Raw genomic sequence first — 60,948 nt, forward strand, 5'->3', positions numbered from 1 at the left:
GACCATCACGACAAGACTCTAACCCACCACATCCGTGGTTTCAGTTGATCATATCGAAGAATATCATGTTCATCCGTGTTACCACCCACAGATTTCGCCATCCTCACACGCTAGTGCTAAGACACAGACAAGACGCGGTGGTGGAAATATTGAAAATGAGAAAGCAGACCTTGGTGTCATTTGATTTGGATTTTACACCCGATGAACCCACCATTCGTACTGCGCATTGGGATGAGGATTCTATCATTGATGTCGAGGGAAAGGAGATGTACAGATTTGTTGGTGTCGTGAATATTCAACGAAAGTCTGGGTATATGGTTGTGCATGGTTCGCGTATTTGACTGTGGAGATATCGCTATACATAACGTGCTGTTCACCGTATCGATAGCACCAACGAATATCCGCGAAAGGGTTGTAATCTCGGTGAAATAGTGTGCGACACATTTTTCCACAAGTCGAATGCATGTCGGTTCATACTAAGACCATGTTACGGTCAAATATGTGTGTTTTTCTGTCTCCAAGTCAGCTACCCCTACATTGAATGCACAGAGTCGGTGCATGTATGAGACTTCAGAACATGATAAGTTAGTTAACAATATTTCGAGTCATGGGTATGAATAATTTTAGAAAACCTAAATATGCCGCATCCAAACTTCGTAAATTTTTTCGATTAGTTTTTTTCGTTTCTATATATTTTAAAAGACTCAGTGTGGAAGTTTCGAAACTTGCATGAATTGCAAGCTACATAATACAACTAGTTAACACGCGCTGATGTAACTTTCCTCATTTGTATGCATAGCCTACGCGAATTCAGTGGATTGAACTTTACTGAATACTCCGCAATGTAAAATTAGTATACACCATACAAAATCCGGATTGTTTAAGTCTTTAGTGTAGCGGAATAGTGTAGTTTTCTAACTACTTTACAAATTCATACGGTTTTTCTTGGTGCGTTCCAGGATAAATGCAATTTTTCACGCTTTTTTATTTTTATTTTTTCATTAAAATTGGAGCTACTGTATATTATTTATCGCCTATATTTAAATTCGGTGTGCTAATGCGTTGAGGTTGAAGCTAAAACATCCTATTTCATGCGGCCAAGAAGTCTAGCACCGCGTAGCCGAATTTAGCATACCGAAAAATATCTACTTTACAAAATTTTCATTTCTTTATGTCCATTAGAGTCGCACCGTCTATTTATTTCACGGATAACAAATTACTCCTGCTTTTATCAGAGGATATACTTTCCTAGGGTTTGCCTACTAACAGTACTTAGTTTAGATTAATGAAAAATATAGTGATTGAAAATAATCACTGGATTATAGTTTACAGAAAACTCCACAATTCTATGTGACGTCCTTGCATGCCAACAACCGTCGAACTATTCGCCACCTCATAAACACTTGAGTAGGCCTACATTTGATGCGTGTGGGGAACACCTAGGTAAATTTTCATATGCGTTTAGTTTCCAGCTCTGAAAGCAAGCTTGGTCTATGATCAATAGCAACTATTTCAACAAATATTACATACCTATTGATAGATAGCTAAGGCACCATGTCGACCCAAAATTATACCTTTTGCCGTCCATACTTTTATAACCCTTGAAGGGGTAAAATTTGCATTACACTAACTTGCAATTGTGAAGCGGCGTTTCACTGTCGGTTTAATCACCCTTATGAAAACCTAAATATGCCGCATCCAAACTTCGTAAATTTTTTCGATTAGTTTTTTTCGTTTCTATCTATTTTAAAAGACTCAGTGTGGAAGTTTCGAAACTTGCATGAATTGCAAGCTACATAATACAACTAGTTAACACGCGCTGATGTAACTTTCCTCATTTGTATGCATAGCCTACGCGAATTCACTGGATTGAACTTTACTGAATACTCCGCAATGTAAAATTAGTATACACCATACAAAATCCAGATTGTTTAAGTCTTTAGTGTAGCGGAATAGTGTAGTTTTCTAACTACTTTACAAATTCATACGGTTTTTCTTGGTGCGTTCCAGGATAAATGCAATTTTTCACGCTTTTTTATTTTTATTTTTTCATTAAAATTGGAGCTACTGTATATTATTTATCGCCTATATTTAAATTCGGTGTGCTAATGCGTTGAGGTTGAAGCTAAAACATCCTATTTCATGCGACCAAGAAGTCTAGCACCGCGTAGCCGAATTTAGCATACCGAAAAATATCTACTTTACAAAATTTTCATTTCTTTATGTCCATTAGAGTCGCACCATCTATTTATTTCACGGATAACAAATTACTCCTGCTTTTATCAGAGGATATACTTTCCTAGGGTTTGCCTACTAACAGTACTTAGTTTAGATTAATGAAAAATATAGTGATTGAAAATAATCACTGGATTATAGTTTACAGAAAACTCCACAATTCTATGTGACGTCCTTGCATGCCAACAACCGTCGAACTATTCGCCACCTCATAAACACTTGAGTAGGCCTACATTTGATGCGTGTGGGGAACACCTAGGTAAATTTTCATATGCGTTTAGTTTCCAGCTCTGAAAGCAAGCTTGGTCTATGATCAATAGCAACTATTTCAACAAATATTACATACCTATTGATAGATAGCTAAGGCACCATGTCGACCCAAAATTATACCTTTTGCCGTCCATACTTTTATAACCCTTGAAGGGGTAAAATTTGCATTACACTAACTTGCAATTGTGAAGCGGCGTTTCACTGTCGGTTTAATCACCCTTATTCTAGTGACATGAAAAGGACTGAATCGTATGAATTGCGGTCACTACAAGAATCGAGCGAAAGCGCTGTTTCACGCCGTCTTGCATCGGTCACGATTAGTTTTACTTTTCAACTAACTTGTTGTCTGTCGTTATATTCATTAGACTCGCTTTCATGCGGCTAATTTGTCCCTATCATTATAACGTCGGTGATCGCGTACCTGCGGCGAAGGTGTTCGTTTAATTATAGCAACGAGAACCGGATCCCTGCGGCTATTCCGTTGGCATTTTAGTGCCGAGTTAAATACCCTTATACTCGACATGCAAACATTATACAGGTAGCGGTTATACTGCGAGCTGATGAATTCGTCATCTATTCGCCTAGCGTAGTTGTTCATAATCCCGACCTTCCGCTCGTATCGTATATACTACAAGCCAGTGATCGCTACATCAAACAAAACGGTCAGATCGAACGCAAGAACTCGGATCGCAGTGTCGGACGGCAGCAAAGCGGTGTACCTCGAAACATCAACCGATCTGGAGGATTTCAGCTAGTGAATCGATGCAATAACGATCAACGATATCATTGATATGCTCTTTTTTCGAAATAAAATGAACTCGTACACTATACAATGCTATTTCAAGGAGACTGAGTAAAGTGGCAATGTAAGTTTTGACGCGGCAATCATAAGTCGTAAAATGTGGAAACTGCAGAAACCGTAACTTGTACACATAAAATCAAGTTTAAAAAATATGGATGGATGATATTTGTCCTAAATACACATAATACAATATCTGAGAAAAGTATCAAGATGCGGCAATCAATGCAGCGATGATATAGCAATGGATGGATGATGTGGCACTATAGGCGTGGCGCTTGATGATGATGTGGCACAGATGACGTAGCAGATGAATGTACCCTTAGGGTATGAAAATGGGCGTGGCAATTAGGATGACGTGGCGCTCTCTGATTGGACGGTACCGATCGATACAACCTTCACTACTGGGCTTGCATAAAGCGTAGGATATATCTGACCACAAGCAAAATCAAACATTTGAAATTTTTATTTTTTTGCATTTTCGGGTAAATTCAAAATATTCAAACTGTACGTAACTCGCGATTATTGGTAGGTAGGAATGAATAATTCAAATTTGGTGTGCGTCGTTTTTTAAGACAACCTAACGATTTAATCTCGTAGCCAGCAAGATTCAGGAAAAAAGTTTTATTCCAACAGCCCTAATATATATATAATATCGAATTAGGTCAGCAACCATTGGCATTATGTGGCCCCCGTAACGTATATTTGGGTTAATCCTACGTAATGTTTGTTCTCTTTATCCATCTTATTATCGGTGGCGTGGCGAGTAAGGTAGTGGTACGCTCCACAGTTGTAACACCAATGGATTCTTCGGCGATTAGACATTTCTATTCCAGTGGTTCCTAACCAGGCGTCCGTAGCCCCTTCGTGGTACGAAGCACCACATCAGGGGTACGAGATGCATTGCGGAAACAGGCCTATATGCTGTGGAATATTTTCTGGGCCAATTTATTCAACTGGAAAATATTATTTTCACTACGCGCGATTTTATGTGAATGAGATTTCTGATTTTTATATAGGTACCATCAGAAATTGTGTCGAAAATGGACAGGCACGGGAAATCTTGTTGAAAGCACAAAGGGTACCATCACTGAAAAGGTTAAGAAACAATGCTATCACTCTGGCACAATAATGATTATATTGGGTTGTTATTGATCTGTTCCAATATTAATCGAAGAACATCTAACGCTGGTTAAATTTCACTTTGGCAATGACAGTAACAATAGCCTACTTATCACGACTATATCAGAAACCCAGATTAGGCTATACCACTCACATGCTCTGATATCAGGTCAATCTTTAGTAAATTTTAAAATATTCCACATAAAATTGTGTCACGTCAAAGTTCCACTAGCTGCAATATTAACCAGAGAGCTTTTACGATGTCATTATGCGCCCTCTCGCCCGATGTCTATAACTCATTCTTTTAGCACATTATGCCCGGCACAAAAACTATTTTATTCAAATATTTGCCAATGCGATTTTTTCGTGACAAGCGTGAATGGTATAATAGTAAATTACATTTTCCCGATGTTTCTGGAAAGCCTGTCTGGAAGGGGCCGTCAAACAAGGCTTACTTGGATATTATACATTGAATACCCCTATTATTGATGCTGCGGCCCGCGCCGCCATCACAAATTAGGAAATTGGCCCGCAAGCACATTTGAGTTTGAGACCTCTGAGTCTAGACTCAAGAGCAGTGGTTCGCAAATGGTGGGGAATTCCCCACTGGTGGGGAATTCAATAATTTCTGGTGGGGAATGGACGCATTTGCTCAAAATTATATAGAGGACAGTCTACATATTCACGGAGACACATGTGCAATTACCATAACCAGATAAATGCTCTGGAATGTATGCATTGAAAATTATATTGCGTGTGTTCACAAAACCTCATTTTTAACTCTAGATGGCCGATGATGGCGTCACAAACGCATCCAGCACGACTACTTTGACGTGAGGGTAATGCTTTCGCGAAATTTTGAGCGTGACTGGTATCGGTTCATAATACGTTTTATGATGCAGTTATAGGCGATTGTCTTGCGTACTGGTGTGGTTGTGTTTCTTGTGTAGTCAAACCAGCAAATTGCTGTTCTGTGATGACAAAGTGCTGGGTAGTGGGGAACAGAACTTACTTACTTACTTACTTGTGAACCACCACCGCTACTTCTACTTGAGTAGAAATTCCGGCGTTATTTCTACTTCTACTTGAGTAGCGACGATGACTTCTTTGACCATCTCTGTATATATATTCTTTTTGATAGTGAACTGGGCAAGTTAAATTGTTGGCTATCCTCGCTTCATAAGTTGCGACGCTGAACAAATGAGACCACGTGCATAATAGAAAAGCAGTATTATGCACGGATGGAGCTTTCATTTTCACCCAATTGAAATACGTGCCGGTTTCATTAAATATGAAGATGAAATGTAGGTATATAGCTGTAGTCTGTATTCGATTTCAAGTACCGGTACTGCTCAAGTCGTCTCCAAGCGACTCTTTGGAACGGATTGAGCTCAAGACGGATTGAAGCCGTCTGCCTTTTTCTGTTTTCCGAAAACGAGAGAGTCGGATTGAAAAGTAAGCTTCGAAGCTGACCCCAACGGCCATGTAAATGGGCTTTATGCGGGTTTGTCTCATAGGCGCCGTCGCGTATGCTCTTCTCTGGGATCAATCAACGTATTGTGCAAACCTGAATTCAGCCTTCAAGGCACGCAATATGTCTGGCAAAGCTAATTTGCAGGGGATATTGATTGCGGACATGACAGCAATTTTGAATTTTCAACTGAACAAACTTCACATTGATACCGATTTGGATTATTTATCATATGCTACAGACCAGAATTATTTTGCGCATAATTTCGAAATTTTAAAGAAATCTCTCGCTTCACCGTTGCGAGATGTAAATGGCACACTAGAGTGTCGCGGCGCAAAGGTTGAGAACCACTGCTGTAAATGATATAATATAGCATCTGATTTATGCGTTACAGCCACATGCTATGAAGTATATCAAGCCGCGGGAGGAAAAATAGAGAGCAGAGACAGCGTTGAAGTTGAACATCATTGCAAGTGGGAGCGGCGTCCGTGACATTCTGGCCGGTACGTTGCTATTCATTTGGTGGTATCAGAGGGCCGCCTAATTTGTTGACTTATCGCCATACCATCTCGATTCGGCAGGCATTCTAACTAATATCAATATGAAAGCTACGATGACAAACATTGGTTTATGAGCACCGAACCAAGGAAGTAAAATTCGTGCATTAGCAGTAATCAACAATCCATTTTAATTCAGATCTACACCGCTGGACGTTGCATTCATCAAGTACATATGAAGTATACATTTGATTTGTAAGAGCGGATGAATTTATACATAAATGCGTGTGAGCTTGTTGGCTATTCTTAATGCGATTGCTAGTTCTCACCACAGTGACTTTATAAAGTAATGCCTTTCACGAATTCACTTCATCCGCATCGTTTTGTAAGTGAAATCACGTATCTAGGAGGATCATCACGCTGATATGAAATAATTTATAACGAACTTATTTCAAGCGATTGTGTGCAGACCTTTCATTGTACTTGCCACACCCAATTCCTGATTTTTAATTGCTTTAGTTCTCCTATACCAAATGCATATTGTACATGCAGCGCTGTATATTTTATAGCTGCGCTTTTCAACCTATCCTGCCCCATTCGCAATTTTTTGACGAAAAAAATTTATCCCCACAAAACAATCGAAAATAGTGATACTAAAATAAAATGAAGATTCTTATCAATGATTTGTTCGGATGTGCAATAAGTAGGCTACCGGTTTAGGCCATGTTTTTCAAGCTCCTCTGTTGAATTTTATATTAACGGTGACGTCACTTTTATACATCATTCAATTCATAATTGCTGGTTGTTAGTAACAATCATCTTCTCAATCTCAGTTAGTCAGCATTGGCTACAGCAAGCAATCTCAAATTCCTTATCACTTTGTTCTGTTAACGCACTGATTGTGGAACTAGTGAGTATAATCTCGTCATTATTATTAGGTCTGGGCATAATGATTCGAGTATTCGAATCTGAATCGAGTATTAATTGTAATGATTCGAGTCGAGTAGTAAAAAAAGATTTTTTCGAGTACTGGAATTATACGCTCCTCGCCACTGGAAGGTAATTTATCAATGAGAATTATAGTTTCGACAGTAATTTTCACTGTTGAAGCCTTGAAACCTTGATTGGCCGTATCGTAGCATACGAAACATATAGTACAAAGCTGCGAAGTTGCTGGAACTAGCAGATTTCCAACGTCAGGATCTTCCCGCAACATTGTCACCAGGTGCAATAAAATCGGTATGATCGAAAAATACCAGAATATCTTTTATGTGATGGATAACAGGCATTATATTCTTCGTGGTGGCATAAAAGATACATATTTAAACCTTCACACATCACGTTCTGTTATGACGTCATAACTAGTGATACTCGATTACTCGACTCGACTCGAAGCATATTACGTGATTCAGAATTGAATCACTCAGGTACTCGATTTTGCCCAGCCCTAATTATTATCAACATCACAAATGTAATTTGGCTGCTGGCTGTTTTTGATATATCTGTGGTCTGTATATCAGTTTGGAACAAATTAAGTACAAATTATAGATAGAAGTACAGTTTTTTATACTGATGCACTTTACGTTGGCATGAAGATTGGAGACAAAGATAAAAATTGGGCATTTCACAGAGCTGGTCAAAGTAGTCAAGAAAGCTACTCAAGTAGAAGTAGAAGTAGCGACGAAAAAAATCAACTCATATACGAGTAGAAGTACTTCTTACATAAGCAACCTAATACTACTTGAAGTAGAAGTAGAATTGACTGACTTCAAATCTACTCAAGTAAGCAAGTAGTTGTAAAAACGATCTTAATTTTTTCGCGTCGACTGTTAAAAGCTGCAAATGCAGCAAGGCGAAAGGTGTAGAGAGCTTGGTTCATATTGATGCATCCCAGGATATGCCGCAAATTAGCACAGAAGTGAAGCTCCGGCGGGTATTTCGGAGTTCAGAACGGTAATTTTAGCTCTGAGCGAAAAGATGACCTTTTTTTCAGTCAACCGATCAGAAAGTGGGAAAAAATTCACCGGTTTTTGAGAATTCTACTCCGGTTTTGCATGTTGCAAATTTCTGAAAAAGTGTCCTCTTTTCAGATTTCCAAAATATGGTAAGCGTAATCAAAGGCTAAACCAGTGGTTCTCAAACTTAGGGGCGTGTCCCTCTTGGGCGGCGTGAAAGCATCAGACGGGGGCGCGAATCTCCGGTAAACTGAAATTCTTTCCCGCGCTTTGTGCGATTCACCTCTATTTTATAGCCATTGCTATGTGCATAGTCCGAATTAAATATTGGAGAATTCTCTCATCAACAGTCATAACCTTCCATACCATCAAACTATCTGTAAGAGTTGCTAACATTCTGGTTTCATTGTGTGATATGACGATAAGTGGGCCACGAAATATTACACTGTCATAAAGGGGGCGCGTCTAAAAAAGTTAAACTAAATCTTAATATTGCAAAAATGAATGAACAACAAATAAACTCTTCTGAAACCTGTGCCGAACCATTCCCTACACCACGGTCATAGTTTTATTTTTAAATCTCTGACCAGTACCGAGGCTTGCTGCAACAATTGCAAAAAGAAATTCAAGTTTCCAACAAAGGCTTCATCAAACTTGATCACGCATTTGTTGAGATGTTATCCCAATCCTACCTCCTATCTTGGCCAAATTTACTGGGGCCAGAAATTTTTGCACCCTAATGTTCATCAAATGCAATCTAACAGTTTCCGAGCAAGTGAAAATGTACATGCGAACCAAAATGTTGTAATTCGTAGTTATCAGCAGGTCTTTGGAGCCCGAGCCGAAGCCCGGAGCCGGGCAGCTCCGGCTCCGACGTATTTCATAAGATGCTATTATATATACAAAATCATATCTGCTGAGTTCCATAATTCAATATCAGGCCTTCGCAAAATTAGGAATCTTTTCCTCTTTGGCTCTACCTTTTCCAACTAACCATGTTCCTGGGGATTTAACAGAAGAGCATTCATATGTTCAATGTTCAATTTCCATACATGAGTGCCGAACCTCGGTATGTGAAATATGCCTGTGAATGTTGTGAGTATTTGGCATACCCGCAATTTCATGATCAGTACAACCTTGTTGGCCAATTGTATACGGTTCGAAAATAATGATCACTACGTATTACGCGAAATGGGAGAGAGGATAAAAACGTGATTTCGTTGCACATGTCCATAAGACGAGCACGAGCCGAGAAATTCTATTTCATCGTTGCTATGAATCGGATGAGCAAATACTCGTTTTTTCGTGATAGTTCTTTAATCGGGCCGCGAAATTGGACAGTCTTATTGAGTATGCAATTAGGCATGCTAATTGGAATTCATTACTGCGCATCATCGTCATTCACTCCAGTAAGGATTTTCGAGCGTAAATAGGGGATGGCAGAAGAGTAGCCCAAAACCCCATGGTATTTTATGTTGGAGACAAATTACTGATTTGATACGCGATTTCCAATTTGTAATCATCTGTTCCGTTAATTCATTCTTGATGTCTGCTTGATACTCTAGTACAGTGGTTCCCAACATTTTTCGACTCATCGTTCCCTTTCCAAGATAAACGCCGATCATCGTCCCCCCCCAGATTTTGTAGACCGAAAAATCGGTATACAATCTGTAATCTTCGGCGAGTTGACTAAAAAAAAAGGTCAACGTTTCGGCTCGGTGTCAAATTTTATACTTTTGCAACTAACTTACCGTGGTTTCACTAAAAAAATAGCCGTTTTAACGCTTCATCGCCCCCTATCACCCCCTTCGCTATTTTCGCCCCCTGTCGCCCCTTTGTCCAATTTCGCCCCCCTATCGCCTCCTTCGTCATTTTCGCCCCCTAGGCCGCCAAATCGCCCCCTGGGGGGAGATCTCGCCCACGTTGGGAACCACTGCTCTAGTATTATCGGATTATCGCGCACTTTTACTTGTAAATGTGCAATGTGCATACTGCATAATTTAATTCGTTATGGCCATGACAGTAGTAGCATAGATCGGTCGTGAGCGGCCATTGTGGCTTATGGGCCCTCTGGTGACCTAACACTTCAAAAAGGTGTGAAATAGGTTGCAAATCCCGCGATCGCCGACAAGATAACACCTCAGACATAGCGAACACTTCTGACTTGCTGTTACATACATTGCAATCGCCGCAACGTAATATTTTGATAATCAGTATGTCACAGAACTGGATTTCACTGGTAAAAATTAATAAATAACGAATAACAGAACCGTCGCAGACGGTGAGTCGAATACCGACAAATTCTCACTTATTTCTGATCCAACCCTAGTCCTTTGCGAAGTTGACGCTTATTCAAAAAGGTGTGAAATAATTGTAAAACTCTACGTCGGTGACAGGATAATGCATCAGACATGTCGATCTAGTTATAGCACGGTGTCGGAATCCATTCGCGTTCTATAGGTAAATTGAGGTAATCCGAAACGAAATATTTTGACTTGGCGTAGCGTGAATTGAAATTGGATTGACAAACATGACTACCGTCTTTCCAAGTGCCATTTCGATATTATACGCACATTGATTTGAAGCAAGTAATGAAACATTACAACTTTATTCACGATCCGGCTTTCATTTGTCAAAGAGACATTTTAACATCTTACCATACTCAAAAGAATTATTCACAACATTAACCGGTGTTAAAAATATAGTTTTCACTTACTTGATTATATCACTACAACTCGCAAACTTGAATTAATTCATCCTGGTTGTATTCATATGACCGATAATTTTTATTCAACTGTAAATGTCGTTACTATTCTGTGAGACAAAGTATTTATTACTCGATATATTGTTGTGAGACAAAAGTAATTACTCTTCAGTACAGGCGACTTGAGATTAACATAATATGTTCGAGTATACGAGATTTCAAAGTCTGACCAACGTAGTTGAGAATTCATTTCTTACATTCGAACGCTGGTGTTATATCGAAAGTTATCATTCTGTAAACATAAGGATTGATACATTGATGTGACATATGTAATAGTTGGTCATGACTTGATTATTAAATTATTCGCGTTAATTAGACCAGACGTTGTGGTAAAGGTTATTATGACAGCAACAAACTTTTCACTACCATGGTTATTGACATGTTGAGTTGTAAAACTATACTTGTCTGAAATGTTCTTGATTGGGAAATTATTCACCTTGGTACAAATCACTCTGCGTATCGCGCGGATATCTGAAAATATTTTTTGCAAATGTAATTGTTTCCAGTTACCAAGACTAAAGCTAAAACAACAATTTCGTTTGCTGGTTAACAACCGGTACAATACATTATTGTCATAATCTGTGACAGTGAATTGAAACATACGAACCTTACACAGCACGAATAAATCACTTTGGACTCTGGGTGGCGTCTTTTAATCCGTGTTAAACTCTGTTCACACTCTCTGTCGAATGCATGAAATGTAAAACATGACGAGGTTACACTCTAAGACTTTGATCAGCAGAGAAGCAATTTTGAATATCTTTACTGGATGGATCCTATTCAACCGACCTTGGTTAATCCAAAACTCATACCAATATTAAAATCACAGTATGTGCTACACTGAAATCTACAAAAATGTGTTTGTATTGCTGTTCGTAGTAGTGAAATCGATATGAACCTCCAGAATAATTGTCATCATCTAACCAAACTACTGAAAGTCGTTTTCAATTTGTATGATGTTCACTGATTGCATACTAGAACTATTTGTGCAACACACACGATCAGAGAAATTGGAAATTTTCCCATTGTCATTCGTCGAAGTAAATGTCGTCACATACTCAGTCACTAAAAAACCATATACTTGTATGTGATTGAATCACCGGCAATTAACTAGCTAGATCAAACCCCTAAGAAATTTCACTCACTCATTGGATATTAAACAGCGTCGCTTAATCGGTGTGGGTCGGTTTTTTTAAATACAAATCATATCTGTCCAACAGAAAACAATTTTCACTCACTTGGGTAATGAAACCAGTGTGCAATATCAATATAAGATATTTTCGTCACACAAAAAATAATCAACTTCACTCGATATTCCCATACTACCAAACTGTACAATGGTTTCATGTTTTTTGTATGACATTGAATTAATACCGATCGAAGTAACCGTATTGGAAACGACTTTTAAACAAACACACTCTACGTGGGTAACATTCTCATCGATTCTATTGTGATCAATGTATACTTTATGTGTTCTGGATTCATTTCGATATGGTTAAACATTCAACCTCGACAGATACGAATTGTCACACACTCAACTAATATCATACCAAATAGGTATTTACAACAACCAAGACACATAAAATTTGTTTGGCTGTTTCGATTTTATTACTAGAGAACTAATCACTTCGCTTAATACAATCTAGATTTAAACTCCATCGAACCTTTGGTGTCTATCGTTTTGATGGATAATAAATATGTTAGTCTAACACAGTGGTTCCCAAACGGTGGGGAATTCCCCACTGGTGGGGAATTCAATGGTTTCTGGTGGGGAATAGACGCATTTGCTCGATATTATATACAGGACAGTCTACATATTCACGGAGACACATGCGCAATTACCGTTACCCTTTAACTGCTCTGGAATACCAAAAACTTCAATATATATGCAATTTACATATCTGTGCAATTGTTTAATTGTCCATAGGCGGCTGATTGGCTGGCGCCGAAAGTTCCTGTATTGGCGATCTGAACCCCACAGGACAAATGCCATCCCGCAGGGTAAATTATTTGCCTGTGAAGCAATACCTATTAGAAATTGTGTGTGCATTTTAGTTTTGGCGATTTCCATATCTTTGGACATAGCAGATACAGAAGGTCCCGAAATAGTATAACGAAGTCGATATACCAACGAGTCCGCCGAAGATGTTTAATTCTTATTTAGGGGTCCTACCTTCTCGGCACACCTCACTCAGCTATACCAGTAAATCTGATTACGTAAGCAGAGAGGGGATAAAAATTGATAGCAAAATATATGCGATTCCCGATCATATTGACCGATTCAAACATGATACATATAATTTTTCGCGCTTTGCGCGTTTAGTCAAAATAAGGCGATGCACTAAACCGTAGACCCAATGTAGCTGATAAGTAGCGGGGAAAAGGCATACTGTCTTGGTGGGGAATGAAGGTCCGGAATAAATCTGAAGTGGGGAATGAAGACAGAAAGGTTGAGAACCACTGGTCTAACAGTAAGCAATTTTCACTATCTTTGGTTATGAACTCAGCGTGTTAGCGATCATTCAATATTTTGTAGTATCAACTAGTTACTTTGTAGGATACGAATGATCATCCTCACAACTCTTACAAAAGTACGAAGGATATTTACATCACACAAAGTAATCGACTTTACTCGATATCCTCACACTACGAAACTAAATAGTTATTAAGACTCTACAGACTGTTTTTGATGTCACAAGAACTTTTTTTACACGAATGGTCGCGCATCTAAATATTCAAATAATCCAACACACAACTATAGTACTTACAGAAATATCATAGTTCTTGTACCAAAGTTGTATAAGTATAATGTTTATCGTAAGTCCTACACAGTCATGATATCCGTCCGAGTTAGACTTTTAGAAAACATATACCGACATCGCGACATCTTTCAAAATTAAAACCACGGTGACTGCTTGAGAGACCTACCAATGATATCTCAGTAATACAGTTACTTCCACAAAATAGTATGTATTCGACTTACTTTCCACAAATCTAACGCACAAAACAATTTACTTTGCTAACGAAAAGTGCTGAGTCATCATATGATTGTCCTCACAACAATACAACTAAAACATACTTTCATACAAAATGGTTGTTATAGTTTGCACACTAACGGTACATCGTACAAGTAACAAGTCTCGAGGATCGAGTTATTGAAAAACGTGAAAGTGTTTCTCCTGTGCCAAGTCGTTATGTTGACGAAAGCGTATATTGTAATATCATGATCAATTTGCATTCCTTGGTCACAAACTGTCACTACTCTAAATAATTCTTTTTCACTCAACACACAAAAGTATACTAGTCACCATTCGTTTTCATCGAGCACGAGTCCAAGAAACTTACTTACTACGACATGAATTGTTATTTTTACGATGTGTAAATAGGTAATAATTAATTTTAGTAACACCATATTAATGTCATCGAGTTGTGTGAATAGATTTACATGTGGTCTTGTGGTTTTAATAGAAGCATACAACATGGTCGAATGTAAAGTCTTCTCTATTGTACAGCAACTTGGTAATCGAAATACACGGCTTCAGATTTGAACAAAGATCTTGTTTCGTCACGTGAAAAATATCTTCACTGTCGCGATACATGTGGTCTTGTGGTTTTAATCGAAGCATACAACATGGTCGAATGTAAAGTCTTCTCTATTGTACAGCAACTTGGTAATCGAAATACACGCCTTCAGATTTGAACAAAGATCTTGTTTCGTCACGTGAAAAATATCTTCACTGTCGCGATACTCTGCACAAGATGTGTAAATCCTTTTCACACTCATAATAGTACACTAACGGGTGCCGACGTCAAGTGACGTTTAACAACACCACTGACACTGAACATACGGCACATACCCGAGTAAAAATAATATTTTGGTTTGGATAAATGACGTTTACCTGTGTAAAATTACCATTTTTGTTTGGTGCGCTACCGTTTCCCGAGTAAAAATACCATTTTTCTTTGGAGATCTACCGTTTACCCTGAGTTACAATTCATTTTCACTTGGAGATCTCGTTTACCTAGAGTAACAATACATTTTCACTTGGGGGGCTAGCGTTTCCTAGAGTAACAAAACCATTTTCGTTTTGGAATATATTTTTTCTCTGAGTATAACAAACCATTTCCACTTGGAAATCTATATTTTCCCTGAGCAACAATACATTTTCACTTGACAGTCCGTCGTTTACCTGAGTAAACATATCATTTTCCTTTGGAGATCTGACGTTTACCCAGAGTAACTATACATTTTCACTTGGCGATCTATCTTTTCCTAGAATAGCAATACCGTTTTCACTTGGAAATATATTCTTTCTCTGAGTAACAACACCATTTTCACTTGGAAATATATTTTTACCTATAGTAAGAATACCATTTTCGTTTGGAAATCTGACAACCACACCCGACAGTTTGGAATTTGTTGAATTGACGACAGTTTGAAATAGATTACAACGATAAGTGACGGAAATATACACGGACTACCGGTTTCAGAGTATACCCACATCAGTCGTATCACATCAATAGCATCGGATAGCCACATGGAATAACAGTATGCTCTTGTACATCGAAATGCAAGTTAAATTACCGGCTATGATAATGTCTGTAGATCGAAGGCTTACTATCCGATGTTTGTATACCAACACATTGCATGCAATGTCACACACCTCCATTTACGCGTATACATGTGTGGGCAAACAATCGCGACGTATGTACGGATGGCGCAATGGTATTTTTTCGTGGAAACACAGGGTGCAACATGTTTACTTGAATATTGGTCGTTGGGTCATGCGTGAATATCCGGATCCAGGTACATACTTTTTCAGGATTCCCGATTTCAACCTGAATTCCATGTGGCTATCCGATGCTATTGATGTGATACGACTGATGTCGGTATATTCTGAAACCGGTAGTCCGTGTATATTTCCGTCACTTATCGTTGTAATCTTTTTCAAACTGTCGTCAATACAACAAATTCCAAACTGTCGGGTGTGGTTGTCAGATTTCCAATCGAAAATGGTATTCTCACTATAGGTAAAAATATATTTCCAAGTGAAAATGGTGTTGTTACTCAGAGAAAGAATATATTTCCAAATGAAAACGGTATTGCTATTCTAGGAAAAGATAGATCGCCAAGTGAAAATGTATAGTTACTCTGGATAAACGTCAGATCTCCAAAGGAAAATGATATGTCTACTCAGGTAAACGACGGACTGCCAAGTGAAAATGTATTGTTGCTCAGGGAAAATATAGATTTCCTAGTGAAAATGGTTTGTTATACTCAGAGAAAAAATATATTTCCAAACGAAAATGGGTTTGTTACTCTAGGAAACGCTACACCCCCAAGTGAAAATGTATTGGTACTCTGGGTAAACGATAGATCTCCAAGTGAAAATGAATTGTAACTCCGGGTAAACGGTAGATCTCCAAAGGAAAATGGTATTTTTACTCGGGAAACGGTAGCGCACCAAACAAAAATGGTAATTTTACACAGGTAAATGTCATTTATCAAAACCAAATTGATATTTTTACTCGGGTATGTGCCGTATATTCAGTGTCAGTGGTGTTGTTAAACGTCACTTGACGTCGGCACCCGTTAGTGTACTGTTATGAGTGTGAAAAGGATTTACACATCTTGTGCAGAGTATCGCGACAGTGAAGATATTTTTCACGTGACGAAACAAGTTCTTTGTTCGAATCTGAATGCGTGTATTTTGATGACCGAGTTGCTGTACAATAGAGAAGACTTTACATTCGACCATGTTGTATGCTTCGATTAAAACCACAAGACCACATATAAATCTATTCACACAACTCGATGACATTGATATAGTGTTACTAAAATTAATTATTAGCTATTTACACAACGTAAAAATTACAATTCATGTCGTAGTAAGTAAGTTTCTTGGACTCGTGCTCGATGAAAACGAATGGTGACAAGTATACTTTTGTGTTTGAGTGAAAAAGAATTATTTAGAGTAGTGACAGTTTGTGACCAACGAATGCAAATTGGTCATGATATTACAATATACGCTTTCGTCAACATAACGACTTGGCACAGGAGAAACACTCTCACGTTTTTCAATCGATCCTCGAGACTTGTTACTTGTACGATGTACCGTTAGTGTGCAAACTATAACAACCATTTTGTATGAAAGTATGTTTTAGTTGTATTGTTGTGAGGACAATCATATGATGACTCAGCACTTTTCGTTAGCAAAGTAAATTGTTTTGTGCGTTAGATTTGTGGAAAGTAAGTCGAATACATACTATTTTGTGGAAGTAACTGTATTACTGTGATATCATTGGTAGGTCTCTCAAGCAGTTACCGTGGTTTTAATTTTGAAAGATGTGGCGATGTCGGTATAATGTTTTCTAAAATCTAACTCGGACGGATATCATGACTATGTAGGACTTACGATGAACATTAGACTATTACAGCTTTGTTACAAGAACTATGATATTTCTGTAAGTACTATAGTTGTGTGTTGGATTATTTGAATATTTAGATGCGCGACCATTCGTGCAGAAAAAGTTCTTGTGACATCAAAAACAGTTTGTAGAGTCTAACCAACTATTTAGTTTCGTAGTGTGAAGATATCGAGTAAAGTCGATTACTTTGTGTGATGTAAAAATCCTTCGTACTTTTGTAAGAGTTGTGAGGATGATCATTCGTATCCTACAAAGTAACTAGTTGATACTACAAAATATTGAATGAACGCTAACACGCTGAGTTCATAACCCAAGATAGTGAAAATTGCTTACTGTTAGACTAACATAATTCGTACCCAGCAAAACGACAGACACCAAAGGCTCGATGGAGTTTAAGTCTAGATTGTATTAAGCGAAGTGATGAGTACCTCCAGTAATAAAATCGAAACGGTCAAACAAATTTTCTGTGTCTTGGTTGTTGTAAATACCTATTTGGTATGATATTAGTTGAGTGTGTGACAATTCGTATCCGTCGAGGTTGAATGTTTAACCATATCGAAATGAATCCAGAACACATGAAGTACACATTGATCACAATAGAATCGATGAGAATATTACCCACGTAGAGTGGGTTTGTTTAAAAGTCGTTTCCAATACGGCTACTTCGATCGGTATTAATTCCATGTCATACAAAAAACATGAAACCATTGTACAGTTTCGTAGTATGGGAATATCGAGTGAAGTTGATTATTTTTTGTGTGACGAAAATATCTTATATTGATAATGCACACTGGTTTCATTACCCAAGTGAGTGAAAATTGTTTTCTGTTGGACAGATATGATTTGTATTTAGAAAAAACGACCCACACCGATTAAGTGACGCTGTTTAATATCCAATGAGTGAGTAAAATTTCTTAGGGGTTTGATCTAGCTAGTTAATTGCCGGTGATTGAAACACATACAAGTATTTGGTTTTTTAGTGACTGAGTATGTGAAGACATTTACTTTGACGAATGACAATGGGTAAATTTCCAATTTCTCTGATCGTGTGTGTTGCACAAATAGTTCTAGTATGCAATCAGTGAACATCATACAAATTGACAACGACTTTCAGTAGTTTGGTTAGATGATGACAATTATTCTGGAGGTTCAAATCGATATCACTACTACGAACAGCAATACAAACACATTTTTGTAGATTTCACTGTAGCACATACTGTGATTTTAATATTGTTATGAGTTTTGGATTAACCAAGGTCGGTTGAACAGGATCCATCCAGTAAAGATATTCAAAATTGCTTCTCTGCTTATCAAAGTCTTAGAGTGTAACCTCGTCATGTTTTACATTTCATGCATTCGACAGAGAGTGTGAACAGAGTTTAACACGGATTAAAGGACGCCGCCCGGAGTCCAAAGTGATTTATTCGTACTGTCTAAGGTTCGTATGTTTCAATTCACTGTCACAGATTATGACAATAATGTATTGTACCGGTTGTTAACCAGCAAACGAAATTGTTGTTTTAGCTTTAGTCTTGGTAACTGGAAACAATTACATTTGCAAAAAATATTTTCAGATATCCGCGCGATACGCAGAGTGATTTGTACCAAGGTGAATAATTTCCCAATCAAGAACATTTCAGACAAGTATAGTTTTACAACTCAACATGTCAATAACCATGGTAGTGAAAAGTTTGTTGCTGTCATAATAACCTTTACCACAACGTCGGGTCTAATTAACGCGAATAATTTAATAATCAAGTCATGACCAACTATTACATATGTCACATCAATGTATCAATCCTTATGTTTACAGAATGATAACTTTCGATATAACACCAGCGTTCGATTGTAAGAAATGAATTCTCAACTACGTTGGTCAGACTTTCAAATCTCGTATACTCAAACATATTATGTTAATCCCAAGTCGCCTGTACTTAAGAGTAATTACTTTTGTCTTACAAAATATATCGAGTATTAATTACTTTGTCTTGCAGAATATACCGCATAGTAATTTCTCTATCTTACAGAATAGTAACGACTTTTAAAGTTGAATAAAAAAGATGCGTCGTTGGGATACGAATATAACCGAACTTGTTATGGATTTTAGGTTTTAGTGATTGTATGGACTCGTGTATGCTTGGCTGTTTTTCATACTGATACGGTTTGAGTTGGTTGGATAAGTTACAAACGGATTTACTTGACAATGTTTTTGTGGTTGACTCTTTGAATATGGTAAGATGGTAAGATGTCGAGACGTAATACTATTTCCGTACACTCAATTACAACAAAACATAAGCCGCATTCAAATAATCCGTAAGTTACAAGTGGATTGGAAACTTGATGCTGTTTTGTGTTAACTCAAGTCGGTGGTCGTGTTTGTGTTGATTTCAGGAATGATCATGACGAGTTAGTTTACCGGGTAAATTAGGTAATGTGGTAGTAACTATGACCGTACAGAGTTGCTGACATTCCAATATCTTTTACGCTGTAATATACGGATTCACTTGTGATAATTTAATTCTCAGTTATTGTTCAGACATTCAAATCTCGTATACTCAAAATGTTATAGGTTTATGTCAAGTCGTATATGCACCGATTAGTAAATACTTTGTCTTACAGAATAGTAACGACCTTTACAGTTGAATAAAAATCATAAGTCATATGAATACAACCAGGATGAATTAATTCAAGTTTGCGAGTTGTAGTGATATAATCAAATAAGTGAAAACTATATTTTTAACACCGGTTAATGTTGTGAATAATTCTTTTGAGTATGGTAAGATGTTAAAATGTCTCTTTGACAAACGGAAAGCGGGATCGTGAATAGAGTTGTAATGTTTCATTACTTGCTTCAAATCAATGTGCGTATAATATCGAAATGGCACTTGGAAAGACGGTAGTCCTGTTTGTCAATCCTATTTCAATTCACACTACGCCAAGTCAAAATATTTCATTTCGGATTACCTCAATTTACCTATAGAACGCGAATGGATTCCGACACCGTGCTATAACTAGATCGCTATGTCTGATGCATTATCCTGTCAGCGACGTAGGGTTTTACAATTATTTCACACCTTTTTGAATAAGCGTCAACTTCGCCAAGGATTAGGGTTGGATCGGAAATAAGTGAGAATTTGTCGGTATTCGAATCACCGTCTGCGACGGTTCTGTTATTCGTTACTTATTACATTTTACCAGTGAAATCCAGTTCTGTGACATACTGATTATCAGAATATTACATTGTGGCGATTGGAATGTATGTAACAGCAAGTCACAAGTGATCGCTATGTCTGAGGTGTTATCTTGTCTGCGATCGCGGGATTTGCAACCTATTTCACACCTTTTTGAAGTTTTAGTTTGAGAACGCGACTATTGCTGGTATTGGAATCACCGTCTACGCCGGTTCTGTGACAAACTAATTACCAAAATATTACTTTTGCGTGATTCCTACCTCTGTAACACCAAACCGCGAGAGATGGCTATGTCTGATGTGTTATCTTGTGAGCGCTCGTAGGATTTTACAAATATTTCACACCTTTTTGAATTGTTAGTATGTGAACGCGGATATTGTTGGTATTCGACTCGCCGTCTACGCCGGCTCTGTGGTAAACTAATTACCGAAATATTACCTTGCAAGTGATTTCTAGATTTAGCAAACTATTTCACACCCTTTTTGTTGGAAGTACGACATGCCGCCCGCGGCCTATACCCGAAAGTACGAATCAACGCCGAATAACGATACATTGAAGTCGCGCTCACCGTAAACGTTGGGATTACCTCAAATTGGTCATATATAATAATTTGGGATATACATGCTACGCAACGGCGTCACTGTTTACTATACTTGATATTCAACACCACTTCATCAGATATCACTATACCCGTAACGGTATCAGGCAGGTCATCGATGCAATGTATACCTGAAAGGGTGGTATCACCGACGAGACGGCAGGTCATCAGCGATAGGGACTCGAAAAGGGTGGAGTCACCAACACGAGTTTTCACGGCATGTCATGAACGAGCCCTATACCTGAAAGGGTGGGGTCACCAGAGATCCCATAAGAAACAATGGCAGGTCACGAGCGATAGGGGGGTCAAAAGGGTGGGCGTCACCAACACGAGTTTCGCGGCAGGTCACCAGAGGGCCCATAAGCCACAATGGCCGCTCACGACCGATCTATACTACTACTCATGGCGCAATGTGCATGGCACAGTGTTTAAATCGATTATTCGATTTGTTTCAACCGGAAATATTATATTCAGATAAACTTGATCGACACCGGATGGACTGGTAACGTGTGCACCAATATCGAACGTCAAACCATTGGCCATTTGGTACAAATAGAATATTTATTGATCACGTCGTAATATCCGCCCATATTGCTCTTACTACAGTTAGAGTTGAATAACGATCGCACATTTAAAAATCAAATTGAGCCGTATGGCTTAATGTTAACGAGTACAGTGCCAGTGTTAAAACGCCGCATCAGAATTTTAATGCTGTACACAGCAATGGCACGGAGTAAAGTGCGTTCTAGTGCAACTATGATGTTATCGGCAATTGACAAGTATTCAATATGTCGTCACAAGCCGGTACGGTGGCGCCTATGTCTTTGTTGCTGCATCCGCTGTTACTGACGGCTGACAGACTCTAGATTACTATAGATAACTAACCTACGGGTAAATTAGTAATATATATAGACCAGGAGTGGCCCACGTTTTCGGCTAACGGGCCACATGACATTGACGAACGAGTGCGCTGCCCACTAGCCGCAACAGTCGCGTAAAATTTTTAAAGGTAATAATATTATTACTTGGGTATATTTCGGGTCGACTGTATACCGCCCGCTGGACACGGTTTGCAAGGACAGGACTATTCGGCTTCTGGACATATCGATATCTAAGATTTCTGCTAATATACGACAATCATTTTGTGCCTACATTTCATCGCCGACGATCTTTCTGCGAGCGCAAACGCGAATAGACTTTCTCTCGTAATTACAAATATAGTTAGACTCAATCGGCTAAATCAGGCGTTTTTTCATTATCAGGTGGAGATAGGCTAGAAAGAAAGAAATCGTCTGACAATTAAACACGCCATGCGTGAAGAAAATTTTTAAGACTATTTTAGTTCATTGTAATGTACGACGATTTACTAAAAATATGACTGGACCCTGGATCTGCCAATGCGTCGAAACTGATATCTTAGTCATCAACATCCCAAGTGTCGCTGGCAGACTAATCATATTTTTGGTTGGCCTTGCAAGTTCACAATCTAAGCAATTCAATTTCGATAATATAACATAATTTCGATAATATAAGGGGAAATTAGTTCACGGGCTACTCAAAACCTTCTTGCGGCCACATATGGCCCACAGGCCGCGGGTTGCCCACCTCTGATATAGATAGACACCTTAGCCTTAGATAGTTTTCAGAGCCGGAGCTGGAGCCGGAGCAGTGGTAATAATGCGGCTCCGGAGCTGGAGCCGGAGCTATTGTATGATAAAAGAAAGCGCCGGAGCTGGAGCAATGCAAATTTACGGCTGCTCCAAAGCCCTGGTTATCAGAAGGTTCTTTCCTTTTGCATTTATTTTAATTTTACACATCTTATCGGTATCATCCTTATCGCTGACGCCTTATCAATTACATTTCATTATCCTCACTCAGCTATGAGTAGCCTAATCGTTTGATTATATTCCATTGACTGTCCTGTAGCCTATTTGCTGTTAGTCGCTCAAACTTTTGGTTGTTAACCGTCGCTTAAAACATTTTTCTGCGTTTGTAGTGTTCAGTACTCATGATTAAGAATAGTTCGAATACGTTCGAGTTTTTTAATTAAACGGTATTCTACGTATCATGACTGAAACATGAATAGCTTGAGATTACGTCGCTACGGTTATCAAAGAACACCTCTCTACCAAATCAATTACATGTTCAACAAAAATTGTAATTATAATTGTAATTAATTACATTTTACCGGTAATTTTAATTGTAATTTAATTTGATATTTTTAGCATTGAGTGATTTTAATTGTAATGTAATTGAAACATGCCTGGGAGTAATTGTAATTGTAATTAAACTGAATTATTGTAATTGATCCAACTCTGGTGTGAAGTAGCAGGTATATTTGGCATTGTATTTGTAGGCTTGAGCGGGATGTTTCCTATCGGAATCTATGCTCAGATAGATTGGGCCGGGCATGGAAAGATCACGGACAATGCTGTGCGAGCATCAAGGTAGTGATATTGTCCCGTATTTAGTCCCTCGCCTGTAGATGGCAAGGCTGATGGTGGTGTAGGTTTAGGCCTAGCTGTCGGATTACGGTCTGGGTGAACTTATGTGCGGTGTAGCACTTATGTGCCGTGTCTCGTACGAGTATGTCGTATGTTTCCGTTGTCAGTTTGAATGTATCGCTATGTATTGTGAGTATATGAGTCTAGTGTGAAACGCTGTTTTGAGTAGGCCTACTGTGTCGTGGATGGAATATAATCTTATTATAACCGTATGGACTATGATAGGCGTTTCTTGTACCGAGCGCGGAGCAGGCGGCGATCGCAGAGAGACGAGGTGCCGAGCCTAGGAACACAACCGCTTCCCTGTTAGGTACGTAACGCCGTATCAGGGTCGCTACAATATTCTGCAGACAACTTTTCCAGGACCAAGCATCCATACCCCTTCTTCGTAAACGGAACCCATCCCCCCGATAACTTTCTGTTTCTAATTGATACATCTAGTGAGATCAAATGACCGTCATCTTCACACAATTACGAATATAACGACAGTCATATCATACGACTATCGAACATTAGCAGCTGCCAGGATATCAATGTCCATCACAACGACAAGACGCTAAGAAATAGCATCATTTTCGTCGGCTAACAGCTATTTGATATCCTCCATATGGATAATTTATATAGATATGGATGCTTTCACTCTCCTCGTTTTACCTCAAGAAGTAAAATTGCGCCCATGTTTAGCCCAGTCCCACAGTAAAGCAAATAGCAACAAAACAGACTTGGGTCGAGTTATCTTTATCGCCACCGCGTGTCCAAAATGAAGTGGAACTGCCCCATTGCATCGCAACGGGTAAATTAGGCAGCCAATGCACTTGATTTTCGTTTTAAGCTTATTTGAATTATTCCACGTCAAAAAGGTAACAATTAGTTACGATGTTCATCCGCACTTATCCGGATTCTCATTCGCGTCATTCGCACCACGTTCGTTATTCGAACAAGTGCGTACCATCCAATAGGTTAAAAAGCACTGCTATATAGAATAGTCAAGTCTTCATTCGAATCTTCTTTAGAATCGATATATTCTCGTCTCATCGGATGTACAGATATTCAGGAGTAACGTGAATGACAAATTCACCCAGCACGTAGCTGTAAGTAATTAATCTTTGTTTGTGCCACAGAGAAACCCTATACCAGGGGTCGCCAACTCAAAAAGGGTCGCGGGCCACTTTTTGAATTTCGTAGCAGTCGCGGGCCGCATGAATTCAATATCTATATAAAATAGGCTACACAGCTTAGAAACCATGATTTAAAACTTTGTGTTAATACAACAAAGGGTTGTCTTACATATGCGATGTGCATATAGTTACCACAAAAAAGTAGCCTTATAATTTATCATGAGAATACAAATACAACAAAAATCGTTGTTCTGATCTAGAGATAGGCTTTATTAAACTTATTCTACAACAGACCACAAATGAGATGAACAGTATAGGAACAGTTCAAATACGATAACACAAGACCAACACCTAGAACAACTGACAACGGATTACCTACTCACAGCACTATGTAAGTAGAGTGAGCGTAATCAACGTGAATCAATCAACTAAAGCTGGAAAGTACAGATAAGGAATAGTACATTCTCCCCCCGTAAAATATCAGCGAAACAAAGTTTGTGATACATTGTCAATAATAGGGTACCGCGCCATATCGATCTACGGCTTTCCGAGCACGCGTTGAACGACGAAGCGGTGATCTTTCACGATCAATGTTCGGTTGCGAACTTTCGTTATTTCCTTCGTCGGTGCTGGTGGCAATAGCCGCATCACGAACCGTGGGGTCGTCGTTAGAGAGCTGTCCACCAGAACAATCTTCGCTCGGGCTGCGGTTACTGAAATCATCTCTGCTGGTTACGTCGGTGCTATTGCGCGGTGAAATATCCCGAACCGATACCGTAGTTTCCCTGCCGTCGTTAAGTCTGACATGGGCGTAAGCAGGGTTTGTTTCGAGGAGCTCCACCGCATCCACCAAGGGTTCGTCCTTATTGCGCATATGTCGCTTGACATAGATAGGACCTGGTTTAAGCCATGACGGAATGGAGGTGCCATTTGTCGAGCGGCGAGAGTGATGAAACATTCTCTCATGAGGAGTGCAATTAGTCGATGTGCAGAGCAACGACCGAATTGAATGTAGAGCGTCCAATAGCACATCCTCCCAATGGCCGAGAGGAAGATGTCGAGATTTCAATGAGCTTTGAATAGCCTTCCAGATCACGCCGTTGTACTTTTCACATTGTCCGTTTCCACGAGGGTTGTAGCTAGTGGTCCTGATTGTAGAAACCCCTTTAGAGTTGAGCCAAGATTGAGTTCGTAAAACTGGAAAGACGACCATCGGTCGGAATGTAGCCTATGTATGAACTCATCCCAAATACAGGAAACAGTGTCGTTAAGCATTTGATAACCGTCTTCGCAGACATGTCTGCGCAGGGAAATGCAAACGGAAATCGTGAATATTCGTCGACGATAGTGAGGAAATACCTGTTTTTCGTAACGCTGGGTAACGGACCCTTGAAATCGAGGCTGAGACGTTCGAAGGGTTGAGTCGCCTTGATTAGTTTCTCCTCGTCGGAGCGAATGAACTGAGGTTTGATTTGTTGACACTCCTCGCATTGTGAAGTCATGGTACGTATCTCTGACATAGAGAATGGCAGATTCTCGACTCGTACGAAGTGAGACATGCAGGTCACGCCGGGGTGACACAGTGAAATGTGTAGATCGCACAATTTGTGTTTTCCCATGTATCCGCAATGGGCGCGCGTTGGAGCGTCGGGGCCGACATTTTCGACGCCGGGCCAATGAATGACAGTACAGCTAAATGTCATTAGTTCCAATCGCCAACAAGCGACTTTGTCGTTTTTGATTTTGCTGGTGTGTCGATCGTCGAACATGAAAGAGACACTTTTCTTATCAGTGACCAATGTAAAATGCCGCCCGGTGAGCAAACGACTCCACTTCCGCAGCACTTCGACCACAGCATATGCCTCCTTTTCTACAGCCGAATGTCGTTGCCCTCCTGGCGATAGGGTGCGCGAGTGAAATGCAGCGGGGCGCCCTTCCTGATTCAAGGTTGCAGCGATCGCAAAATCTGAAGCGTCAGTTTCTACTGAGAAGGGCATAGAGTCGTTGATGGGTCGTAACTAGGGCTGGGCAAAATGATTCGAGTACTCGAATCTGAATCGAGTAGTAATTTTAATGATTCGAGTCGAGTAGTAAAAGACGATATTTTCGAGTACTGAAATTATACGGTCCTCGCAACTGAAAGTTAATTTACCAACGAGAATTATAGTTTTGATATTATTTTCCACTGAGGAAGCCGTGAAATCTTGATTGGCCGTGTTACAGCACACCGGGCACAGTTTAAAGCTACGAACGTTACTGGAAATAACACATTTCCGAAGTCATTATCATCCACCAAAATTGTTAAGAAGTGCAATGAAATCGGTATGGTCGAAAAAAATACCAAAGTATCTTTAATGTGATGGATAACAGGCATTACGTTCTTTGTGGTGGCATAAAAGGTTCATATTTGGACTTCGACATAGCACATCCTGTTGTGACGTCATAATGAGTGATACTCGATTACTCGACTCGACTCGAAGCATATTACGTGATTCAGAATCGAATCACTCAGGTACTCGATTTTGCCCAGCCCTAGTCGTAACGCGGCGTTAGTCAGGTTTTGTTTGATGAGATCAATTGCTTCACGAGAATCGTTGTCCAAAGGAATCGTGGCACTGATTAACGGTCTGATTTTAGTCGAGTAATTTGCGATCCATCTAGCGTAGTAGGCGAACAATCCTATCATCCTCTTCAACTGATGCTCAGATTCTGGATATGGGAGATTTAGGAGTGATGTCACTCTCTCTGGGTCAGGCTGAACAGACTGATGTCCGACCTTTTACCCCAAAATAGCTATTTCGGACTTAGCAAGTTGCGTCTCAGCTTCGTTGATGGTAAGATTGGCGCGTGAAGCAGCGTTCATGAAGGCCCTCAAGTTGTTGTCGTGGTCAGCCTGATCCACCCCAGCGATTGTTATATCGTCCAGATACGGAAAACAGCCTTTCAGGTTATTCTGCTTGACGATGTAATCGATTGTTCGTTGACATTCAGGTACAGCATTTGTCAGACCAAATGGAAGTCGTCGCCACTGCAACAACTCGCTTCCTGACTGGAAGGCAGTAAATTCTCGATCACGCGGATCCAGTTCGAGTTGATGATAGGCCGATTTCAAGTCAACTGTTGTGAATACTTTATACTGAGCAAGCTTATTCACAATGTCCTCAATGCGTGGCAGAGGATAAGCGTCGAGTTGAGCGAATCGGTTAATTGTCCTGCTGTAATCAATGACCATTCGTCGTTTGGTAGAGTGTTCGTTTTTGACAACGAGTACCTGAGCTCTCCAGGGGGAATTACTTGGCTCGATAAGATTGTCAGCAAGTAAACGTTGCGTTTCATCTGCGATGAAGGCGAGATCTGCCCGTGAATATCTCCGTTGCTTCTGGAAGAAAGCGCGTTGACTTTCGATGATGCCTTCAAGAAGGCACGTGCAATGGAAATCGCTTCCGGGGATTCTGAAGCCTACCAACCGACTTCGTCGTGTGCCACAAGACTGCGTGCGCCGAGACAACAAGGCGGGGGCGAGACTCAGAATGACGATGGCAGCGCTTCGAAACGGCCTTGCTTCTTTTGTGGAGACGCTATGCATCCTCGCATGAATTACCCGGCAAAAGATGCCGTATGCAGATATTGGTATATCACTGGCCATTATTCGAAGGTGTGTCAATCTCGCCTACGAAACCTTCCACGAATCGATACGGAAACTGCCTCGATACAAGGTCCCGCATCTCCCAGCAGAGGAGAAATAGAATTTAACACGAAAACGACTCTATCAGCTACAGATCGGTCTAGAGTAGTATGCGATGTCAAGGTTGACAATTTGAACGCTACTTCATTGATGGATACTGGTTCAGGTGAATGTTTCATGGATCAAGAGTTTGCCGACAAATATCGAGAAAAATTGAACATCCAGCCAATCGTTGGCGAGGTCACGCTAGCGGAGACTTCTATACGCATGCCGATTGAAGGTCAGTGTCTCGATCTCCTCACCGTGGGGAACAACGACTATCGAAATGTTTCGTTTCACATACTGAAGAACTTGGCAACTGACGTCATCATCGGCGAAAGAATTTTCAAGCAACACGAAAGCGTCACATTCACGTTTTCAGGACGACAGCCTCCGCTCACCCTGAATGCCTTATCAAAAATGGTAGTTCCGTATTCGAAACCATTCAGTCACCTTAGCAAGGATTGCCGCCCTATCGCGGACAAGCAACGGATTACCTACTCACAGCACTAGGTAAGTAGAGTGAGCGTAATCAACGTGAATCAATCAACTCATGATGGAAAGTACAGATAAGGAATGGTACAATCGTGATAATCAAAGTCTTTATATGCTGGACTCTGAGCTGTGCACGATAAATGACAACGCTTTTCAGCGACTATGGAATCGATATTGGGGCTAACGAGAGACGTAACTAGATGAAAGACCAACTTCACGTTAAGCTTGATTTGATGGCGAAGCCCTAAGCCGTTTTCTAAGCCGTCTATCAGTCTTGGCATTCTTCGGGCCATTGCACGTCAAGGCAATATGGCCAGCCCATTTATATTAGCTGATTTTTCCGCGGTGGAATTCTGTTGCCAATATAGTTGCCATCGCTGAAGTCGTTTTGGTTAGTGAGGAATAATGATGTTGGGCACAGGAGAACAGTTTATTTTGAAACAAAAACAACAATATGTTGAAACTGTGATCAATTTAGGTATTTCAAAATCCCTTAGCATTCTTCCGAAATCTCAAATCAAGTCGCGGGCCGCATGCGGCCTGCGAAACGCCTGTTGGTGCCCCCTGCCCTATACTAATGGAAAGAAGCTTGTTCACAGTTACTTAATTCGAATGGTACTGATGAGTGCACTGGCCTAACATACGAAGTAAATCAAGATGGTTGTAATGAATTGTAGACATGTGTCTCGTATCGAAACAAATATATTTTCGTGACTGTTCACCATCAGTGTTGAATTTCTTCGAGTGCGGTACATAGCAATTTGCCAGCATAAACCGTGTATGATTGGTTCAGGCAGGTTTGAATCGTTCGTTTATTTCTGCTAAATTTTGCGGTCTGGTATTTTCATGACCACAGACAAAACAGCCTCGAAATTTTCTTAACTGTAGACATAACGAATTTGACTGTCACTATTATATCATTACAATCATGCGTAAGCCTATAGCCAGTCAAGTAAATAAACACCAAGCTCTCTTGGAAATTATGATGATCATGGTCAAACATGGCCTTTACCTGTCTGCAAGCAGTTATTACACGGTTGGGAGCGATTAAAATATTTTATTATTTTTTGGTATATAAACAGACGCTTGGTGGTGAAAGATGCACGTTGAACTCCTTTTATCGTGAAAATCGGACAATAATACGGAAACAACGAACGTCGTAGCGTCAATGATACAATTGTATCAAATCTCTGCAACATCGCTATGGCGAACGTTCCATGAGTGCGACGACTCTGAGAGCGAGGAAAATCGCAGTCGCGGCGAATCCGATCACAAAGCCCACGATGTTCAATACCTTTGCTGTGTACGCTTTTGCATGCGCTTTATGTGGATCGTGGGTCCGCAAATTGTTGGCCTGGAATGTATCGATGTAAAAATAATATCACGAACATAATACAGATTGAAATATTTGAAGAGCTCTTGGAGGTACAGTACCTCAATATACCATTGAACAGTATATTCATAGTGAAATGAACCCGGATATCCTCGGCTGACACTTGTGAGAGGTAATCGTCAGCAACTAGTAGAGAACGAAAAAGAACATCGTATATCAACAATCGTATCACTAAATATGACGTCACCACCATGAAATTTCGAATACGAGAGCGTTGAATGTACTGTTTTTAGATGGTAGTAATGCAAGTCTCAGTAAAAAGAACATCCTTACGGACCACGAGCTCACTCCGGCTGCAAAATTCGTTTTATCCCATGGGCTGGATTTTGCCTACTGCCGACCGCTATCAAGAGTGAGTGGGTATTTACGGAATTTGAAGTCCTGATTGGCCAATTAGATTACTATGAACCTAAGTTAGACGAGGCCATACATGCTCTTAGAGCTCAATTATCAGATTCTGAGCAGTCGTATTGCAGATGCACTATCGACTTGGCGGATTTTTTTATGAACAAGGAGTGTTTCCTTAATATCAAAGCATTACGCTGCAACCATGAAATCCATATCACTTAACTAGACAAGGGATCAGGTGTTGTCATTTTGAACAAAGTTGACTAGATTTCGAAAATTGATTCAACATTGCATGTTAAAACCAAATTTATCTCGCTCGGTTCGTTTCTGAATTTGATAACACACTCAAAATCAGGGTTGTAATGACTCGAGTCATGACTCGACTCGAGTCAGACTCGAGTCACGTTTTTTTTGTGACTCGACTTGACTCGAGTCATTTTCTTGAAATGGGAAAATGACTCGACTCGACTCGAGTCAATATTTGGATTAACTCGACTTGTACTCGAGTCATTACGCATGACTCGACCCAAGTCAATGACTCGGCTTATTTTATATGACTTGAAGATGAATAAATTTGCGAATCGTAATGGCTAGTTCAACACATCTGACGAATTGTGCCGACATCGCTATTTGTCACCACTGCTTTCGTTGCACTCGTCTGATATCAGATATACCGCCGCAAAAACAACAGACAATGGTACCATAGTGTCTTATATGGCGTCGACACAACCAAATCTCACGCCTCAGAAATTGATTCACGTCACAATTTCGAGTTGGCTACAGGCAATTTGAAGGTCATTTTCGACCGGCTTGGCGAGCATTAAATTTGGTAAAACGGGTATCAATCGAAAGCTGACTCTGCACTGATTACGAAAACATAAATGTTATTCCGCTCGTGGCCCTGGAGCCCCCACAATGTGCCTCTCGAATTTTGCATTGTTATGGAGATCGGCATTGGGACGTAATATTGCTGTCTGGCTCTTTTGCTCTTGAGCTACTCTCTCGTTTCGCCAGATAGTATTGCTGCGTCCCAATGCCAATCATGGTAGTACCAACTACCAACCCTGCTCTCTCTCTCTCACTTTACAACCATTCAATTAGGCACGCTATCACTGTCAATTACTTGCGCGCATTAGAGGAAGCATTGAAAAATTATATTTTAAAGCGTTTTGCAGGAGTGTTTGTAAATGTGAACATGATCACAACTGATTGGTCTTTGGATTGGCCTATCGGTAATCCCAAACCGTTTGGTGAAACCATTCTCTTCACATCATGCGTGTTCGATCCGAAATTTGGTTTCCATTAGCTTATGGATCTAAATTACTCAGAACAATCCCGAATTGCACTGCGGCAGAAAATAATCGAGTTGATGATGATTGGGCCTGACACTCATTCATAGAGGATCACCAGCCAAGGTACAAAATCACCTGACGAAGAGGTACTAGATCCTCCGCAATCAAAGTATTTAGGACTTTCAATTATACAAGCAAACAATCGAAGCAAAGTTCAATTGGAGCCAACGCAATGACTCAGATAGTCAAGTAATTGGAAGAGACCGATAAGCTTATGTGTAGATTTGAAAGCGATGATTCTTTGCAATTTTGGGCCACTCGAAAGAATGAATAGCCTATCCTATGCTCTTCAGTATGGTTCAAAAATGCTTATTAATTCCTGCATCTAGTGCACCAGTGCAACGTGTATTCAGTAGAGCTGGATGTATTCTAAGGCCATGCCGCTCTAATATATCTGAGAATCTCCTTTCCACTTTGGTATTTTTAAAGTGTAACTCATCATTGATGTGATATGCTGTCTGTGAAAACACACAATACCACCCGTCTATTTGAGGTTTTGTTAGGTATATGCATTGTGTACGTGAGTAATAATGAATGGCTAATGCGGCATGATGTTTGTAGAATAGGACTGTTCCAAAGTAACTTCTTTTTTATTTTACTCGGTGGCTACTTGATTACGTTGCATGAAAAGAACATTGAATCTAGCTCAATTTTAAAAAGAAGTTTCAATGATATGATAGGAGAAAATTTTGGGTTTGAAAATAAATGAAGTATTTTTAGTGAGAAATTCTTTCATATAATATAATAACATGGTAGTAGTAAGCCGACTATTTTTTCATATCCAAAATATTCTACTCTAATAACTTAATTTCTTCTAGTTGGAATTTGCTATGAATCATATTTTTACACAATGTAACAATATCATGAGATAGCCGGTAAAATTCGAAAATCTCTATTTGTAATTCATCTAAAATTTTCTTTCATAGCATGGCTTTCTACTGGTTGGAATTGAGCCGAATTTGATTTTTTTCGGGCAATCTAACAATTTTAAGGAGTAGCCGGAAAACTTGAAAAAATGTTTTCGAACAGCCCCATTGTACAATTATTTCTCCAATGCTGATGCTGCGATGTAGTCTGTAATGCAATTGGGAAAACCTCAGGTAATATCAAAAGGTATCTGTTTTTTTGTCACTGCACAATGCACATCGCTGCATGCACGCTTTTACAGCATGCCGGCTTGGTGTAAATAGCCTACCTCTACATAAACATGCATTTGCTGATTCTCTATCAGCTGGTATCTCCGTGAACTCGTTGGTTCTCTATCGGCAATTTATGAGCTAGCGTCGATGTGCTTATCATAAAAACTGAATGCTTGAATTGGTGATGTATCAGACTGACAAGACGGATATTTGATTTTACGTTCTAACTTAGTGAAGTTATCTGTAGCATCGGTAAATGAGGCCAGGACCTGTCCGTTAACTGCCTAAATAAACACGTGCCAAAACTCTGACAGGGAGAAAATGAGCATGTTTGCCAACCTAGGAATTCGATATCACCCAAGCAGGATTGAAAACATGATCTGAACATGACTTCAATACTGTGACTTGGACTCGACTCGAGTCATAACACTATGACTCGGACTCGACCCTTTAAACGGTGACTTGGACTCGGACTCGAGTCATTGATGAATTGAAAATGACTCGACTCGACTCGAGTCAAAACCACAAAAGTAAGATTGACTCGTGACTCGGAACCATGTGACTTGGTTACAACCCTGCTCAAAATTGAAGCACGATTGGTAAACCGGCTACTGGCATTGAAAAAACGATGTCTTGACGGCGGAGATATACAGCGCAATCAGACCAATGAGATCGCAAAGACGACGCATGTATGGACTACCTCAAACTCATGAAGAGGATGTCCCAATGAGACCTATACTTTCCATGATTGAGTCTGCTCAATGTCAACTAGCAAAATGGCTTATTGACATCTTGGAACCTTTTCGTGAATTGTACGGCACGGAATGTGATCGCGCTTCGTTCACTTTCGCCAGTGAAATATGAAACCTGGATATGCCAAATTCAGAAGTGATCCTGAGCTCATTTGACATCTCTTGTCTCTTTACAAACATTCCGCTGCAAGAAATTATGGATATTTGTGCCAACGCGCTTTACGGGGTAGGCTACCACCAGCATCATTGCCGCGTAACGTTTTCGTTAAAGTTATACAGGCCGAAACCTGCTCTGTTTGAATTTAGCTTAAACGATGGCGTAGCAATGGGTTCTCCATTGGGACCTACTTTGGGCAACATTTTCGCCGGGTATTATGAGGGCAAGCTTCTTTCCCAATGTGTGTTCGTCTCAAACTCAAATGAGCTCGCGGGCCAATTTTCTAGTTTCTGATGACCCCGCGGGCCGCAGCATCAACAATAGTAGGCCTTATATGACAGGACCTTGCAGACTATTCAAGCTTGGTACGAAAAACTCACATTTTCCAATATTGGAATAAAATTGCTTTTGTGCTCGGCATAATTTTTCATAATAGTGAGTTATAGATATCATATGCGAGAGAACAAATGCATCATGATATTGTAAAAGCAGTTGCGTTATAACATTGCAGCTAGCAGGCATTTGACGAGCCACAATGATAGGTGGAGTGTGTTGAAATTTACCAAAAATTGATCTGATAACAGAGCATTAAATTGAGCTAATCCGGGATTCTGGTATAGTCCTGATAAGTTGGCTATTATTCATGTCATTGCCAAAGTCAAATTAAATCCTCGTTAGATTTTCCTTCGAATATTGGAACAAATCAATAACAGCTTAGGGCAGGGGTGGGCAAACTTTTGAGCTCGCGGGCCGCATTTAACATCTGAATCCATTTGCGGGCCGCACTATATAAAATTAGGATTATAAACCAAAATGCAATATTGATATTTGATTATATAGTGAGGACATGGAGATAATATATGTGCATATATAAAACAAGCCAAACATTGCTTTGGTGATATCGTACATACGTCCTAAACATATAGTGGCGAGATTTCCTAGGATGGCGGACCTCAATAACCAATTTCTCAAAGCTATAGAGATGAAAGAAGGTTGGCCCGATTCTTCGAACAGGATTGAAATTTAAATCTGTGAGCGGCGATCTGTTCATAGATTTCACTGTTGGTTCAGTTCCAGGACACACAATGCTGACAGCATCATAACCGTATTATCTTCAAACACGCTTCTACTATGTGTAGATAAAATATAAATACCCCAATTCTACACATACAGACAACGAATCTACCTAAGACACGCACGAATCGTTTTTATAAGCACATCACTAAAATAATTACAAAAGGAGTGGCCAATCTGAAATCCCACTCGTGATCCAAATTTTATCAATCTCGTTGCAGCAATCCCGCTGTGATATTAAGTATAGAGCTTAGATCAGTGGTTCTCAAACTTTTTAAGACACGCCCCCTACCCCCCCCCCCCCCCCACCCCCCTTATGATGGTGAAAGATTTCGCGCGCCCGGGTAGTTTGATGGCACGGAAGGTTGCGACTGTGGATGAGAGATTTTCAAATATGTAATTCACACTAAATACAGAGCGATAACTATGAATTGGATGTGAGTCGCGCTCTTAAGACGCCTTCGCGCCCCCAAGGGGCACGTGCCCACCCGTTTGAGAACCACTGTCTTAGAATTATCATGGGGAAATATACTAAGAAAAAGTGAATCAAGTCCCTGCATTATTTCGATTTTTAGTACGCATTTTATCAATATTTTTTAAAAGTTTCTTTAGACACTCGCGGGCCGCACAGAACGGTGTTGCGGGCCGCATGCGGCCCGCGGGCCGTAGTTTGCCCACCCCTGGCTTAGGGTATGGTACATGGTAATGGCATTGTTTCAAAACCTTTTTAGCGCTCGTACCCCTTGTGTTTCCAATAAGATTTCTCGTCTCACCTGTTGATTTTCAACACTATTTCTGACGGTACCTATATTAAAATCAAAAGGCCTATCCACATAAAATCGCGCGTAACGCGAATAATATTTTTCAGTTGAATACATTTTTCACTGCTGTTTGGTCGTTTGTTACGTCCATGGTCGATTAGTCATGGCATTCCGAGGCACAAGTTCTTCACCGATTGTAACGTTTTAGGCGACTCAGCTCGAGTCCTTTTAATTTTTCACCCAGTCAGTCCGAACCCGAGTAATTTTACGAACGGTCGCGCACATAAGTCCAAATCACAATTTTCAGTCAAGAATCATCAATGGATCATCATGAACTATAAATGTGACATATTAACTGATATTCCACCGCATGTTAGCTTTTGAAAGTCACGCGATAGGGTACTTTGATGTGTTTGCACGTTTTAGGAGTGCTGTCAGATTGAACTTTAACTTCTCAAATCTAAAAAAAAAGTGGCAGTTGAATATATTGTCGAATACTTGGAATGCCAAAATGCCGTCGCGGGCTGCACAAAATGTTCTCGCTGGCCGCGTGTTTGAGACATCATGTCTAACCATTGTTGTAACTAGGGCTGGGCACAATGATTCGAGTACTCGAATCTGAATCGAGTATTATTTTTAATGATTCGAGTCGAGTAGTAAAAGACGAATTTTTCGAGTATTGAAATTATATGCTCCTCGCCACTGAAATTTAATTTATCAACGAGAATTATAGTTTCGATACTGATTTTCACTGCTGAAGCCTTGAAACCTGATTTTTCATATTGTAGCATACGAAATATATAGCACAAAGCTAGGAACATTACTGGAAATAGCACATTTCCGAAGTCATGATCATTCCACAGCATTGTCACCAAGTCCTATGAAATCGGTATCGTCGAAAAAATACCAAACTATGTTTAATGTGATGGATAACAGGCATTATATTCTTTGTGGTAGCATAAAAGGTACATATTTGAACTTTGACATATTACATTCTGTTATGACGTCACAATGACTGATACTCGATTACTCGACTCGACTCGAAGCATATTACGTGATTCAGAATCGAATCACTCAGGTACTCGATTTTGCCCAGCCCTAGGTAACACCGATATGCAGATGATACTTGTGTCATATTTAGGAATGAGTTGGAATGTGATCAATTTCTCGTTTACTTAAACACGCTTCACCCGGTTCTGCGATCCAAAATTGTAAAGTAACGAAATAACTAATTGTCAATGAACGTTACATTCGAAAAGCCCGATACCAATAAATTTGAAACATCGTTCTTTAGGAAACCTACAGTCACAGGCCAATACCTTAATTTAGATAAACGCCGAAAAATCAACCTCATAGCCACCCTCGTGCATAGACCGTTGATGATATGTTCGGGTAACAAACTGAACTTAGAACTTGACAGACTCTGCAAAATCTTACTTGATAATATGGTTACCCTGAACACGTCATCGACAGCGGTATAGAGAGGAAAGTAACGCAATGAAACACAGAAAAATCAACAGAGCGTACCGAACTAACAACCAAAGATGATTACATGCATCTACGTTGGATTGGCCCTATTTCAACCCGCTTTGAAATACATTTGATTTCAGCGGTCAGTAAGTGTTACGACACATTGAAGAACAACGTGATTTTACGACGACGCAACTGCTCCTTGAGACACGTAAAGACGTGCTGAGTACTCCAGGTAAATACTTTACATGACTGGAGTTTATTTATGCACGTACATGATATCCGTGAAAGTCTATAACTATGATAAATCTAATACCCCCAAAATATAGTTCTGTTGCTGTATATTGATTCAAAAGAGTTGTCTGTGTGTGAAAATAACAAGTAGATTGAATTTCCAAACTTTATAGTACGACTGAGCCGATATTTTGACTAGCCATTACAGCGGAAATAGGAGCTTTTGGTCAAAATAGCCCCTTGGGTTATCTCCAAACCAAGAGCCAATTTGAAAAAAGTAAGGTCATATTCGGAATTAGTGCCCTTCAGAACCCCAAAACCACTTTTACTTTGTCTGCAAGAATATATGTGTTGTCCGGTGTAATTTTTCTCTGCGGGATGGCATTTGTCTTGTGGGGTTCAGATTGCCAGGACAGGAATATTCGGCGCCAGCCATTTAGGCGCCTATGGACAATTAAACACATGTATGTATATGTATATATATCGAAGTTTGCGGTCTGTATAATGGCAGTCCTGTTCGGCCAAGGTTTTCCCGCTGTCGATCGTTCTGGTACACTTCTCGGAGTCGCATGTTACATGGCCTGAAACTTATTATGTCTTGGTGCGCTGGGGCCCGGCAATGGCCGACGTCGAAATGTAAATTTCTAGAAATCTATATTTTTCAGGGGAAGGGTAGCCAACAACCCAGTGGTTCTTAACCTTTTTCATATCGTTACCCCCAAGAAGAAAATGATGGGATGCAATTACCCCCCTTTCAAAAAATAACGTGACGTCATCATAATATTACATCATACCGTGACGTCATAATGTACACTGAAATGCCTGTTGAAAATATCATGTCAATGGGAAGGCTGAGGCTGAGTTTTTGTGTTATCCGGTGGACACATCTAGACAAAGGGGAGGATAATAGACATCATCTCATGTAATTGTCGATCGCAAACTTATTTCGTTTTGATAGATACCAGTGCAGAAAATCCTATGTCACGGCAATAAGTTGAATGAAATTCAATCAGAAAGTTCAATCCCATGATGACAAAGATTGGTTATTCATTTTGAAGGCGAACCCAAAAGGTTCCAATATCTTGCCTCGTTTCTTCGAAGGCATTGTGATGATGTGCGACTTAATTTCTTTGACTAGACTAGACCACTACACTTTTCAATACTGATAACTGTAATTCTATGATATTGTTACGGGAATATAGGCGTAAAGCTGAACTTAGACGACCCTCGTTGCCAGCATGCGTAGCAATATATGATCCCCACTACTGCAAAATAAATTGGACTTACCTAGCACTCTTTATTCGATCCTGTTATTCATAATCACTAGTGCATGGGTAATATGATCACAGCAGGTATGGTGTGTTAAGCGAAACAAAATATATACAAGCGCGCAGAAATATAAGTTAGTCTACATTCATATTTACGTTTCAAAATATTTCAGTGCAGCGTTACAAGTTTCTAAAAAATGTCTATTACCCCCCAAAAATTGGTAAATTACCCCTTTGGGGGTAATTACCCCCAGGTTAAGAACCGCTGCAATAACCAATATAATTAGAAACATTAAATCGCACCTCGCGCAAGAAATTGAATAAACTTGCATACATCTTCTATAACAATGGTCAGCAACTTTGAACGAAAATTTTGTTGACTTTGATTTTGCACTTGTTTGGGCTAATTTTGGTATGCTGATTCCTAAAATGCCGCTGGTTTTCTTCTGTTACATCACTGCATATGCCCAAAATATGCAAATTTTAACGAATTTAGCCATACTCCTTTCCCATACCATATAGAAATCCACACTTTTATCATATAATAAGTTATATAGCCACGGGGTCTATTGAATTATTAGAAAAAATGGTACTGGTATCAATCTAGGCCGATGCATTCGCCCATTTTTGGTTAGAGGATGCAATCATTCGATGATAATTCACACATATTTGACGCAAACTGCAGGATATGGCAATGAAAATAAATATTACATTTACTCTCAGCTATAGGTCCAAAAGTTAGTCGAAGTCAATTGTCTGATAAAAATCAACTAAAATTGTGTTTACCAGTGTAATTTATCGTCTTCACGAAATAATTTTGACCCTTTCGAGCTCGCGCCTCCCCCAATTGGGGGGCTTGCGGTGATGCAGTTACGGTGCTGCCATTGATATTCTACAAGAGTACTAGTACCTGAATAGTCAATATGACGGCAGGAATTCCCAAATAGAAGCAGCAGCATACCATGTTGATGATTGAGCATATCATCTTATCCGGCACATTGGGGACATCCTGCGAACAGAAAAATACATACCAAATAATAATGTAACACGCCCCGATAAACAAACATGAGTTTTTATGTTTTACCAGCTCTCCGGTGAATTTGTTGGGTGGCCTAACGAACATTACAAGCCCAATGTCAAGCGGTATAAGCAAAATTGTGGTTGTTGTTGTGTGCATATATTGGTGTTTCGATTTTACAGTGGCCAGTAATGGTATTAGTGGAAATTCCAACCAGGCCAATGTTCTATATTATGATGGCGTATCTGTCAACTTCACCGATAATGCGGATCGGGTCTTCACTGCAGTGATGGGATTAGCAATTATGTTTCGTTCAGATTGATGGGATTAGCAATTATGTTGCGTTCAGATTGCTGAGCTGTAATGTCCACTGGGCAAGCAAGCGTGATGGCTGGTGTTGCGTAGCTATCCGTAGGTTAGTTGTCTATAGTTTTTGAGTAGGGCCTACACCATCATTTCTATGCGTGAACCTAGTTTGTGCCAACAGAAAGTATTCGTATTATCATTTAAAAATCCTACACTGTCTTGTTCTGTTTTGTTCTCTCCGTTCATGCGCTATAGTTCTCTGGTAATTCGAATTGTGTATTTTGGCATGTGTGAAGTCATAATTAGCGATGCTTATTGTTGTTAACATAGTTTTTTGAATGCTCGGATTACTGCTGACGATATGCCCTAATGATTGTCCGCCGAAAAGCTTCAGTAATAAATATGAGTGTATTATTCAAAGTAGTATGACGTTCTGTACTCCAAAGCGTCTCTTAAATTACCACAAATATATAAGTTGATTACTGAGCACTAAACGTGTTTAGAACCCGAAAGTCGCAGTTAGGCGTACCCTATTATTGTCAGTGATGCCCATACGTTTTAGACTCAGGAATAATCGACTCAGAGATTTTTATTATCATTTCAAATCAGCAAACTTGTTCCAGCAAAAAGTGGCCTATATAAACGTTATGTTTAACGTGACACGTATCACTGACAGTGCAAGTTAATTTTTGTTCTATAGAAGAATTTTAGGATCAACAAATCGCCAAAAATACAAACCATCACTCAGCCTGATATTGTCTTGCGCGCACCAACGAGTCACCGGCTGACTCTGCACAGGGGAAAGCGGATATTGGTTAGCGTGCGGAACATTATATGCGACACTGTGATAGGTGCTGGCTGAAAGCCGGGCTATTACAGATCTGCAGTGTGTTTTGAAAATACGCGACCACTATAGTTATTATCCCTACGTTGTCCTATTAGTGTTGGGATCTGCCGAGCTTAGTTTTACCAAAAATCTATCCAAGTGACTGGCTGGAAAGAGCATCGGAATTTCCTTACCATATGATTTTGGCAATGCTGAATCATCGGTTGCTTGACCACTACAAGAGGCTGATTCACAATCGTGTCGTATACATGCTGGTTGGGATCTCGCGGATACTGGTCTTCGGATGGAGGCAATTGACCTGGCGTGTTGCCAGGATGCTGTTGCTGAAGCATTACGTTTTGTTGATTCATGTCGCTTGCCATTGAATCCGAACCTAGAGATACTATACGGCTTTGACTATGATGTTTGTGTTCGTTGGAAAATGTAACGCTTTCTTTCGAGATTGCAAGATCAGGTCAAGCATAAGAAATCTGTTACCCTGAAACGACAAATGTTAGACAACGTTATAAGTAGGGCTATTTTTATAAGACCTTAAAAAATCAATAATATGACTTTATTTATTGGAAAATATCACTTCATATGACTTTATTTGAAAATCGGGTATTTTTTACATGCGAACAACATCACTCACTGAAATAAAGAGTAGAACATAACAGTAATACACATCCATTTTTATTTTAAACCTTTGCTGTAGTACAGTTTCATGTAGTGTGTAAAGTTAGAGTCTTTGAAGTTACGATTTGGACGTAAAATTACCTGAGTAAGGAAAATGAGCGCTCTACAGATACTGATGTCAGTTGACACTTCTGCAGTTTTGCATGAAGCGCTGGTAAAATGTATTTTCTTTGTACTTCCATAATTTGTTTCACGTCGTTTTTTTTCAATCGCTTTTAAATGTATTTTTTGAGCTCAAGTGGATCTTTTCCGAAAGCAAAGACATTTAGTTCAGCATGGGCCTCTTTGATGGTGTACGTACAACATTCCATTTTGGGTATCAAGTTTTAAATATTGTTGTAGTGGAGGCATATTTCTGTTAACTGAGTAGTCAACTTAGGATCAGTTACTGAATTTTTGACGCTCTTTACAAAAACTCCTTCACCTTCCTATACATTGACTATTTCTTTCACTTGTGGGAGTCTCTCGGCATTATGTTGAGCTGCATTCAACCAGCTACCCCGACGACTAACTGCCTTACTTTGTTAGTACCTAATTGCTTCACCGCGTAATGCTTCACCGCGTAATTTGGTACTTTTTTATATAAAGTATTCAACGATATGACTTTATAACTAAAAAATAGTACTATATAACTTGTAAAGCTCATTTATGACCTAACGAGGAGAATATTACTTTGTATCACTTCATAACTTACTTAATATACCTCATAGGGATGCTGTTTTTGCGGTAAAATTGATTTCACGACTTACTGATGCATTCAAAAAAACATGACTTTGATGACTTTAAATGCCCCCAGTTTTAAGTAATATATGCAACAACAGGCAATCATCAATGTTACAATAATCGTGATATCCAGGTCTGAACTATTTTCCGTAACATTGACGTCAGCTATTTGGCTATTGTCGCATACACGTCTGTCACAGCGCGTTTCCTGTAGTCTTATTAAAAAGGCGACCGTTGACTGTTTTGAAGACGATCGACGTAGAGTCGATATCAACTTTCAATACAAGCATGTACTTGAGATATACCGCAGTGGCACGCTAACCGAGTAACCGTTGGTATACATTAGGGGCGGGCAACTTCTCCATCCGGCGGGCCGGATAGAGGAACATGAACATGAGACGGGCCGGATTCCTGAATTTGTTATGAGTTTAGGGGAGCTCCCCCCGCGGGAACGCGCCACAGATCCGTCCATCCTACCCTGCACCACCCTTTGTACATACAATTCAGAGACGCACATATTCCTGCAGTTGCGAACTATGTCTGGATTGGGCGACCGATTCATGGACGAACCCAAATCGGCTACATGAATGTCATAAAAAATCAGAGTATATTTGGCTCCTAGTCGCGCTAGGCGCGAAAAGTTTTTGCATAAATGAATGAATTTGATCAATGATATTGGTGAGTATATGAGCAAGTGGTTTCTTCGAAAATTTACAGCATGTATAATTTTTATTTTGAACATTAATCATGGCATAATAATATACATTCACTACATCCAATGCGGTCGGTGCCCCGAATATTTGAATGACTTTTTTACATCGGAATCAAAAGCGCATAAGTATAGGCTACAACACACGCGCGTCCACGTCGTCCAAATATCATATGATCGACCGAAAATACCATCGCTCCATCAAATATGCCGGACCAGATGTGTGGAACAGTATCCCTCCGGCCATCCGACAGTCGACGTGCATGTCCATATTCAAGTCGAAATACAAGCAATTACTACTAAATGAATACTAGTCCATCCTCAAGATTACCGGACCACGACTGACCTATCGATATCGCCTTCCATGACATGCCACCCCATTTTTGTTCCTTGCTTTTTTCCATACGATCTTCTTTACTTTTCATTCAGTGTGCATGCTTCCTCTTTACATCGCCTAGGCCAAGGTGGGTGTCCGATTCCATAGACTACTCCAAGTCGCTTCGACACCTTCCTATCTTTTCATTGTATCGCTTTCGCGGTGTATGGAACTGATAAAATTGCTAATAAACCAATGATGATGATGACTGATGAGCGATGACTGATGAGCTTATCGCAGATTATTCACTTCGGGCGGGTTCATTCTTATTAATTACTTCGTTGAAAACTCCTGCAACCCCATGGTCTCGGGCTATTCTAGTGTATCTATGATACTGTATTCTCATAATCAAGACACGTACGTAGAGACACTAAATCTAGCGAATTTTTTTTTGGTTTGAATCCATCTGCCCGAAAACATTCCACTATTTATTAATGTTACGAATATTCTCTGAAAATTATGGAACGGCATTGCCCCATTCGCCCCTGACTACGTCCATGCGGTGAACATCAGTTGTATTAGAACGTCGCTTTGTCTTGCTAATATTCATGCTCGAATATGTGTGCGCCTAAATGCCTGTAGACGGCGACGCGGGCCTCATCATCACGTAAGACCAAAAACTGTCGACGGGCCGTATATTGCCCGCCCCTGGTATACATGTACCGTCAACAGCAATTGGCTACGGGTTCGAGTCCGACCAAGGTCGACTTCAGAATCCGTTCCTAAACGTCGGGGACAGACTTGGACAACTAGATATTTCTCTCTAGATCAGTGTTTCTCAATCTTTTTGTGTCCGCGGACCCCCTTTAGACCCTCACGGACCCCTGCAGAACCCAAAGTTTTTGTTTAAATTCTGTCCAATTTTGTTGCAACCGTTAAGTTATAAACAACAACAAAATGACCTTTCTTCATAATAATATGATACTATTATTATAAAAATTGGGTAGACTTATAATATTTCAAGGCAACTTTCTGCAGCTGCATTTCCTTAATACATGGTCTGATTTTCAAATTCACCAGTTTTCTTTGCCGGTATTAGAGATTTCAGAATTTTTGAAAAGTGTCCGTTTTTCGGGATCTCAAAATATGGTAACTTTAGGTTAAGATGCTGTCAGCGTTGTGTGTCTTGGAGTTAAACCAATACGGGGCTTGCCTTGAAACTCCGCACCTTCAATATAATATGAACGAATGCCGAACATCCATTTCCACAAATGTATTGGCGAATGTATTAAAAACGGGCAACGCTTCCACTGACACCTTTGAGTATGATGTCAACATACATGGCAATGGCACCGAAGTAGGGAAACAGATTTTTTTTAATGAACACATAACGTCCAGTCTAATCATTTCTATCTAGCAACTCATCTTAAAGCTATTCTTGGATAGGATTTATCCATAGTACCGGAGTAAATGGATTTTTGAAAACATTTCGAAGTCACCTGTCACACTGATCGACCTTACTACCCCAACTGCTATTTTTTCCATATTGGCTACCCTAACAAAACATCTCTACAGCAATATGTTTGTATCATTAGGCTATTGGCAATTAACAGGAGTTGCCACTGTAGAATATTCCATCTAAGACGGCCATTATGTTGATGTGAGTCATGAAGCTTTTGCCGTAAGGAAGGAGAAACTGCCTCATGATTTCCTTAACATAAAAATATAAAAATTAGGTTATCAAACATTTTACGAATTTAGATGTTTCCTGATCCCCTGAAAATGCTTCGCGCACCCCGGTTGAGAACCACTGCTCTAGATAATAGATAATTCTAGTTGTATAATTTCACTAAATTCAAACGAAATGCCAGTAATCTAGTTCTAATCTACTTTGTGAAATCTTTCTATGCTCTAATTCTAATTCTAATAATCCATCTAATTTATTGTTCTACTGAAAATTCTTCTTTGTCCGCGGTGTTTTGCAACAAGTTAACAAGAATATTGCGCTCGCGCAGGGAAATCCAGTGTTAAGCTGCCATCGTATCACTTATACACAGTACAGTCATAGCATTTATTCTGACGAATATTAACCATTCTGAAATAGTGGTCTGTAGTCTTCGAACAACCTTCTAGTTTCGATCACACACAGAACAGCAGCTAAGAAAAAGAGATGGTTAGCACAGGCTTATTCACTTTCAGGCCCTTAACCACATCAAGAAAAAAGAGGAATTTGCGGCAGAACTAACCAAGGAAATTACATTAGAACAGTGATTCCCAACCGCGGCCCTGAGGGCCGCGTACGCCCCCCACAAAAATATTGAGAAATCGATTTATAAGGAAAAAATTATATTTATAAAATACTCTTGCTTGGCTTGGAGTCTGGAGTTTTCAATTAGGATTGCAGGAAAGTTGTGAGTAGACTGCTAAGATTACGTCATTGCTGTTTCAATGCAATGTGCCCTAACTTTCCAGTTGAACGGGCAGTACCTATAGATATAGATATAGGTATAGGTATTGACAGGACTTTAACTGCCGCACCCCAAGCCCCCCAATTGGGGGAGCGAGCTCGAAGGGGGCCCGAAATTATTTAGTGAATTGGCATAAATTATAGAGTATTTCATGAAATTTTATGCAACTTTTTGAAAGATTTGTCGCGCTGCGCGCGATTTCAAGTTTCCAAGTACCTTAATTATTGGGTACTCTTCGACCAAGATAAAATACGCAAGATTTATAGAAGTGGGCATATCGGCGTTGGCCATTACCGCGCCACAACGCACAAAGACAGATAAAGTTTGAGGCCATGTAACATGCGACTCCAAGAAGTGTGCCAGAACGATCGGCAGCGAGAAAACCCTGGCCTACAAGGACTGCCCTTACGCTGACCGAAAACTTCGTTATGCATATTCAAAATACATATAGGTATAATTGACCATAGGCGCCTAAATGACTGGCGCCAAATGTTCCTGTCTTGGCAATTTGAACGTCACGAGACAAGTAGGCTACCATCCCGCAGGGAAGAATTATATGCCAGTGAAGAACTACCAATTTAAAATCGTGTGCATCTTTTAGTTTAGTATGTTTGGGCGATTCTATATTTCTTGATATAGCAGACTGGAGGTCACGAAATAACAAATACCATCATGTAACGAAGTCGTACCAACGGGTCCGCCCGTCCGAATATGTTTAATTATTATTTACGGGCCCTACAGTTTCCAAGACACCTCACCCAGCTCTACCGGTAAATCTGATTACGTGAGCAGAGAGGACAAGTAATTGACAGCAATATATATGCAATTCCTTAATGACCTATTTTATTTTGAATTATCGAAAATTTTCGCGCTCCACCCTGGCTCACTACACGGGGATCCTGATTTCGTGGTAGAAGCGAACAACGGCACGGGGGTCGGTTTATCACCCTATGGGAGCTCAAGACCCAAGTGTTTTGGGGGGCCTGACGAAGTGCTGTTTCGTTCCTGCCAACGGGTATACGCCCGAAGATGTTTAATTATTATTGAGTGGCCCTACCTTTTCAAACACAACTCACTCGGCTCAACCGGTCAATCTGATCACGTGAGCACAGAGAGGATGAAAATTGATACCAATATATATGCAATTCCCGATTATATTGACCGATTCAATCATAAATTATAGAAATTTCTCGCGCTTCGCACGATTAGTCGAGAGAAGCTGCCTAAAACGGACACGCAATTTAGATGATAAATAGCGGTAAACAGCCATCTAGCCTGAGGGGGTCTCGGGGCTTCGAAGTTCTGAGAGAAACCTTTTTTTTTGGGGGGGGGGGCGGACGAAGTGCTGTTACGGCCCTTGGTATTGATAACTAATTTACGGATAGATGTGCAACAAGTGACTCACGATTGAATACGCCGATATGCGTACTGCTTGGTCGGCAAAAAGCAGCATAATTGGTAGTCCTATAGCTCGCGACCCAAGCGTCCGAATAATTTGATATGTCGGTGTTTATCGAAAGCAAGTGTCGCACTGATTCCAAAAATGCGAATTGAAATCTCGCCAGGGCAATAACACTACTCCGAAATAGCCAGCGAAGGTTGATTGTTCTGAACAACGGGAGCGCGGCAACACAATGGCCAATGGCGTCAAGCGAATGATCGGAACAATGCCAATTTTCACATTTTGTGACTATTTTGGGTTCCTTTCACTGCCTTGGTATTCGTGCGGCCCCGGCCGTACTCTGAAATTCTAAATTCGGCCCTGCCACCGAAGAAGTTTGAACCACTGCATTAGAGGGTGTATAGTGGAAATATATTTAGCAACAGAGCGTGCTGCGAGCAGGGACTGTCTTGATGTTACAGGAAAAGAGAAAATCGTGTTCGTCATCTCAAGGCTGCTGCGCGAGAACACGTCGCAGGCATGAATGCAACATCAACTCCATCGGGAAGAGTTTTCTGGCATTCAGGTGAACTGTAGAGTGTGAAATGAACCATGATTCGTTTGAAGCCGTTAACCTTTGTCATACTTACGAGAATGGATTCTGATTTGTTATTAACTGAACTGTACTTATATTCTGCTATGTTCCTCTCACATTCGGAATTTCATTCAATTTCATAGTTTCTGCGAATTCAGTAATCCTAAATAATATATGTTCTAGAAAACAAACAGTGTTGCTCTAATTCTAATTCTAATTTAATTCGGAAAGGCTGAAGAAGTTCTAGTTTTTCAAGTCTGGTTGGATGTCTCGCTAGGCTCCACCTCGCCATCTGACCCGGATAAGCGGTGTCTGGTAGGCCTAGAAGTGTGTCCCCTGGACTTAACTCTTGTGCTACGTCCAAAGTACGGAGCATACTTTGAGCACAATTATTAGCAGTAATGCTGTCATAGTTTTCTGCATGCTTACTCCAATATCAACTTGAAGCCCTTTATATATCTAGTCTGATACTTCAGTAATAGTGACTATATTTTATAGATATGCCGGCTATGATACATTATGTTTCGTTTCTATCCCAATCTATTGGTATAGGCTACTGCGCACTGCGCATTGGTACTTGAATCAATTTGAAAATTGTGCAGCTTTGAAGTTTAAAATATGCTGGGCCTATCCCTAATCTTCATGCACCGTGAATCAAGTGTAATACGATCGTTTTTCTGATACCAGTCTGACCCGCTTCATTCCAGAATTCCAGCTCCTGGATTTCATCATCACTGCCGCGTGACAATCTACGGTTTGAAGATCAAGACAAATCGGCGAGGAAGGCGAATAATGAGATGAGCCCAACCGCGGACTTAATGTTTGTGATGAGAATTCCATGAAACTCCAATCACTATCGCTCTCTGCGTCACGGTGTTAGCAACAACGGATACTCTAAATAAATTGCAATAACCCTGTATCGTGATAAATTAAACTGATTTTCGATAATTTGGGCTGGCATGTCACGTTGATTTGGTTGTGAGTGATGAATTCACTCAGTTCCCTCCTTGCTATACGCTTAGTTAGACAGTCATCGCGCTAAAAGGAGATCACGTACACAAATTTGAGAGTGAGCTGCACCGGCCGCAAATTATATTTGTGTGTGTGGTACACCATCGTTATATTTGGTGATTATAAATTTACACAAAATTAGAAAGTTTGAGTGCACTTGACTTTACTCGAGTCTCTTTAACAATTTGCGGACCCGACTTATTGAACAACAACGTTGAAATGAGCATATGCGCATATACTTTGTTTTGCATTGTGTTATTCGCAGGATCTTGAAAGCGCAACTGTCGGAGAGAGAGATGATGATATTCTTTTGCGCCTGCGCCATCGAGATGCTTTGACGACGGAGTTGCGATACGGCTGTGAGGTCATCTAGTCTACGCTCCCGTTTTTTTTCTCCTCCATCCGTGATTGCTGAGCGCCTAGCTGGATAGCTGCGGTTACCAATTTTCGAGTCTCTGGTATGACCCGGCCGGGGAGCGAACCCACGACCTACCACTCGAGAAGCCGGACATTACGCTATCTCGCTCGGTAGTTACATGTATCAAGTATGCATTCTTAATATCAATTCCGTTGACGTCAATCATTCATAAAATGATTGTTATTTCGGGCAAAGCTCACTAAAAATTCACTAACGCATTGAGTCTTACACTTTTTTAGACACGCCCCCCATGATGATAGTATAAAATTTCCTCCCGCCCATTTATCGTCATATAAAAATATTGAAAAGAGCAACCAGAAGTTTGCCACCTAATGCATAGTTCGATGCAAAGGAAGGTACATAATTTAAACGATTTTGGTGTCTATAATCTCTTCTATTTTCTGCCGTGCGCATGACTCAAACGTACCCGACCATAAGCAAAATGAAAAACCAATGGCGCGGGCCGCACGTCATTCAAACTTGGCCATTCTTAACGGAAAAACAATTTGACTTTTTGAGTCGCAGGTGTGCAGCAAGAGAATACTTCAACTGATTACTTTTATCTGGCATAAAATGCGTTTCTTGTGAGTGGCATTCTACAAAATATGTCCTGAATGAGTTAGTGGCTACCTCGACGTTCTAAGCCACTTGGATGCAAATCTTTGCTTCTTAGATTCAAAAGGCATATTACATGACACATGATAGGCTTACCATATTTTGAAAATGCAAAAAGAGGACACTTTTTCAGAAATTTGCAAGATACAAAACCGGAGTAAAATTCTCAAAAACCGGTGAATTTTTCCCACTTTGCGGTCGGTTGACTAAAAAAAAAAGAAAAAAAAAGGTCATTACTTCTGCTCAGAGCTCAAAATACCGTTTTTCTCTCCGCATTGCCAGATGGATGACTAAAAAAAAGGTCATCTTTTCGCTCAGAGCTAAATTCACCGTTTTTCACTCCGAAATATCCGTCGGACCGTCACTTCTGTGCTAATTTGCGGCATATCAGACCTATATTTTCAAAAAAGAGGACAAAATCTCAAAAAAGAGGACAAAAGGGCGTCCTCCGAGGACACTTTCAAAAAAGTCAAAAAAGAGGACAAATCCTCTTAAAAGAGGACGTATGGTAAGCCTAACATATGACATATGACATGACCGCCTATAGAAATATCCTAACCCTCCGTAACTCTGTGTCTTTTTACGCACTCTGCACAGATGCTTGACAAACACACCATAAAAGCATCAGCTAATACATGCACGCATTCACCAGCTGCGGTTTAAACTTGGAAGTTTCAGCACAAATTACACTCATTTAAAGTTAATTAAATTTATTTATCTCGGGCGACTTCAACCCGTTCAGACGCTCTCACGCCCCCCAACGGGGGCAAGCCCCTCAGTTTGAGAACCACTGCTATTACGGAAAGCTGAAACTTTTCTAATATTGGAGTTTTTTTTAGTTGGCAGGGTGCATGCAAGTTTGGTGATGATTAGGGCAAGTTTTTGCAGCTTTTGCAACTTTTTTTTACAGCTTACAACAGCTTCCTATATACTCAGAATATATGTGCAATGATGTTCTAAGCTGTTTGGAGGGATTTTATAGAGCAACTTTTTGCTGCTTTTCTTTATTTTCTATACCAATTTTCACTGCAACTGTTATCAAATATTGCGTCAAAATGTAAAGCAGTGATTTAGAAACATGCTCACTAAATAATTTCTAGCGGTTCTATTCTAGGATTGCCATACGTCTGGAATTTCCCGGACATGTCCGGAATTTCACTGTTTAAACTAGCATCCGGGAGGAATTTCTAAAGTATGCCAAATGTCCGGAATTTTGACGTAGGCTCATAATTTTTTCGTAAATCAGCATAAAAACAATATTTCTTGAGAATATTTATGCTGATGCATGATATTTTTCTTCGCGCCGCGCGCGATTCACTATCACATTTATTGATTTTAATATGGAGACTACCACCCTCGCAAAAACTGCCATAAAATATAAATAAAACAACCTTCATTGACTGGAATAAGCCTAATTGCAATCGCAATTATAGGAGAACGGTATATTCCTAGAGATCGTTAGGGCCGTTTAAATGCTTTATTGAAAGATAGTGGTTCCAAAGGGGGGGAGGGGGTCGTTTGCCTTTATTCTGGGGTTTGCGAATATGTTGAGCGTAATCAGCTTCCGAAATAGCCCGTGAGTAAGTTTGGGCAAAGGTGCTGACTTCTTCTAGTAATCAGCTCGTCAAATTAGAATCTGGGTCACGGAACTTTTTCAAATTGGAAACCACTGGACATGGGGCGTTTATAAAGCTTCATGGTGTGCACCGGCATAAGGCTAATAAACAATCTTATCGGTAGGACATGAACATGACTTAACGATGTGCAATTACGCTCCCTGTATTTTCGAACTCATCATCCTCCACCAGTTCTACCGCCAACTCTGATCATATAGGTGGAGAGTAGTACCCATATAGTAAAATATGGAACGAACAATATTATTGACAGAATTCATTCAAATAATTTAACGACCAGACGCATATAGAAAACAGATTCATATAGCAAGAACCCCCCCCCCCCCCCCAGAAGTTCCATCGATGACCCTATAGTGTGGGCCCAAAATCATTGTTTATTTGGGCGGGAAGGGGCTGAAAACATGTGCTTTCGGTCCCGGTTACACAACACACAGCCACATACTCCTGAACTGGATCGTGACCACCAGTGGTCTATAAGCAAAGCTTTGCTAGTGTGACGTCATAACTCATTTTGAAATCCACTAGTGGGCGCTAAAGAGTGTCCGGAATTTGGGTGGCTGAAATATGCTAACCCTATTCTATTCTCTTTGATTTTCATAACCAAGAGTTATATTATGTGTTTGCTGCATCTCACTGTGTTATCTATGACACAATGGCTTGCAAGCAAGAAGTTCAACTATACTCCTGTCAAGCACGACCATGTCCGAACAATATGTAAATAGATCGCTTCAGCAATTCTGTCGTTTAAATTTGCGATAGTTTCCCATTTCACGGACGGCCAGGCGAGACCGCCGAATATTACATTTTCAATGAGTCACGTTATTCAGGCTATTGATTTTGTTAAATTCGCCAGGAATGAGTTTTCCGCAACACCTTGGGACAAGTTTGCAGACCTAGGGGGTTTGGGGTAAGTTATCGACTTGTTTTAGGGGGAGGGGGTCATCGCTATGCTGTTTGGATTTTTTGGGGAAAATTATTCCAGCATTGCGTAATTTCCTTGCTGTGTACCGGGTAAAATATCATTTTTGGCGGTCACGCCAGAATGTCCATGAAATATCAAAGTAACAAATTTGACAGCTCTGCAGGAACTAGGTTATACAACAGAACCTTTCGAGTATCTCATACCCTACTAATTCAACAAAAATTAAAAATGTTACTTTTTTCGGCAACTTTTGTTAAAATTAAACTAAACTTTATCGCGATTTTAGTCCAACAAAAACTTGCCCAAGTGATGATTTTTCATCGCTGCCAGCACCATGCAGGGACTTGTCCGAAGTTTAAGTTGAAGGAATTTCAACCAAAGATGTTACACTGACGTGTAAAATGTTAATAAATGAAGGAAAAAAAGTTCATAGTGCAGAACCTACCAAGGTTCATTTGCAAACGCGAACCTCTAGATTTCTGAGGCCCAAACACGGGACGCCAACGTGAACCTCATGTTCACACCATCTCTAGTATATATATACACCATTCCCACTTTGCAATCAATTTATGACAGTAACAAATAATATTTACCGAGTATACATCCTAGAACTTGCCCATTTTACGTTTGAGAAGGCTACGTGCGGCCGTTGCATTCAATAATTTATCCAATTTCATACGTTACTGGTGATCTCAATGACTAAATAAAAATAAAATTCTCATACCCCAAAATGGAATGAAGACAATGCGAAGAATGTGAAATTGATTAGAATTGTCCATAGCGCAAACATCTTGATCGTATGCGTTACGAGTTTGTGGATTTAATTAGTATAATTACTGAGATTACAGAAGAATGGTCCGCGGACATGATAACATGCAACCCTTCAGCCTGCGACAATTGGGCATGCAGCACTTCAGCATGTAGGTAAATTTGGGGTTAGGGTCTTGTATGGTTTAGTTCAGTGGTTCCAACCGTGAGCTATATGGCCCCCAGCAGCAAGTTTGGCATTGTGAGGCAACAGTGTTTTCTGGCTTTTTCTTCTTAGCTTCAGTCTCGTTTTTCAAGACAGAATTGTTGCGTCACAATGCAAAACTAGATCACAATGCAAAATTCGAAGCTGGTTTTGAGGGGTTCCAGGGCCATGAACTGAATAAAATTAGTGTTTTCGTAATCAGTGCAGCGGAAGCTTTTCATCGATACCCGTTTTATCGAATTTAGCGCTCGGCAAGTCGGTCAAAAATGGCCGTAAATGTGCCTTTGGTCAAATGGAAAGTATGACGTATCCCAAATGCAGTGAGCCGTTCAGTCACACTGTGTCTACTTCTCCTCACCATATAGAACAATATGGTCTAAGGCAGTGGTTCTCAACCTTTTTCGACTCATCGCCCCTTTTTATAGCTCCACACCGATCATCGCCCCCCAAATATTGGGAACGGAAAAATGACCATACAAACTGGGTTCACCGGCGAGTTGACTAATAAAAAAAGGTCAAATTTTCGGCTCGAACTCGAAATTACACTTTTACAGCTAAATTTTCGTGAGTTGACTAAAAAAAGGTCATTTTTCCGACATGACTCCCATCAGGATCGTAACAGCACTTCGTCAGCCCCACCCCCACCCAAAAAAAAGTTGTCTTTGCCACCCATATCGTGATAAACCAAACCCCAGACCCCCGTATTTCACCGTCAGCGTATTTCGCCTAAACGCGCGAAGCACGAGAAATTTCAATAATTCATGTTTTAGTCGGTCAATATGGACGAGAATTGCATATATATTGAAATCAATTTTTTATCCTCTCTGATCTCACGTAATCAGATTTACCGGTACAGCTGAACGTGGTGTGTTGAAAAAGTAGGACCCTTAAATAATAATTAAACATCTTCGGGTGGACCCGTTGTTATATTGACTTCGGTACATGATGCTTTTTCGTGACCTCCTATATCTGCTATGTCAAAAGATACGGAAATCGCCAAAACGTACCAAAATGAAAGACACACATGGTTTCAAATTGGTATTTCTTTACTGGCAAATAATTTTTCCTTGTGGAGATTGCATTTGTCCTGTAGGGCTCAGATCAGCAGGACAGGAACATTCGACGCCAGCCATTAAGGCGCCTATGGACAATTAATCATAAATGTATTGTATATAGATCGGAGTTTTCGCTCAGAACAAGGGCATTCCTTTTCGGCCAAGGTCTTCTCGCTGCTGATCATCCTGGCACACTTCTTGGAGTCGCATGTTACATGGCCTATAACTTCATATGCCTTGTTGCGTAGTGGCGCACTAATGGCCGACGCTGAAGTCTCCATTTCCATAAATTATGCGAATTTTTGTTGGGGGAAGGGTACCCCAAAATCTAGATATATGACGATATAAAATCGAGTGCATGAATTTCTAAAAAAATACTCCAAAATTTATGTTAATTCACGAAATAGTTTAAGGCCCCCATCGAGTTCGGCCGCCCAATTGGGTGTTGAGGGTGCAGTAGTTACGGCCCTGACTTAAATATAGCCGTTTTAACGCGCTATCGGCCCCTATTGCCCCTTCCGTGTTTTCGCCCCCTTCGTCCGTTTTCGCCCCCCTATCGCCCCCTTTGGTATTTTCGCCCCCCTAGATCACTAAATCGCCCCCTTGGGGGCGATATCGCCCACGTTGGGAACCACTGGTCTAAGGCATTGCTTAAAGCTATTTGCAATAATCAATACTTTCATTGACAGTGGCATTCAATAAAAGGACAGATATTTCAGCAGGGAGATGCGGTATCGTAGTGATTAATTTATTTGCAATTGACTAGGACAGGGGTTCTCAACTTCGCTTGTATAATGGGCCGCATTTTAACGGCAAAAGACGCTGCGGGCCGCAGAAAATTATTAACATGTGTTTGTGGGCTACTAGCGAATTTAGGCTACTGTAGCCTATTTGCCAGTCGTATAAGGGCATTAAGTACATTTTTATGCATTCTAAAGCATTATCGCACAGGGCTCGTAGGTTTGCAGTTGCTGTTTTTTGTGAGAATATGTATCTTCCAGCGGCGCAAGTAAATCACTTCATGGGGCGTACATTGCATTCGTTGACAAGTCGGTATATGCACCTTCAAACCCTTCCACCAGAGAACCGAACTCATCACGTTTTCCCTGCCAATATCCCCAGTAATTCCTCTGCAAATATGTAGGGCTGGGCACAATTATTCGAGTACTCGAATCTGAATCGAGTATTAATTTTCATGATTCGAGTCGAGTAGTAAAAGAAGATTTTTTCGAGTACTTGAATTATACGTTCTATCGCAACTGAAAGTTGATTTCCTGACGAGAATTATAGTTTTGATACTATTTTCCACTGAAACCTTGATTGGCCGTCTCGCAGCATACCAGACACACTACAAATCTACGAACGTTACAGGAAATAACACATTTCCGAAGTCAACATTGTCAACAAGCGCAATGAAATCGGTATGGTCGACAAAATACCAAGGTGGCTTTAATGTGACGGATAGCAGGCATTATGTTCTTTGTGGTGCATAAAAGGTGAAAATTTGAACATTGACATAATCATTCTGTTGTGACGTCATAATGAGTGATACTCGAATACCGGACTCGACTCGAAGCGTAATACATGATTCAGAATCGAATCACTAAGGTACTCGATTTTGCCCAGCCCTGCAAATATGTCTACTCTGATAAAATGCCCCAAGAAAATTAGCTGTGGAGTCGGTGGATTCGTCAAATGCTAGGCTAACGTAGTCCACGCGGTAACGTGTTTCAGAACATGCGATAAAAGATTGACTGACATTGCTGTTACTATTTTGGCCACGGTTGAATCAGACAACTGTCTAGCTTCGAAATTTGTCAGGTAATGTTGTTCTGGCTGCTAAGTTATGGAAACCGAAAATATTCGCACGATACGTTACGGTTTTATTACACCTTCTCTAACAGATTTTTTGGGTTTAGCTATATTCCAAGCAATTTTGAACGATGTTTCTGTAATTAACGTCGTCGGCAATTTTACCGATGCCTCGAAATATGGATTGCTGGGCTTGACACCTAGCTAGCGACGCTTTGTTCTAAGATCAGGCGATATGCATAACTCCAGAAGAAACTGCCGTGCATGGTATCATTTCAAACTTATACGCTTCGTTACGACTAGTGTTCTTCGACAAATAAGACACACCGGTTTTCCAGTTATATCAGAGAAAACAAATTCATTGTTCCAGGCTAAGTTATACTAACCAGATTTTCACCGTTTAATTGCCTTTGTTCGTGTTTCTGTTCAAACCATTCGCGGTGACTAAAACACTGTAAAGGTGTACTACGCAGTTGGATTCTCTTGAAACAGAGTCCAGCCAAACACCGATTCAAAACAATAACAATCTATCAGGGTAGTAACTCGAGTCTCGATTTCATGATGGCTCGACTTGACTGAAGTCATTTTTTCAAAATACGGAAATCACTCGACTTGACTCGAGTCAATCTGTGTATTGACTCGAGTCATTGTTCATGACTCGAACCAAGTCATATGACGTGACACTCAGACGGCCAAACTCGACATTTCATTGTAATTTCTAAGAATAGTACGGTAACCATGCACACTATTGGGATTTCGTCTATTGGTACTGGTATTTGAAATGGACTCGGACTCCACCCGCTGCTCGCTAGACTTGTACTCGGACTTAACTCGGTGGTGAATTAAAAATGACTTGACTGGACTCGGGTCAAAACTATGAAAGTGATATTGACTTATGACTCGGAGCCTTGTGAAGTGATTACAACCCTGAAATCTAAGCTCGAGCATATATCAAGAAACCAGAACACATCGAAGAATGAGTAATCAAACGAAACAGAGACAGTGCGATAAAAGAGCAAATTAGCTAAATTATTATGTAACAATACTGTGTAAGTAGCAACTGCTTTCATAGTGAAATATGTCGCGGGCCGCAAAATAAACGTCTGTGGGCCGCGGGTTGAGAACCCCTGGACAATAGGAGTTGGTCAGTTGTGATGAGCTTTCTGGGCACAAAAACTGCTTGATCGATGAAACGGAAAAACAGCCTAATAAATTATCCAGTGGTGTAGCCATGATCCCTTTATATCAAATATGGGTTGGGTGCAAGTTATAGTTTTTTACCCAGATTCGTAATCCCCTCATCCATCATTGCACGGCCCATCTCGTTATCATTCTACCTAAATTGCTAGTGTTGCGATCTAAATATTTGAATTCTTGTGGTTGCTAGAGCAAATATTTCACATCTTTGAATATAGTTAGTTGCATAAGACTAGTCCTTTGTAAATTGACCATATAAAGTTATCGTATGATGTCATCCTGAAGGTATTTACCCCATATGTATTGTTCTTGTTAGTACAACTGCTACACAGCAGTCAACAGTACTATATGCCAATGTGTATTACCTACTCGTTCTGCACACAGCAAAGGTTTTCGCACAAATAATTCAAATTTCTCAATTTCTTTTTTCTCGGCTGTTACGTGTATGCTCTGCTGCGGAAAGATGCATTCGCGACTCTCGAATATCGATTTATCACGATTCAGCAGGCATTGTAACTAATTTTAATAAAAATATCTACGATGACAAACATTCGTGCATTAGGTGTACTCTAAATAATCTATTTTAGTTCAGTTCTATTCCGCTGGGGCTGGACGTTACGATCATCACGTACATATATTGTATATATTGGATTTGTAAAAGCGGGCGAATTTCAACGTTGTTGTTGTTTATTTAACAAAAAATATATCGGTTATCGCCTGACGGCCTTTTGCACCACGTTCATTGAGCATAGTACACAAATAAGTGAGGTAACACGAAATAATGATCATTAGCACAATAAAGTAGAATCAATCCGGTGAGATATGGCGATTACAGAATAACACAAATTGATGCACGTACGAACATAACAGAATAGAATAACATAAATAAATTACAGACTACAGTTATAAATAGCGGTTGCAAGATAACACAAATTCAACGATATTCATATACGAGAATCAGTGAGCAAATCATCAATACAGAAATTCACTTTTAATTGAACACATTTGTCAATAAGAAATGAACGATGAAAGTCATCTTTGGGGCACCTAATTAAGAAATGATCCACAGTTTCGGGGTAGCAGCAGCAACAGCACGCAGGAGAGTCTACCATTCCAAGTTTAAACAAATGGCCATTTAATAGACAATGACCTCATTGCAATGAAGGATTACATTGTCATAAAGGCGATTACCATAACCAGAATTTCAACGTAGATGTGTGTGAGCGTGTCGGTGCTCTATTCTTGATGCGATGACTAGTTCTCGCCACAGTGCCTTTATAAAGTAACCCCTTTGCGAATTCACTTGATCCGCATGGTTTTATAAATGAAATCACGTATCCATGGATATGGGATGGTTTTTAATGCACTTATTTTAAGCAATTGTGTACAAACCATTCACATTGTACTTAACACACTCAAGTCCTGATCTTTAATTGCTTTAATTATACTACCAAGTCCATATTGCGCATGCCACGTTGTATAGCAGGGGTGGGTAACTTATCTGGTCGGTGGAAAAATGAAGTTCCTGGTTGGTCGGATTACAGAATAAATACAAAATATTCGGGTATTAATCCACATATCCAAGGAATAGATCGTATTTAATGTAAACTTTCGGTTTGAAGCATAGGGACCAACAACGGCATTTAATGAATTTATGAACCTAATTTACTTCAATAGCTGTTGAAGTATAACAGACGTATGTGGTCGATCAAAGTTGTCCACAAGTTCATTGAAATCTGGCTGCCTTTCAAATGTAGAAACCCTTGATAAAGACAGCACGTGAACATCAGTTAGATTGAAACGCAGCCTTGTCTTGTTAATGTTCATAGTCGTAAATTTTTGCTCGCAAATGTATGAATTGTAGTCGCGAACAGAACAAGTATAGTTTCATGACCATCTTTCTCAGGTTGGCAAACTTGGATTCATACTGTGACGCATAGAAATTGTCAATACTTTCAGATTAGAATTTCTCTTTCACGGTAGGAACTATATGCGGGCCACTCAAAATCCCTTCACGGCCGTATGTTCCCCGCCTCTGTTGAATAGAATCGTCAAGGCTTCATTCGAACCTATTTAGAATCGGTAAATTTTCGTCTCATTGGATGGACGGTAGTCCATGAGTGACGTATTGAAAGATTACGTACAATTGTTGCTTCTGGCACATTATTTTTATACATATCAAATGACAAACTCACCAACACGTAGCTGTAAGCAATTCATCTTCGTTTATGTCACACAAAAACCACATACTAATGAACAGACCCCTGTTCACAATTACCTAATTCGAATGATACTAGTTGGGTGCACTGGCCCAAGATCTGAATCAAATCAGGATGTGTGTAATGAATTGTAAACATGTGTCTCGTATCGAAACAAAGATATTTTCTTGCCTGTTCACGATCTGTGTTACATTTCTTCTAGCACTACACATAGCGATTTGTAAGCATAACCGTATGATTGGTTTACGTATATTTGAATCGTTGATTGTCGAATACGTTCATTTGACGTGCTTCCAACTTTTCTATGTATACACTATACATGTTACGTATATGTGGCAGTATTGATATTACTCGAGTCACGTTTTCTGAATGAATTGGCCTCACTTGGATCTGCCTCGACGAATGAAAAATATGAAATGACTCCTGACTAGAAGACAAGATTTAGAGTCATTAAACCAAATCAAACAAACAATTATGCTGCTTCGTAAAAGCACATGACCAATACTAATAATTATTTTACTCGATTTCATTTCTGTTCGATTTAACAATCTGGTTTCTATTTCCATCAGCACAGACAAAACAGCCTCTACATTCTCTTTAATGCAGTCATAATGACTTTGAATGACACTATTGCAGACCTGGGCAAAGCGCGGCCCGCGAAGCTTTTCTGTGCGGCCCGCGAAAGGTTGCTTGGAATTCAAAACATAAAACTTTCTTTTCGAATGACTACAACCATAGGCTGTATCAGGTGAACAGGAAATTCGTCTACTTTGAAGTCTGTTCAACAATATACCACGATTACGCTGCCTGCGTACCTGGCGTGCGTAATCCATATTCAAAATAAAGGCAATGTGGCAAAGTGTAAGTAGCAATTAAAGTCACAAGAAATCACTCTTTCTATAAATATATTTTCAAACCTTGTTGTTGTTGTTGT

The 60,948-nt window shown here is 40.0% G+C and overlaps 2 protein-coding genes across 2 annotated transcripts in view; both read right to left on the reverse strand.

Annotated features, from left to right (window-relative positions):
- The window catches only part of LOC145454621 (induced myeloid leukemia cell differentiation protein Mcl-1 homolog), a 4,855-nt gene extending 4,237 nt beyond the window's left edge, over positions 1-618 (reverse strand). Inside the window, exon 1 of the mRNA XM_080332616.1 lies at positions 1-618. This exon is cut by the window's left edge and continues 1,602 nt beyond it. The gene's annotated coding sequence lies outside the window, so the exon portion shown is untranslated.
- Positions 619-29,301: 28,683 nt separating this feature from the next.
- LOC145453370 (uncharacterized) lies at positions 29,302-41,823 on the reverse strand. Its single transcript, XM_080331335.1, has 3 exons — positions 41,465-41,823; positions 40,031-40,129; positions 29,302-30,526 (listed from the first exon to the last, which is right to left on the reverse strand). The coding sequence occupies exons 1-3, from the start codon at positions 41,651-41,653 to the stop codon at positions 30,374-30,376; spliced, it is 441 nt and encodes a 146-aa protein (XP_080187461.1). The 5' UTR covers positions 41,654-41,823; the 3' UTR covers positions 29,302-30,373.
- Between the last annotated feature and the right edge of the window lie 19,125 nt (positions 41,824-60,948).

The sequence above is a fragment of the Botryllus schlosseri genome, chromosome 13 (assembly GCF_051294905.1).
Source record: "Botryllus schlosseri isolate E-star chromosome 13, Bs_hap1, whole genome shotgun sequence".
NCBI classification, from domain to species: domain Eukaryota; kingdom Metazoa; phylum Chordata; class Ascidiacea; order Stolidobranchia; family Styelidae; genus Botryllus; species Botryllus schlosseri.

Coding starts and splice junctions, on each gene's coding strand:
- LOC145453370 (XM_080331335.1), bottom strand. CDS start 41,653: ATGGCAAGCGACATGAATCAACAAAACGTAATGCTTCAGCAACAGCAT. Junction 40,130..41,464: donor AGCATTGCCAAAATCATATG/GTAAGGAAATTC, acceptor TTCTGTTCGCAG/GATGTCCCCAATGTGCCGGA. Junction 30,527..40,030: donor CCGTCATATTGACTATTCAG/GTACTAGTACTC, acceptor GATACATTCCAG/GCCAACAATTTGCGGACCCA.